Genomic DNA, 71,140 nt, shown 5'->3' on the forward strand with positions numbered 1-71,140 from the left:
CTATCCTTCAGGATCCCCTAGAACCTATTGTCACACATAAGGGAGAGCAACAACAGCCTCATATAGAACCAACGTCATCTAACGAGGCCCCTGGAAGGTCTCAAAGAGTCAGAAGATCACCATTCCTGGTGACTACGAAGTTTATGAATGTGAGAAATTTCAAATAGAGGGTGATCCCACCTCATTTGAAGAAGCCATGAGAAGCGCTCACTCATCCAAGTGGCTTGAAGCCATGGAAGATAAAATAAAATCAATGAAAACCAACGGTATTTGGAACTTAGAAATAATTCCTAAAGGAGCCAAGACAGTAGGCTGTAAATAGGTCTACAAAACTAAACATGACTCCAAAGGAAATATAGAAATGTTTAAAGCATGACTTATGGTGAAAGGTTTCACGCAAAGAGAAGGTATAGATTATAATGAGACATTTTCTCCAGTCTCATGTAAGGATTCCTTTATAATCATAATGACGCTTGTAGCACATTATGATTTAGAATTACATCAGATGGATGTAAAGACGGTGTTCCTAAACGGGGCTCTAGAGGAAAATGTTTACATGGCACAACCGTAAGGTTTTGTTGTGGAAGGAAAAGAACGTATGGGATGCCGCCTAAAGAAATCCATTTACGGATTAAAATAAGCTTCAAGACAGTGGTATTTGAAGTTTGATAGTACAATAAGAAAGTTTGGGTTTCAAAAAAATATAGAGGACAATTGCGTTTATGCAAAGTTTAAGAATGGGAAATACATTTTCCTAGTCTTGTATGTGGATGACATCTTGCTCGCTAGCAGTGATGTTAATCTACTACTAGAAACAAAGAAGTTCTTGTCCTTGAAGTTTGATATGAAGAATCTCGGTGAAGCTTTATTCGTCCTAGGAATAGAGATTCACCGAGATAGAGAAAATGAGGTTTTAGGATTATCACCAAAGATATACTTAGAAAAAGTTCTAAAAAAATATAGTATGCAAAATTGTAAGTCTTCACCTGCTCCCATAGTCAAGGGCGATAGATATGGGGAATTTCAATGTCCTAGGAACCAATATGAGATCGATCAAATGAAAGCGGTTCCATATAGTTCAGCTGTCGGAAGTTTACAGTATGCTCAAGTGTGTACTCGCCCTGACTTAGCATTTGTTACCGGGTTACTTGGCAAATATCAGAGTAACTCAGGAATAGAACACTAGAGATTTAGTAAAGAAAGTTTTACGTTACCTGCAAGGTACGAAGGGTCTTATGCTAATGTACAGAAGATCTGATTTCCTACACATAGAGGGGTATACAGATTCTGATTATGCGGGAGATGATAGAAAATCCACGTCAGGATACATATTCACTCTCGCAGGAGGAGCTATATCGTGGAAAAGCTCAAAGCAAACTATCACTACATCGTCCATAATGTATGCCAAGTTTGTAGCATGTTATGAGACCACAGGGCAGGTGAATTGGCCGAAGAAATTCATGCCCGGGTTGAAAGTGGTAGACGACATACATAAACCACTCAAGTTATACTGCGATAATAATCCAGCAGTATATTATGCTCACAATAATAAGTCAAGTGGTGCTGCCAAACACATTGACATAAAAGTATTATGTTATGAAAGACAAAGTCCAAGATTATATAATTAGTCTTAAGCATATAAGAATAGAAAAGATGCTTGTGGATCCGCTTATAAAAGGCTTACCATCCAGCGTGTTCGGAGAACACTTAGCCGACATGGGTTTAAGGAAAAGCCTATGATTCCTGGACAATAAGGGCCTAGTTGAGAATCTGTTTTAAAATAGAGAGGTACATTATAGCTGTTTAATCTAATGGCAACTGACCGTGACGATGAGACACGCTCTATGCACTGATCTATGATGAAATAGGAATAGGATAAAGTAAGTAAGTTAAGTTTAAGTCATAATGTGAGATCAAGGGGGAGAATGTTAGATTGATCTCTTTCAATTGGCCCAACGGTCAATTGGGCCCTTGAATCCGCGCCCTGATCGGGACGCCCAACCGCTCCATGATTGGTGGGCCCCCGTCGCACAGCGCCATAAAAAGAAAGGTGGAGGCTGGGACACAAGGCACGAGAATCACCTGAGCCGCTAGACGCCCCACCTACAGTCCCTAAACCCTAAACCGATCTAGTGAGGGGGCGTTGCCAGCGACGAAAAGACCGCCACCGGCCACCGCCGCCTCTGCACCGCCGCCACTGCATCCGCTACTTCACCGCCGGACTTCACCGCATCACTGACAAGGACGCTATGGTAAGCTCGTCTTCTACGAAGGCGGCCGATGGTTTGCACCTCCACAACTCCTCTCCTCTCTATTACTCTATTTTTTTCATATACTAGAATGAACTATATCTTTTATCATACGTAGAAGAGGTTGTACCCGTCAGATCTATACTGATCCTACCGTTCCTATCAAGTGACAGTGCCGAACTTTGAGTTCGTTTGTACGTAAGCACTAAGCAGGGTACGGTCGTAGCAGTTTTACAGCAGCTGATGAACAGGGAATGAAGAGGCAGATTGCTATGGATATAATCGTTTCCTCCAAGGCTACAATCCCCTCCCTTCGAGGTAACTTACGAGTAGAAGTCAACTGGCTGTTGTTTTGCCAGTTTGCTCATGGAATCCTTAACGAGAACCTCCTGTTTAATTATTTAAAAACTGTTGCCCATCGTCTACCATTCAGATTTTCAGAGTTGTGTGATATTCAGATATAAGCACAAGCACAGACCTAACACTCTGCTGCCTGTAAACTCTTTCTTTGACAAATTGCTAGCATGTCTGAAAACAGTTGCTACTTTATTTCTTTTGTTATTTGTAGTGGAAAAAAATTACTTGTGTGACTTCCAGCTGCATGGTTGGCGGTCAAAATTGACAGCGGCACACGTGTTGCGGATTTGTCAGCATCTTTCGGAGCCGGAGTCTCCCAGTTATATAAAAACTACCCTTTTCCCCCCAGTCAGATGAGAGGCAGCGACGTCAATGCGCAAAGCAGATACATCCGGCTCTGAAAGAGCAATCGATTGGAGTCCGGTCGCAGCTGGCATAAGATTATATCCATGTGACTTGGTTAAGAAAAATCCTGCTCTGACGAAAGCTACTCTCTTCAGCTAATTGCCATGGCCTGTCGTCGTCGTCTGCCGTGGCTTGCCACTGCCCAGGCGGCCCAGCGGTGAGGCTAAGGCTAGGAGCAGCTTGATGAAAGCTAATCCTATTCAATATATTCGATGCCAGACGAATCACCTGTTCGTTTATGCTGAAATTTAGCATAGCTTATGTTGATGTTTATGCTGAAATGTTGTGAGAGGAAAATATTATTTCATAGCTGAAAAGTAGTTCTGAATAAGGGCATGTTTGGTTCGCCTAGTAGCTACTAAATTTAATAGCTTTTAGTTACTTTAGTAACTTTTCAACCAAACACTATGACTAAAAGTTACTAAAAGGACTTTAGTCATCTCTAGTAACTCTGAAGTTACTAAAAGTGACTAAACCGTTTAGTAGCTACTAAAGTTTAGTAGCTCGAACCAAATACCCCCTAAGTTTAGCAAACAGGGCGGATGTCAATTTGGTTTTGTGGAGGCATCATGCATCGCTGTGACTGTGACGCTATGTGCATATCCATATTTAATTTTCAAAGCCGCGTCAAACCCTACACACATGGAGACTTATGGTCAGATGGTGTGCATGTATAGCCTTGAGCCGTGCATTTGACCCAGGAGCCAGGAGTAATGCAGGCTTCCATCCAGCCTTCTTTTTCTTTCTCTCCTAAAAGGCATTCCATCAACTTTTTTATATATAATTACAGGGGTACCTCACTGAAAGAGAACTGAACAGTACTAGCTAGCTCAGTAGCTCCTACTACGAGCTAACCGTTTGAATGCAACGAACAACGGCTTACAGCTGATGATGATGATGCATCCGATGCAGTGTGCACATGCTCTTGGCATCTCATGGTCTAATCCACAGACCGCCCTTGTTGTTCGCGAAAAGTTTTCCCAAAAAATACTACAGTATTCATCGCATCGAATCTTGCGATACGTGTATGGAGCATTAAATATAGATGAAAAAACTAATTACACAGTTTGGTTGAAAATTGCGAGACGAACGTTTTGAGTCTAATTAATCTATAATTGAACACTAATTGCTAAATAAAAACAAAAGTGTTACAGTAGCCGAATTTCTTAACTTTTCGCGGACTATGTGGCTGTTGGCTAGTGGTTTATTAGCAGGTGCGTTTACACTTGTTTATCGTTCCCAACTTGCTTCCCAATGTAGGGTAGCTCTGGGTCAGTCTGGGGGCTCTAACCACCAGGTTCTCAGAAGAAAACAAAGCATGCAAAGACAATTTTTTTTCTTTTGAGGAAAAGACACACTACAAGGCTACAAGCCAATTTTTTAGCATATATATATACTCCATAATAAGACAAGAAGATCCTGCAGGTAGGTATTGGAACTTGGAAACATATATATGGTCAATAAAGGCCACAAGTTTCTTCCAAATCAGACATATATATACAGTTTTAGCTTATTCTCAGTCGATCTAATCATGCATGGCAAATGCCGCCAAGAGAATGCTTGCAAGAAACAGCATGCCGGACTGGGGCTGTAGCTATATCTTGACAGACACTTCACTCTCAACGAGAATATCTCTGCAAGTGTAATACGCATGCTGCATCATGCATGCATGTATACGCACGCTGTTTGTCAACTTGCTTGTACCAGTCCCCCAGCCAGTCCCCTAGCATGTTCACCTGTTGGTTTTAGCCAGAACTTATCAGCCAAACAACAGTGTTTTTCTCTTCCAACAAATTAACACAAACCGGACTTATGAACCCGAAAACCAACTAGCAAACAGAGAATTTTTTTTAATTTTAACCATTTTTTAATATAATTTTAAATCTAACACTGTCAGTTTTTTTTAAACTAACAATTTTGGCCGTGCCTATTGTCATGGCGCGGCCAAATGCCTGTACCGCGTCATGCATGGCGGCGCGGCAGACGCGTTACGTGGCGGCGACCATCACCGCTGACCGCTGACGTGGCAAGGCTCTACCGCGCCACCGATCTTGGCGCGGCAGAGCCCGGTATAAACGCCGCCGCTTCCTCTTGCCCGAGTAGTCGGCGTTCCGCGAGAAATAGAGCAAGGCAGTGCCGCCGCGGTCGAGGACGCCGTCCGCCCATGCCAGTTATCCCGCCCGTGCCAGTAAGCCAGCCGAGGCAGTAAGCGAGCCGCGCCTGCCAGGCCGCCGGCCGCCCGGTGCAGCCACCGCGCCTGCACGCAGGCGCGCCTCTCCCTCCGGCCAGAACCTCCGGTCACGCAGGGCGGCTGCCCGCCTAGGTGCTGCAGCGAGGTACTCCACTAATATAGTTAGCACAGTTAATAAAGTTAGTAAAATTATCAAAGTATAGCTAATATAGTTAGTAAAGTTAGTTAGTTTAGTTAGTATACGTAATATAATAAGTTAGTATAGGTAGTAAAGTAAGGTAGTTTAGTTAGTACAGTTATTTACTCTAGTTGTACATTGGATTTAGTTTAATAAGTTGTTGTAGTTAGCCTTGTATATATGTTAATATTTGATTAGTTAGTATAATTATAGTTAGAAAATGTAATAATGTTAGTATGGACATTACGTACGATGATTTCGATGACTTCATGAAGTTTCTTGAAATGCTTTTGCAGATGGATTGTTGTGTTAGAGTTTTGTTCAGAGGAAGTGTTAGGAGAGAAGATGGTATGTTTGAGGATATGAAAGAAGAATTGGAATGGTTTGATGAACCTCCTAGCTTCAACGACCTTTGTGTCTGTTTGAATATAAAGTTTAGGGGTGATTTCACACTCAAGGGGAGGTTTGATACTGGAAAGACTAGGGCACACTATGTCCTCATGCCCTTGCGCGACCCTGCTCACTAGTCCTGCTACACAAGGGTTCTCCAAGGTTCCAATGTGTCCATGGCTGAGGTGGTGGTGGAGAATGGGTACAGGATGCATGGTGTGCAGGACGACCCGTCCATTGATGGTTTTGGAGATAATGAACAAGAATTAGGTGTCGAAGGGGAAGCAAGTCAAGATAACATGGATTTGAATGGTCAGTTGATGTAGGAGCAGTTTCATTCAACTGCAGTAGGCTATATAAGCAATGACTTCGATGTGAATGAGTTCGAACAGGAAGAGGAGGAGCAGGAGGAGGAGGACATGATCGGTGATGTAGTTAGCAGTGATTCAGACGATTCTGATGATGACCAAGGAGGTACAGATGCTGTGGCAACACCGGCTGATGCCATGCCAGTACCGGTTCATACTATGCCATTACCAGTACGAACCGAGGTTTTACATGGTGTCCATGTTCAGGGTAGACTAGTCACAGATTTGGCTGCAGATGATAACCCCTATGATTCATGGGCCAGAATTAGCGAAGCGCAACAGTATGTTCCACCACCACCTTACATAGCGACTGAGCTTGAGCAACTAAGGTCCAAGAACATATCTTTCAGGGGCATTTCGAACTATAGGGATGTCAGCATGACGGATATGACAGTTTGTGATACCGGTCTCCAGCTGTATAGGAATTCATTGTATAACCATGAGAAAGAACCCCTTAGGAAGGGGATGATATTCAACACAATGTCAGAGATAAAACTCTTCCTTCAGGACTATGCTGTGTACCACCATAGACCGTACACCATAACTCATTCGGACTAGGAGTTGAGGTACCACTTAATATGCAAAAATGGTTGTCTGTGGAGGTTAAATGCACGAAGGAGACAGAGTGATGGCAAGTGGAGGATAACTAAAGTTGTTGAACCCCACACTTGCCTAGACAATAGGGGGAAGGAAAATCATCAGCAGCTTACTGCACGTTACCTTACCCATCGTATATTGGGCCTCGTTGATGACAATAACGACATCTCGGTGTCTTCTTTACAACAGTCCATATCTGGATTCATTAGGTACGATGTGTCATACAGAAAGGCTTGGCGTGCTAAGCAAATCGCTCTCGCAATTCGATGGGGTACTTGGGAGGAAGCATACAACAGGGTGCCCCGCATCTTATGTGCAATGTATTATTACAACCCTGGCTTGAAATAGTTTGTGGACACCGGAGGGATGTTTTTTCGGGACCCATTGAGGCATGTCCTCTATCGTGTGTTCTGGTCGTTCGCGCAAACAGAACATGCATTCCAGTTTTGTCGGCCAGTCGTACTTGTTGATGGCACTTTCCTGACAGGAAAGTACAGGGGCACCTTGATGATGGCTGCTGCTGTTGATCCTGAGGACCAGATAGTACCTATGGCTTTTGCTTTGGTAGAGGGAGAGAACAATGAATCGTGGTCTTGGTTCATGCGACTACTACGTGTCCAAGTGCTTGGCCCAACTCGCACTATATATTTGATCTCCGACCATCACGCAGGGCTTCTTAATGTTGCAGGTGAGCAAATAGATGGGTTCCCACCTCTAGTACATAGATGGTGCATGAGACACTTTGCCGCAAATTTCTAGCGACGTCAGCGGAAGAAGGAGGTATGTGACAAAGTAAAGGCTCTATGTTGTGTACGTATAGAGCACGAGTTCAAGGAGACAAAGAGAGAAGTAGACAAGATGGTAAATGCAGCGGGAAAGGTCTGGTTAGAGGCGCAGATGGAACAGAAGGCTCAGTGGGCGTTAGCATATGACGAGGGGGGTTTCAGGTATGGCATCATGACTACTAACTCCTCGGAGTCCTTCAACCGTGTATTCAGCGAAGTTTGATTGTTGCCTGTGTCTGGAATTGTTGAGTTCTCCTTTCATAAGTGCAATGAATATTTTGTGAAGAGGTGGGAACTTGCACAGAGGAATATAGCTGAGCAGGGGTGTTTTGGAAAGGCCAGAGCTGAACATTTGAAGGAGGCCAAGGAATTGGCCAAGCAGCACACCGCCGAGCCGTATGGACCCCGCCGCCATATCTTTAGTGTATGGGGCAAGGGTGGCACAAGCTTGGGTGGCTAACGTTATGGTTGATGAAACTACCGAGTTGATCTTGAGAAGGTAGAGTGCAGTTGCAACGTCCCTCAGATCATGCATGCCCCTTGCTCTCATATGATCACGGCCTGCAGGGTTCGCGGGTACAACTATAAGGATCTACCATATATGTCAACCTTGTATCTCCGTTCGAACACCGTTAGTATTTGGGAGATGAGCTTCGAGCCATACCTAGACCCAACACAGTGGCCACCTTATAATGGTAATGACTACGTGCCGTATCCGGATCTAATGAAGGTAGGGAAGGGTAGAAGGAAGAAGAAGCGACTGAAGGAGGACATGGACGCTATGAGAGGGTACGGCGAAGACATGTACGGCAGGGGAGACTTCAACGAGACCCGTGGCAGGAATCTTTGCTCTGTTTGCAAGCAATCTGGCCACAAGGCTAGCTGGCATAGAAGACAACAGGTGATTTTATATTGTGTTCGTATTACATAACGTGACAGTAGTTCAAATTATGCTATGGTACATAATGTTTATCTGAAAAATATTAATTTGAATACTCTAACCCTTTGTTTATCATTTTGTAACAGGATGGCCCCTCCCACGCCGCACCAGTTGTACCCCCTTTTTGATGTGGAGTACGATGACCCCCTTCTACTGGACAAGGAGGTTTCCAAGAGGCGTTCAAGGGATCCTTACATTCGTGGGACTTAGTTCATTACGTCGAACTTATGTCGAACGAATATTATCATTGAAAACTTGTACTCATAAACAAATGAAAATATTATGTGCCAACTTGTCGTCCATTTATTAGCTTAATATTCGTTTTGTACAGCACTTGTAGTTTAGCACAACACCGACAACAACTAAATTGTTGCTGGCTGGCCATTGGCTGACCGCCTCACTGACGCGCCATGTGCGATGGCGCGTCAGTGACTGACGCGCCATGTACTATGGCGTGGCACAGACCGCCGTGGCCTATGGCGTGGTAGAACCATCCTATGTGGCAACTGAACCCGGGCTACGGCGCGGCAAATGATTATGTTCGTTTTATAAATTTTGAATGCATGATACAAACAGTTGTGATCACTTAAGATCGATCACTTAAGATACAATCAAAAACTTTCAGTCAGAAACATATTGAGTCAGCAACTCATCGTCCAAGTACCAATCCTCAACCACAACCCTGTTGTTGTGGCTAGGGTCACCTGCATTGCGCTGATCTGCCTTTCACCGTAGTAAGCGGCATCCGCTTCATCTGCGGCCTCTGCGGCCTGAGTGAAGAACACGTCGTCATCCTCCTCCGCCTGCAAGCCCACCTCTGCTAGAGCGATGAGCTCGCTCAGTCTAGAAGTGTCATCCTCAGCCTCCTCCGCCGGCAAGCCTGCCTCTGCTAGAGCGATGAGCTCGCTCAGTCTGGCAGTGTCGTCCTCAGCCTCCTCCGCCGGCAAGCCCATCTCTGCTAGAGCGATGAGCTCGCTCAGTCTTGCAGTGTCGTCCTCCTCCTCATCCCCCTCATCAGACACCACAATCGGTGATTCAACGGTGCGACCAGCTTGCTTTCTGTGCTCATCTAGCTTCTTTTGTTTTGCTTTTGGAGGTTCTTCGGGCCATTTATTCTTAGGACCATACAACCACTCCTTAAAATGACACTTCGCCATTGAATACACCTAAATAACATGCCATTAGTACATGACACATATACCTCAACTTTTGAACAAATACACTTTGCACTTACTTCGTGCTTATTTGGACACACAAACTCCAACGTATTGTCAGGGTTTATCACGGCTCGGTCTCCGCAATGGCACAGAGGAGGTTCCTCGAGTCGTCTAACTGCGGCTAAGTGCTTCTCCTTAGCCATCATTGGAGGGGGGTTAGGGGGAGGTGGAACCCATCGCTCGAAGTGCTCTCGTGGATGTCGCCCTCTCCACCAATCGTCGAAAAGGAGGTACCTAGGGGTCAAACTTGTCTGCATCGTCGATCCACTGAAAGAAAAAACACCTCTCATGATCCTACACAACAAAAATTCAACAAAATATTAGTCCTAGTAATACAAATGAAAAGAAAAATATACGGCAATAATTACTTACATTAAAACGACTGCACGTGTAGAAGCAACGAGCCGCTGTGTCCGGATGTCTCGATTGAAACACGTCGGTCGGACGACCACAGTCACAATTAGGGACAGGGGGTTCAGGAGGGACTGGGGCATCTTTGCTAGAATCGTCGGGGTACATTTCTCTAGGACGACCCCGTTTTCGCCATAACTGCTCCCGAAACATGTCTTCCATCTAATAAAACGGTTCAAATTAAACATCAATCAAAACAACGCAAATTAATAAAAAATGTAATCATTTGCAATGGAACTAAAATATTATAAACAACAATTATAGCAACAAAAAATACATGGCAAACATACTTCTAACTAAATAATTAATCTTAACATTGACAAACTCAAACTTATATCTTCACCATAGTTCTCAAACAAAATTTTTCTCCTAACCTTAACTCCATTCATAATATCATATCCATTATTCAAACGAAAATAAAATATGTATCAGAACCTTAAACGAGAACGAGGAGGGATGGAGGCGGCAGGAGGGGGAGGCGCGCCTGCGTGCGGGCGCGGTGGCGGCGTCCTCGGCCGCGGGCAGGCGCGGGCGAAGGCAGGCGCGGCGGCACTGCCTTGCTCTGTTTCTCGCGGAACGCCGACTGCTCGGGCAAGAGGCAGTGACAGCGTTTATATCGGGCTCTGTCGCGCCATGGATCAGGGCGCGGCACTGCCGCGCCAAGATCGGTGGCGCGGCAGAGCCTTGCCACGTCAACGGTCAGCGGTGATGGTCGCCGCCACGTAAGACCTTTGCCGCGCCGCCATACATGGCGCGGCACAGGTATTTGGCCGCGCCATGACAATAGGCGCGGCCAAAAGTGTTAGTTTAAAAAAAACTGACAGTGTTAGATTTAAAATTATATTAAAAAAAGGGTTAAAATTAAAAAAAATCCAAACAGGCCGGTCGTATACATATAGCTAGCATCGGCGATTGATGACGTATTTGTTCAATGATGATGCGACCACGTATCGTAGGTGCTGTTGTACATATAGTACAGAGATCCATTATGATTCTCTGTCATGTGATACGTTCTGTGATGCCTAATGCTCTGTGCTAGACGCTTGGTTTGCTAGGCCTGGGTAGCTTAGTCGTATGGACAGTGGTCTCGTTCGGTTTACCAGAAGCCCAGCTCATTCGGTTTTTTTTTTCAGATGGAATAATATTTTTCTCTCATAACAATTCAATTAAAATAGTATTTTTTAGTCAGTTTCAGTCAAGTTTCAACCAGCCGAACGGGCCAATATCTTTTTCTTCTGCAAGTCTTTGTTTCTTTTCTTTCAGATTAAACTCTTGAAACGATGTATTTCCGTTATGTCTTTAATGAAAAAATAGAGAATCTCCTCCGGTTCAAAAAAAAAAAGTGATATGCACACTACATACCTACTGTATGTATGTTATTTCGTCTGTACGTGCGTGCCGGTGTGACTCATCATCCCTTTTTTTTTTGTCTCTGCTGTCTTAATCATTTTTTCTCTGCGTCGTTAGCGATGTAATTGTAGTAGTATGAGTATGGGCCTCTTTGGTTCTTAAGTCTTTGGACTAAAGATTAGTCCTTGGGACAAAGGTGCTAAAGTTTAGACCGAGAGGACTGTTTGGATCTGGTGCTAAAAGGTGAGTAAAATGCGAAAGAAAGAAGAGAGAGAAAGAGAGTAAAAATAATTTTAGGTCCTTGTAGCCCACATTACAGGGCTAATGGACTAATAGAGGCTAAAAATAGTCCTTTCTATTTGGTTCCCCAAAGGTAAAAAATAGGCTAAAGTGAAAACCCTGGAAACAAACAGGCTATGAAAATGATGGTATTGATAGGATTTATGGGATCATCTAGGCGTAGATCAATGATAAGACTTGACTTAGTCAAGATATAGAACTTGATGATGATGTACCTCATCTCGAGTCTCCAGTCGTGGCCATGGCGTCGGCGATGAAGTAGTAGCAGAGCGGGCCCGGTGTGGTGACGGCGGTGGCGAAGGCGATGGCGCTTTCCGTCGCTTACAACGAGCCCTTCTAGATCGGACTAGGGCTAAGATGTCGGTGGAAACTGGCGGCCGCGGTGAACCCGTACCTTATGCCCCAACCCCACCTTCCTCTTTATAGCGCTGCGCGACGGGGGCCCATTAGCCAGGAGAACGGCTGGGCACCCTCGATCAGGGCGCGGATCAAGAGCCCAATTTGGCGTTGGGCCAACTGGTGGACATCAATCTAACATTCTCCCCCTTGATCTCATCTTATAACTTAAACTTAACTTACTTTATCTTTTTCCTATTCCATCGTAGATCAATGCATAGAGCGTGCCTCATCGTCACGGTCAGTTGCCATTAGATTAAACAGCTACAATACACCTCTCTATTTTGAAACAGATTCTTAACTAGGCCCTTAGTATCTAGAAATCATAGGATTTCCCATAAACCCATGCCGACTGTGTGTTCTCTGAACGCACTGGGTGGTTAGCCTTTGGTAAGCGGATTCGCGAGTACTTGCTTGGTACTTATATGCTCAATGCTTTCAAAATGATTTTGGATTTTCTCCTTTACAACATATAACTTAATGTCAATGTGTTTGGCAGCACACTTGACCTATTGTCTTAGGAGTTAACTACTTTAAATAGTTATTGCTGTTGACTAGCATTGTTAAATCCGGGTACATATTCCTTTAACCACTTTTGTCTATTCCTGAGGCCTCATGATAAGCTATACTATGGTATACATCATTGATGACACCACAACTGTTTTATTGGAGCTTTTCCACAATAATACTCCAACTGCGAGTGTTAGCAACTACTGTTGATTTCACTACACATCTCATCAAAACTTAACATTTGTACCCACAACTATTTGAGAGTACTTATTCTTTCTTACTCAGCATGAGGCCTATGATACTTTGCAAAAATTACAAGACATTCTTAACTCTATTCCAGTGATCTATATCTGGACTGGACTTCTGCCAAAATATTTCGGATACGTAAGCTATGTTAAGGTAAGTTCTTACTTGTACATTCATTAAGCTTCCAACAGCTGAAGCATATGGAACCATATTCATTTGATCGATCTCATATCGGTTCCTGGAACACTGAAAGTTCACAAATCTATTACCCTTGACTACAGGAGCATGCGTAGGTTTACTCGCATGCATACTTTATTTCTTTAGAATCTTTTCTAAGTATGCCTTTACGATAGTCCTAATACCCTATTTTCTTCTATCTTGGTGAATTTTAATTCCTAGAACCAATAAGGCCTCACCAAGATCATTCACATTGAAATTTGAGGACAAATACTTCTTCTTCTCCAATGGCAGATTAACATTACTACTAGTGAGTAGGATGTCATCTATACACAGGATGTGGAAAAAGAATTTTCCATTCTTGAACTTCGCATAAACGCTATTGTCCTTCTTATTTTCTTTAAATCCAAACTTTCTTATCGTTTCATCAACTTCAAATACTACTGTCTTGTGACTTGTTTTAACCCATAAATGGATTTCTACAGGCGGCATCCCATACGTTCTTTTTCTTCCACGACAAAATCTTTGGGTTGTGCAATGTAAACGTTTTCATACAAATCCCCATTGAGGAATGGCGTATGTACATCCATCTGATGTAACTCTAAATCGTAATGTGCCAATAACACCATTTTGATTCTAAAGAATCCTTGCATGAGACTAGAGAGAAAACTCTCATCGTAATCTATTCATCCTATTTACGTAAAACCTTTTGCTACAAGTCATGCTTTATATCTTTCTACATTCCCTTTGGAGTCACATTTTGTCTTATAGACCCATTTACAGCCTACTGTTTTGTCTCTATTAGGAATTTCTTCTAAGTCCCAAACAACGTTGGTATTCATCGAATTCATTTTAACTTCCATAGCTTCTTACCATTTAGACGAGTAAACGCTTCTCATGGCTTTTTCAAATGAGCTGGGATCACCCTCCATTTGAACTTCTTCACTAACATAGACTTCATAGTCATCAGAAAAAATTGGTTTACTAATTCTTTAAGACCTTGTGGGACCTCAGCTACTAGCACTTTCATATGGGGCTGTTGTTGCTCTTCATTGCCAAGAGGCAATTGATTCTACCGGCTCCTGTATTACAAGATCCTTGTTTGCATTAGTCATCTTCTTCAAAGAGCCAACAACAGGTGTTGTATAAGTTATACAACATCAACAGGTATTGAGAAATTCATTGTTTTTGAATCACTGAAGTGGGCACGCAGTCCCGCTTCTCTTTAAGTCATAGATCTCTACATATCATGCTCTCCCAGATCATCCCATCTTCTAAAAAAGATAGTGTACCTTCAAATTTATTGTTTAGGTTTAATCTGTTAAAACCTCATATGGCGCTTTAAGCACTGTCTTTATATCTTTGAGGATGACTACGCTATCTTCCTATCGGAACTTTAAAAGTCTAGGAATTTAGCTATTTCTCTGATTAGGGGTATCGTTATTATGACCATTGTACTCCTCCGACGGTCACATTCATCTTAATTAATTTTTAACTCACTCTTAATGAATAGTATCTTTCTTAATTGATCTTCATCTCACTCTTAATGAAGAGTATCTTTCTTAATTGATCTTACTATTCCCCCCTCAAAATATGGTATAAACTTTACTACCATAATTTCAAGAACTGTTCAGGAAAACTGTGACCGAGGAGACACTTATTACTTACTTCATTCACATGATTACGTCATGCAAACAAAGTTATTTCTTGATCCGTATAGGAGTACACTTTCTTCATTCCACTTCAAGAACTCATCGAGGTCTTTTATTAACTATACTTTTGCAAGTCACGCTTACATCTTTTTCTTGTCTGATTAGTATTGACCATGACGGTGCATTTCTATTATGCCATGGTCAATACTAGGATAGCATAAGAGCTACACAAACTTCTCTCGCTATGCGGGATACAAAAACATATGAGTCATCACAAAACTTCTCCCACCATACAGGATGAACTAGCATAAGTACTATGCTAAACTTCTCCCCATGCGGGATAAATCTATATACAAACATGCATGCTTAATCCAACGTTGGTCAAATTAGACATCCATGTTACTTATTGCAACTCTTAACATAAAACATTCACTTATACTTTATTTTCTAATTAAATCTTCCCGTTGGTTCCAATTTAATCATAAAATTAGTAAACTAACAAAAAATAGTCCTGATCTGGCTTGACTCAAGCCTTTTTCTTTCACATAGCCCAGCATTGCAGCCTGTTGGCATGCAACCAAGTTATTTTGTCGGTTAAAAATAAAACATATGAGATGCTTCTGCATCAATTCTACATCACTGTTGGACAGAAAATAGAATTAATGCATAAAACTCATAAATTAACTTGGAAGACATATAACTACTCTTCAAAATTAAATTCTTTCGTTGGTTCGAATTTAATTGGAAGATAATCAACTTCATTGCAGCGACACTTGATAATAAAATACATTCTATTAGTTCAGGAGCAACTCCGCCTATGGTGGGGCGCCTTTAGTGTCTCTGGTAAAGGAGGAGAGTTGTGTTAGGCGTGGTGAGCCAATGTAAAAACTTAGCCACTTTAATAGAGATGAAACCCAAGAGAATCCTGTTGGGGCATAACCCTCTTAGCGACGTGCCATGTCGGAACCCGGGTATGGTGTTAAATGAGCAACGGCCAGGTTGTCACCCCCGTGACGCGCCATTGCATCCGTAGTGGCGCGCCACATCGGCGCCCGGGTGTGGTGCAAAATGAGCAAGGGTCTTCACATCTACCTCGGCAGGTGCAAAGCGTAAGAAAGCTAGTCTAGCCAACTAGGATCCATTTAGGTAGCTAGAATGTAGGGTCCCTTATAGGTAAGTTAAGAGAGTTTGTGGACACAGCTGTTAGAAGGCGTGTAAATATCTTATGCGTCCAAGAGACTAAATAGAAGGGGCAGAAGGCGAAGGAGGTGGACAATACCAGCTTCAAGCTCTGGTACACAGGGACAACTTCAAATAAAATGGAGTAGGAGTTTTGATTGATAAGAGCCTCAAGGATGGTGTGGTGGAGGTGAGAAGGCAAGGGGATAGGATCATCTTAGTTAAACTTGTCATTAGTGATATGGTCTTAAATGTAATTAGTGCGTATGCCCCCAAGTAGGCCATGATGAGAGTGCTAAGTGGCTTTTCTGGGAAGACTTAGATCGCTTGTGTCGGTGTTTTGGACCGGGGGTCCTCAACCAACTAGTAAATTTGTATTACGTGTTCCCGATCCCGGATGGTGATGCAAAGAGACACAAGGCTTATACTGGTTCAGGCAATCGGTGCCCTACATCCAGTCTGAGAGATCGATCTTGTATTCCTTGCACCGAAGTGCTTGTAGTAGGGGGTTACAAGCTAGGTGAGAGAGGGAGCTGGTCCCAGGTCTCGGCGTGGAGTGATGCGGGCTGCTTGAGACGTTGCTCTCAGGCGGCCCGGGAGTATGCGTGTTACAGGGTGTTGTTTTTGTGGATGCGTATGTCCTCTCTAGAAATGGCCCAAGTCCTTTCCTTTTATAGTTGAAGGGAGGACAAGGGTGGTATGTGTGCTAACTATACGGCATCGTGCGAGCGGAGGCGGCGTGTCTGAGCCCTGTAGCCTGTTCCTGTGGTGGCGTGGTCGTCGGAGTGGTCTGTCCTTGAAGCGCTGGGGCGATGTGCTGGTCACATCCGATCCTGTGCATCATGGGAGCTCCAGGGCTGCCTCGAAGCGACCGCGGCGGTCAGCGTGCGGGTCGCTATGGGTTGACTGCGCGCGAGGCCAAGGCTCGGTTGGCGCTGAGGCCGAACCATGGTGGGGGTCTCGGCAGATGTGAATCTCGAGATAGCCGAGGCCCCGACGTAGAGTGCCGAGGCTCGGAGGGAGCGGTTGATCTGGTATGTTGGTTCGGAGATGATGATGACCCGGGCCAGACTTCCCATGCCACGTTGTCTTCGGGGCGGGGATTGCGGGGCATAGTGTAGTGTAGGCGCTGATCGTGGGTACAGCGCTAGAACACAGTGGCCGGTAATCCCCGCCGCGCCCTGTCTTAGCCGGTATGGCGTTGATGCGACTTTTCGTCCCGTCGGCTACTCCGTGGTGTCGAGCCGTCGTTCGGCTGAGATTGTGGGAGTGGTTGATGTATTAATAGGACGTGACATGCTATCGGGAAGACCGGTCGAGGCGGGAGCGACGGGTTATTGATGAGCCAGCCTCGAGTGACACAGAGAATAGCTGTCTCATTCGAGGTCGTACGCACGGGGCCTCGGGCGAGATGGAGATTGGGCTCCTTGCCGAGGCCTCCTGCGAGGGGCCTCGCGCGAGGCGGAGATTTCATCAGGGCGTCGAGACCTCCCGTGCGAGGCCTAAGGCGAGGCGGAGAGCCGGTGGGCTCGGACGGGGCCAGTGATGAACCCATGGCTTACCTTCTAGCTTCGTTGTTGATGGGATTTAAGTGACTTTTTTTTGGTGTACGCTCGGGATACCCCATTTTATGGTACCCGATAGTAGCCCCCGAGCCTTAGGGGGAGTGCGTGCTGCTGCTGCTGCTGTGGGCGGCCGCCACACCCGGCGGGTGTAGCCCCCGAGCCTTTTGCAGAGGCCTGACCATGTCGAGCCCCCACACGGTGAACGGCCATGTAATGGGGATGGTTTGGAGGGCCAGGGCCAGGAGGTGCGTCTACCGAGCATAGTACTGGCATCCTTCGTAGGAGCGTACAAGCTTGGTGGCGACGGCAACCGCCGTCGGCCAGTAGAACCCTTGGCGGAAGGCGTTTCCGACGAGCGTCCGAGGCGCCGCATGGTGCCCACAGGCCCCTGCGTGCAAGTCCCAAAGCAGGGCTCGGCTTGCCTCGGCGGTGATGCATCATTGGAGGACACTAGAGAAACTTCGCCTGTACAATTCGCCATGGTAGAGGACATAAGTCTTGGCTCGCCGCGCAAGCTGTCGGGCTTCGGTCCTGTCACTAGGAAGCTCTCCCCGAGCAAGCCAATCGAGGAACGGGGTTCGCCAATACACGTCCTGGTCGGTCTGGGGAGGCTCGGTGTTGACTTCCATGACCTCGGGCTTGTTCGAGAGAGTCTCAGCAGCAGAGGAGGCGTCGAGCCCTGTGGTGGTTTCGGCCGGTGGGCCCTCTTCCGCTGCCGAGGCGTAGTCGATGGAAGGCTTGAGGAGGTCCCTGGCAAAGATGTTCGGGGGGACCGGAGCCCATGCCGAGGCCATCTTTGCCAGTTTGTCCGTGGCCTCGTTGTATTTCCACGTGATATGGTTGAGCTCGAGACCGTCGAACTTGTCTTCTAGGTGGCGTACCAGCTTGCAGTACGCCTCCATTTTGGGGTCGAGGCAGTTTGACTCCTTCATGACTTGATCGACGATGAGCTGCGAGCCGCCTCGGATGTCAAGATGCCATACTCCAAGTTCGATGGCGATCAGCAGGCCGTTGACGAGGGCCTCATATTCAGCTGCGTTGTTGGAGGCGGCAAAATGGAGCCGAACCATGTAGCGCATGTGTACTCCAAGGGGCGAGATGAAGAGCAGACCCACGCCTACCCCGGTCTTTGTCAGAGACCTATCGAAGTACATGGTCCAGCATTCTGTCTGGACTTGAGCAGGTGGTAATTGGGTGTCGGTCCACTCGGCCACAAAATCGGCCAAGACCTGAGACTTTATTGCTTTCCAAGGCGCAAAGGTCAGGGCTTCCCCCATGAGTTCGACGGCCCACTTGGCTATCCTACCCGAAGCCTCCCAATTATGGATTATCTCTCCCAAGGGGAAAGATGACACCACGGTTACTGGGTGAGACTCAAAGTAGTGATGTAGCTTGCGTCGAGCCAAGACTACAGCGTAGATCAACTTCTGGATGTGGGGGTATCGTGTTTTGGTCTCAGAGAGTACTTCGCTGATGAAGTAGACAGGTCGTTGGATGGGTAGAGCATGCCCCTCTTCCTGCCTCTCTACTACTACAGCAGCGCTGGCCACTTGGGTCGTTGCGGCGACATAGAGTAAGAGGGCCTTGTCTCTGGCCGGTGGTACCAGGACAGGAGGATTGGTGAGCAGTGCTTTGAGTTTGGCGAGGGCTTCTTCGGCCTTGGGGGTCCAGGAAAAGCGTTCAGATTTTCTCAAGAGGCGGTACAGAGGCAAGCCTTTTTCACCGAGGCGCGAGATGAAGCGGCTCAGGGCCGCAAGACATCCCATGACCCTCTGCACTCCCTTGAGGTCTCTGATTGGTCCCATGCTGGTTACGGCTAAGACCTTCTCTGGGTTGGCTTCGATGCCGCGTTCTGAGACTATGAATCCCAAGAGCATGCCTCGGGGGACCCCGAACACACACTTCTCGGGATTGAGCTTGATGCCCTTCTCTCTAAGGCATTTGAAGGCTATCTTCGAGTCGTCGACGAGATCCTCGGCCTTTCTGGTCTTGACCACGATGTCGTCCACATAGGCCTCAACGGTTCCCCCAATGTGGTCACCAAAGACCCGGGTCATGCACCGCTGGTACATGGCTCCTGCGTTTCTGAGGCCGAAAGGCATAGTCACGTAGCAGTACATGCCGAATGGGGTGATGAACGAAGTCACAAGCTGGTCAGACTCTTTCATCTTGATTTGATGGTAACCAAAATACGCATCAAGGAAAGACAGGGTCTCGCACCCCGTAGTGGAGTCAACGATCTGATCGATTCGAGGTAATAGGAAGGGGACTTTTGGATAGGCTTTATTCAAACCGGTGTAGTCTACACACATCCTCCATTTCCCATTTTTCTTCTTAACTAACACGGGGTTAGCCAACCACTCTGGGTGGGACACTTCCTTGATGAACCTGGCTGCCAAGAGTTTCTGCACCTCCTCGCCGATGACCCTACACCTTTCCTCATCGAATCGGTGTAGGCGTTGCTTCACCAGTCTAGAGCCAGCCCGGATGTCCAAGGCGTGCTCGGCGACCTCCCTCGATATGCCCAGCATGTCCGAGGGACTCCATGCGAACATATCGGCATTCGCACGGAGGAAGTCGATGAGCATGGCCTCCTATTTGATGTCGAGGGTGGCGCTGATCCTCAGCGCCCGGTCGTCGGGGCAGGTGGGTCGACTGGGACGAGCTTGATGGCCACCGTGGGCTCGAACGCCCCTGCTCGACACTTGGAGTCAGGCGCCTTGCCACCGAGTTGGTCGAGGTTGGCGATGAGGGTCTCGGCCTCCACGAGAGCCTCGGCGTACTCGATGCACTCGACGTCGCAGTCATATGCATGTTCGTACGTGGACTCAATTGTGTTGACAACGTTGGGACCCGACATCTTGAGCTTGAGGTAGGTATAGTTGGGGACTGCCATGAACTTAGCGTAGCATGGCCACCCCAGGATGGCGTGGTAGGTTCCCCTGAACTCGACCACCTCGAAGGTAAGGACCTCCTTGCGGTAGTTGGAGGGGGTGCCGAAGCAAACGGGAAGGTCGATGCGCCCGAGGGGTCACGTGCGTTTCCCTGGCATGATGCCGTGGAAAGGTGTGGCGTCGCCTCGAAGCCTCGACCGGTCGATCTCCAAGAGTTCTAGGGTGCTGGCGTAGAGGATGTTGAGGCCGTTGCCTCCGTCCATCAACACCTTAGTGAGCCAGGTGTTGCCCACGATCGGGTGGACTACGAGCGGGTACTGCCCGGGATTCAGGACATGGTTGGGGTGGTCATCTCGATCAAAGGTGATCACCTCCTGAGACTAGTCGAGGTACCAGGGAGTGACCACCTTGACCGAGAAGACCTCTCAGCGTTCCCTCTTCCGCTGCCGTGCCGTAAGGCACGCCGAGGGTCCGCCAAAGATCATGAAGGCGTTGTGCACCTCGGGGAACCCGTCGTCCTTGTCATCGTCCCGGTCGCCGGCACCTTTCTGCTTGGCGTCGTCGTCAGGGAGTCCAAGCCTGGCGTAGTAACGCCGCAGCATGGAGCAATCCTCAAGGGTGTGCTTTACCAGGCCCTGGTGGTAAGGGTAGGGTTTCTTAAGCATGTCGTCGAAGGGCCTGGGGCCCCTGGGACCTCGGGGATTCTTGCGTTCTGCGACCACGACCAGATCGGCCTCGAGGATGGCCTGCTTCCCCTGGCGACCCTTTTTCTTTCTTTTGGGGAGGTGGGGAACTGAGGCCTCGGGGGCCTCATCCCTCCGCTTCCCCTTGGCGTCGTTCTCGGGGAAGATGGCCCCTACAGCCTCTTCGCCCGAGGCGAAGTTGGTGGCGATGTCGAGGAGCACGGCAGCCGAGCGTGGCATGTTCCAGCCTAACTCTCGGACCAAGTCTCGGCAGGTGGTGCCAGAGAGGAAAGCCTGGACGATCTCTGAGTCGCCGACGCTGGGCAACTCGGTGCACTATTTAGAGAAGCGCCAGATGAAGTCTCGGAGAGACTCGTCCGGTTTCTGGCGACAGCTCTTAAGGTCCTAGGAGTTTCCAGGGCACACGTATGTGCCCTGGAAGTTCTCGACGAAGACCCTAACCAAGTCGCGCCAGTCGTGGATCTATGAGGGAGGGAGGTGTTCGAGCCAGGCTCACACGGAGTCCGATAAGAGCAAGGGGAGGTTGCGGATGATGAGCAGGTCATCGTCTGCGCCGCCTAGCTAACAAGCCAGGCGGTAATCGGCAAGCCAGAGCTCGGGGTTAGTCTTGCCGCAATACTTTGTGAGGTTGGCTGGCTGGCGAAACCGGGCTAGAAACTGAGCATTACGGATGGCTCTGCTGAAGACCCGAGGGCCAGGTGGTTCAGGAGAAGGACTGCGGTCTTCCTCACTGTCATAACGGCCACCCCGATGCGGATGGTAGCCTCGGGCGGGCCCCTCACTGTCGTGGCATCATTGGCGGCCGACCACCTCTTGGTCGCCGTGCGCCTCGCGTCGGTCGTCGAGGCAGTCGTGGGCCGAGGGGACCCTGTTGATTGTCAGCGCCTGAGCGGGCTCGGGATGAACCGAGGCCTCCCTATCCTGCCGATGTGGTGCTGAGGGGAGGTCCAAGACGGCTCCACGCCGCCGGGAGGCGGAACTCTCGGCCTACTGCACCACGGTGGTCTCGAGGAGATCCCAGAGCTCACCGCGAACCCATCGCCCTTCCGTGGTAGAGGGCTTGGGCATCGCGCACACTAGCATCATCGCAGCCACGACATTCTGGCTAGCGCGATTGAAGATTGGGGGACGATCGTCCCCTTCGTCGTTGTTGATGCGGTGGTGTACGTCGTGAGCTCGTCGCCGGGCTCTTCCACCATCACCACGGCCCTGCTGCTCCTGCTTGAGAGTGTTTTAGAGCTGTTGCAGAAGGAGTCGATCTTGCTCGACCTTGGCTTGAAGCTCTCGGAGCTGCTCTAGGTCCGGGCATCGGATTTGTCCGAGGGCAAGGTTCTCGCTCCTTGCTGCCGGTGGGATAATGCGCGAGGGCATGGCATCACCCATTCCCTGATGAAGCGGAGTACGGTTGCCTGCCCCCTCGTCCTCATCGCCCATGCTTGGCATCCCGAGTCCAACATGGAAGCACTCATGAGCGGGATCATAAGTACCCTCGTCGTCAGAGTCATAGTAGCCAAAGCAATAGTCACTCGTGGCCAAGAAGCGGCGCATGGTTTCACAGTTGTGGAGGTCGGAGAAATCCGCTCTGGCCCATGCCTCGTCCTCCTCCGAGGAGTCAGCGTGGGTGTGAGTCGATGCGGTAGTGTCGAAGTCAAGAGCAAAGCGTTGGTGGTGACCTGAGGGCTCCGTGTGAATGGAAGCTTAGGCATAAGCGTAGGAGGCGGTGGCATTTCTCAACCTGAAGGGGTACGGAGATAGTGCTGTCGCCGGATTCCGCTTTGCCGGAACCGACGCCTCAGGGGGTGGCGGAGCAGAGCTCGATGACGGGGTGCTGCCGCATGCCACCGGCGTCTCTCCCTTGTCTAGGCTCAGGCCAGACAGGTCCCCAACTAGGGGCCCTATGCCAACAGCTGGGCACAGGATACCGGTGGAGCGCGGCGTGTCGTCCTGGGTTTGTGCGGTGTCGGCATGGCCCCACTCGCGTCGCGCCTAGCGGGTGCGACGAGAGCGGCCACCCGGGCGCCACTTCCGCCTGGGCTGCGGGTGCGTGACGTCATCGGCGGCAGGCAGGGCTCAGGGTGTAAGGAGTACCATGTCGTACTCGTGCCCTAGAGACATGAACTCTAGGCTCCCAAACCAGACCACCGTGCCGAGACGGAGTGGTCGTACGGGGTCTGCCATCTAGAACTTGTTGGGATGACGAAGCTGACACGCAGAGTCCCCTACCTGGCACGCCAACTGTTGGTGTTTCGGACCGGGGGTCCTCAACCAACTAGTAAATTTGTACTACGTGTTCCCGATCCTGGATGGTGATGCAAAGAGACACAAGGCTTATACTGGTTTAGGCAATCGATGCCCTACATCCAGTCTGAGAGATCGATCTTGTATTCCTTGCACCGAAGTGCTTGTAGTAGGGGGTTACAAGCTAGGTGAGAGAGGGAGCTGGTCCCAGGTCTCGGCGTGGAGTGATGCGGGCTGCTTGAGACGTTGCTCTCAGGCGGCCCAAGAGTATGCGTGTTACAGGGTGTTGTTTTTGTGGATGCGTATGTCCTCTCTAGAAATGGCCCAAGTCCTTTCATTTTATAGTTGAAGGGAGGACAAGGGTGGTACGTGTGCTAACTATACGGCGTCGTGCGAGCGGAGGCGGCGTGTCTGAGCCCTGTAGCCTATTCCTATGGCGGCGTGGTCGTCGGAGTGGTCTATCCTTGAAGTGCTGGGGCGACGTGCTGGTCACATCCGATCCTGTGCATCATGGGAGCTCCAGGGCTGCCTCAAAGCGGGCATGGCGGTCAGCGTGCGGGTCGCTGTGGGTTGACTGCGCGCGAGGCCGAGGGTCGGTTGGCGCTGAGGCCGAACCATGGTGGGGGTCTCGGCAGATGTGAATCTCGAGATAGCCAAGGCCCCAACGTAGAGTGCTGAGGCTCGAAGGGAGCAGTCGATCTGGTACGTTGGTTCGGAGACGATGATGACCCGGGCCAGACTTCCCATGCTGCGTTGTCTTCGGGGCGGGGATTACGGGGCACAGTGTAGTGCAGGCGCTGATCATGGGTACAGCGCCAGAACACAGTGGCCGGTAATCCTCGCCGTGCCCTGTCTTAGCCGGTATGGCGTTGATGCGACTTTTCGTCCCGTCGGCCACTCCGTGGTGTCGAGCCGTCGTCCGGCTAAGATTGCAGGAGTGGTTGACGCATTAATAGGGACGTGACATGCTGTCGGGAAGACTGGTCGAGGCAGGAGCGACGGGTTATTGACGAGCCAGCCTCGAGCGACACGGAGAATAGCTGTCTCATTCGAGGCCGTACGCACGGGGCCTCGGGCGAGACGGAGATTGGGCTCCTTGCCGAGGCCTCCCACGAGGGGCCTCGCGCGAGGCGGAGATTTTGTCAGGGCGTCGAGACCTCCCGTGCGAGGCCTAAGGTGAGGCGAAGAGCCGGTGGGTTTGGACGGGGCCGGTGATGAACCCATGGCTTACCTTCTGGCTTCATTGTTGATGGGATTTAAGTGACTTTTTTTTGTGTACGCTCGGGGTACCCTGTTTTATGGTACCCGACAGCTTGGTTAGAGCCGTCCCTAGTAGCGAGAAGCTCTTTATAGGAGGTGATCTTAATGGCCATGTAGGTAAATTAAGTGTAGGATTCGAGGTGGTTCATGGGGGTTTCATATATGGTAGTAGGAACCAGGAGGGAGAGGAAGTCTTAGACTTCGCCATAGATTTTGATCTGATGATAGCTAACACTTTCTTCCGTAAGAGACATTCCCATTTAGTGACCTTTAGTAGCAACCAATACTCTAGTCAAATTAACTTTGTCCTTACAAGAAGGAGGATAAACGAACATGCGTGGACTGTAAGGTGATACCTGGAGAATGTGTGGTCGCTCAACACAAGTTGGTGGTGGCTGACTTCCGCTTTCTGGTGCAAGCTTGTGGGAACAAACAAGTTAGGGTTGCTAGAATGAAGTGGTGGAAATTAGAAGGGGAGGCATCAAAGGTCTTTATGGAAAATGTCATTTAAGAGGGCCCTTGGAATGATGAAGGCGATGCAAATAGCATGTGGGAGAAGATGACAACATGCGTTCAGAAGGTTGCTTCAAAGGTGCTTGGAGTGACCAAAGGGAGCAGATGCGACTCGAAAGACACTTGGTGGTGGAATGAAGATGTGCAAAAGGCTATTAAGGAAAATGAGTGCTATAAGCGCTTGTAGCATGACAAGTGTGCGAACAACGTAGAGAAGTAGAAGGTGGCAAAGAAGACTACAAAATGAGAGGTGAGTGAGACAAAGGGGTGGGCCTATGAGGACCTTTACCGATGTTTGAGTATGAAGGAAGGAGAGAAAGACATTTATAGGATGGCTAGGGCTCGTGATAGGAAGTCAAGGGACTTCAACCAAGTCAAGTGCATAAAGGATGAGAGGGAGTAGCTCTTGGTGAAGGAGGATGAGATCAGACATAGATGGCAAGAGTATTTTGATAAATTGTTCCATGGTGAGAACGAGAACACCACTGTTTAGCTGGACGACTTGTTTGATGACACTAAGATGCGCTTTATGCGGAGGATTCAAGAATCAGAGGTCAAAGAAGCCTTTAAAAGTATGAAAGGGGGCAAAGGATGGGCCCGAATGTATCCTAATCAAGGTGTGGTGATATCTTGGGGATATAGCTATAGTATGGCTAACCAAGATATTCAACAATATCTTTTGATCGAACAAGATGCCTGAGGAGTGGAGAAGAAGCATATTGGTACCAATCTACAAGACACACGGGAGATATCCAAATTTGTACTAATTATCAGGGAATTAAGTTGATGAGACACATTATGAAGTTATGGGAGAGAGTCATCGAGCAGCGCCTGCGAGGAATGACGCAGATATCAACAAACCAATTTGGTTTCATGCTCGGAAGGTCAACCACAGAAGCAATCCTCTTAATAAGACTGGTTATGGAGCGGTTTAAAGAGTAGAAGAAGGACCTCCACTTGGTTTTTATTGACTTGGAGAATGCTTATGACAAGATACCAAGAAATATTATCTGGTGGTCTTTGGACAAACATAAAGTCCCATCAAAGTACGTGATCCTCATCAAGGACATGTACAACAATGTTGTGACTAGTGTTCGAACAAACGATGGTAACACAGATTACTTCCCAATTAAAATTGGACTTCATCAAGGGTCAGCCTTAAGCCCATATCTCTTTGTCTTGGTAAAGGATGAGGTTACAAGGAAAATACAAGGGGATATCCCTTGGTGTATGTTGTTCGATGATGATGTAGTGTTAGTGGACGAAAGCCAGGCGGGAGTAAATAGGAAACTAGAGTTATAGTGGTAGACCCTTGAGTCTAAAGGATTTAGATTGAGCAGAACTAAAATCGAATGCATGAGATGTGACTTTGATAGAGTTGTACAGAAGGAGGGAGATGTGAGTTTAGAAGGTCAAGTAGTGCCTAAGAGGGATACCTTTCGGTATCTGGGATCGATGCTATAGAGGGATGGAGATATTGATGCAGATATTAGCCATAGAATCAAAGCAGGGTGGATCAAGTGGCAATAAGCTTCTGGCATTCTCTATGACAAGAGGGTACCACAAAAGCTAAAAGACAAGTTCTATAGAACGACAATTAGACCGGCTATGTTGTATGGAGCAGAATATTGGCCTACAAAGATTCAACTTGTTCAACAACTGAGTGTTGTAGAAATGCATATGTTGCGATGGATTTGCGGTCACACAAGAATGGACCGAGTTCGGAACGATGATATACGTGATCGCCTATAGGTAGCACCAATTGAAGAAAAGCTTGTCCAACATCAGTTGAGGTAGTTTGGTCATATCCAAAGAAGACCTCCAGAGGCACCAGTGTATTGTGGAGTCCTAAGCCAAGCTAATAATATAAGGAGAGATAGAGGAAGACCGAAATTGACATGGTAGGAGCAATAAAAAGAGATTGAAAGCTTGGGATACACCTAGAGATCTATGTTTGAATAGGAGTGCTTGGAAAGCAGCTATTGAAGTGCCTGAACCATGACTTGAGGCTCTTGGAGGGTTTCAACTCTAGCTTACCATAACTTGCTTGTGACTAAAAGGCTATGTTATTTTTATTGTTGTATTAGTTCAGGAGCATTTCTTGGTCTTTATCTACCCTCTGAAAAATTAACCACGTTGGTGTAAAATTTATCAAAGATTTAAACCTCAAACTTAAACTCATTATAATATTGTCATCATCAACGTTGGTTCAGCAAATTATGATTATGTTTATCCTCTAATTTAAATTGGAGGAGTAGTCAACTACTCTTCAAATTAAATTCTCCCGTTGGTTCGAATTTAATTAGAAGATAATAAACATTAAACTTTGCAGTGGAAACATGCAAAAATTCTTTATCAACTTTTCAGAAGTATCTCATTATACTCATCTACTCTCTGAACAATTTATCCTGTTGGTTCAAAAGTGAATAGAGATGAAAAACTAATCAAAATTCGCTTCTAAAAATAAATAAATAAATTTATAACCTTTACTGTGCATTCGGAAGGGCGGGCCTGGTGCAAGCGGTAGAGTCTTACCGCCTGTGACCGGAAGGTCCCGGGTTCGAGTCGCGGTCTCCTCGCATTGCACAGGCGAGGGTAAGGCTTGCCACTGACACCCTTTCCCAGACCCCGCACAGAGCGGGAGCTCTCTGCACTGGGTACGCCCCCTTTACTGTGCATTCGGCCCGACCCATCACGCTCTCGCGCGCGGGCCATAATGCAGCGGCAGTGCGCGGCCCATCAGCGCTTGTGCTCGCGGCCCAGCGGCCTGCTTCGCGAGCGTGCGCCCGCTCCCCCGCGCCCAGGCTGCAACCTGGGCCTAGGCCGGGAATCCGCTGCCCCGCCTGGGCTGAAAGCCGACCCGATCAACGTCGGTCGTCGATCGTGATCCAACGGCCAGGCGGTGATCTCGACAGAACAAAATCCCCTGGTGGCGGCCGCTCCGTTGAACCCTAGTTCATTCGTTCTCCCTCCCTCTCCTCTCCTCTTCGCCGCAGAGGCCATAGCGGCGGCGGCCACGGTGGCCGTCGGCACTAATGAGGGAAAGAAATCCGCTGGAGCAGATCCGGCTATCCACCCTCTACCTCTTTCTTTCTCTTCGCCGCCCACTGCAGCCGCTCGCACCTGGGAAACTCGCAACGGCGACGACGCCGTGGTACCACTCGCCGGCGCACGCGTGCGGCCAGAGCCGCGCGCGGCGCCGTCGAGCGGCTCCCCTGTGGTGCCCTATGGTCCGAGGTGGAAAAAGCGCATGCGGCAAGACCACACTTCCCCTTCCTGCACGACGTCCAGACGACGGCCGGCGGTGGCGACGGCTGGCAGATGACGGCGCCGCTGTGAGGCCTCTAGCTAGTGCGCGCGCTCCCCCGAGGGTGGGCGCACCGCCATCGAGCGGTCGCATGGCGGTGCCCTGAGCTTCGGCCCGTGCGTCGTCTTGGCACGACTTCCCACGCGGCGCCATCAGGCGGTCGGCGGTGGCGGGACTTCTTCCCGCACGACGACGGTACCATCGGCGGTGAGGAAAACCCAGGTAGGTCCCTCCCCTCACTGACATTTCTTCTAGGGTTAGGGTTTCGATCCGATTGGGAAAATGAATCCCCTCCTTCTACTTTCTGTTCACTTTTCTACCCTGATCTAGATCTATACACTAGAAAACCTGGCTCTAGTACCATTGATAGGATTTATGGGATCATCTAGGCGTAGATCAATGAGTAAGATTTAACTTAGATATAGAACATAATGATGATGTACCTTATCTCGAGTCTCCAGTCGCGGCCATGGTGCCGGCGACGAAGTAGCAGCAGAGCGGGCCCTGTCTGGTGACGGCGGCGGCGAAGGCGATGGCGCTTCTCGTCGCTTATAGCGCGCCCTTCTAGATCGAACTAGGGCTAGGATGTTGGTGGGAACTGGTGTCCGCGGTGAACCTCGTACCTTATGCCCCGGTCCCACCTTCCTCTTTATAGCGATGCGCGACGGGAGCCCATTAACCAGAAAAATAGTTGGGCGCCCTCGATCAAACCGCGAATCAGGACCCAATTAACCGGCTATATGACCCAGGCCGCTTTGAATCTGTCGACTGTCGAGTCGTTGAGCGGCAAATGGTCGCACTGGGAAGATAATGCACCTAGTAGCATTTAAGTGCTGCATTTTTCAGCTGAAAAGTGGCACTCGTTGTTGCCTGCAGGACGTGGTGCCACCGGACACCGGTGATTCCTGCAGAACTTGACCATCTCTTATTATTAGAACAGAGACCTGTCGCATTCCAGTGAATTTTTTATATAATTTTGTATACATACCTATAGAGATCTTTTTTCCCCTTGCGTCGATCGAGTAAGAAAACAGATGAACCAACACAGATCGTGTGTGTGTGTGTGTGTACGGTGTACCTCCATGGTCTAGCTCTCGCGGTAGCTCCAAAAAGTTTGTGTTTGACAGGAAGGTGCATGACATGGGTGCAGAGCGAGCTCACCGATGACGGGCTGTGTGCTGAGTACTTGACATTTGTGTCCGACAGCCAAGCCATGCATGATGCATGGCACTCTCCGCGTGGACCACTTCTAAAACCGAATATTGTTATCCACGGTACTACGTATTTGCTATGCATCCAAAGTGGTATGGTAAAAGCAAAAGCTGAGAGCGGCACTGTGGAGAAGTCGTCCCTGCCCACGCGTGCCTGGCTCCCTGCACCGCACTGCACACCAACGTTAAGCAAAAGCAGGGCTTTGGGCATGGGGCAGGCAGCGCACTCGTGAGCGTTGAGCGCCGAGCGCCGAGCGCGAGCGCGAGCGCGTGCAGGTGGCAGCGGACAAGCAACCCCCAGACATGTCCGCCTGCCGTTGCATGCACGTACATGGCTGTATCTGGCACTCTGGCAGGGTGCGCCGTCGCCGTCCGCTGCCACGCACGGCAAGGGAACACCAGCTGGGACCGAGCGAGACCTTGTGTCGGTGACAAGCTAGCACACCATGACACGCGCGGTCAGGCAGGCCAACGCATCTCTCTCTTGTGCGCTCTCTCTCTCTCTCTCCTCTCTCTCTCTCTCTCTCTCTCTCTCTCTCTCTGTGTGTGTGTAAGCCCCAGATTAAAATTTAGAAAGGAAATAGTAGCGGGCCGAAAGGAAACCAGTACTATGTGGAATGAATGCATTGACACCACGGGCCACGGCCTGCATAGACTGTTGGCATCGGCGGACCACCCATCAGCTTGTGGAGGAGAGATCGAGTTGGGCTACAGGAATCCTTCCTCCGTTTCCTTGTGCGGACGGCCCAAGCCTGACAGCAGAAACGTCCTCGGCTCGTTGGGGAGCAGGAAGCAAATGCTCCGTAGCCTCTTTTTCGCTCTCGCTCTCCCTTGTCTCCCTCCCATCGTGTGCGCGGCACTCCGTGCCAAATGCCAAGCCGTTGCTCGGATGCCTTGCCTGGGCAGCAGTCATAGCGCTATGATGTGTCGTGCCATCCTACCTAGGCCATGTTTAGTTCATCCGTTTTCCAGAATTTAACACTATGCAAAAAGAAGATTCCCCATCACATCAAATTTACGGTACATGCATGGAGTACTAAATGTTGACGAAATCAAAAACTAATTACACAGTTTGGTTGTACTTTGCGAGACGAACGTTTTGAGTCTAATTAGTCAACGATGGGACAATTATTACCAAATAAAAACAAAACGCTACGGTGTTCAACAGTGTAGCTACAGTACCCCCGGAATCCGGCGGCGCCGAATCCGGGGCCGAACTAAACACGGCCCTATTATTCGCTCCTTTTCCATGACCCCGGCGGCGGCCGCCTTTAACTGTACACGTGCGGCGTTTCGTTGCGTCCATATCACGGCGACAGCAGTGCGTGCACCATCATCTGCTGGCTCACGACACTCCTAGTCCGGCAGCACATGATGATCGGTCCCGTATTCATTGCGTTTGCTTATACAGAGTAGGTGTGGCCTTTTAATTTGCGATTCGATTAAACGACGATGATGCTGGTCCATTAGAGGACCAATAACTTTTAAGGAGTTGCCATCTAGCTGGGTCCATCAACTTCGACCAAACAAACATTGTTGTCCTAATTTCTATAGTGTATTCATAGAAATGCAATGCATGCAAGCTCCCTTTTGCTCAGTGCGTGGTCTCTCATCGATGAAGCAGCGACGACCTTTCGCTCAGCAAGCAAGTGGCAACACATCCAATAAGCACCGTACCGAACGAATCTCTGCGTTTCCAGCCGGGGCATATATTACGTACTAAACTCCGATCCGCGCATACAGCGTTTTGACCTCTGCGACGCCGCCGACGGCCGGCCGGCGGTGCACGCACGCACGCAGGCGAACTAAAGCAGCTCCACATGCATATCGCTCTCTGCAGGTTTGTGCATGCCGACGTGGGAAAGATCGCGGATCCCGTACGACGTTTTGACCTCTGCGACGCCACGGCCGGCCCCGGGCACGCGGCGGCGCACGCAGCGCAGACAAAAGGGTGTTTGTTTCTTTGGTCGCTCCTAAAATTTATGTCACATTAAATGTTTAGATGCTAATAAGGAGCATTAAATATAGATTAATTACAAAACCAATTATATAAAGGGAGGCTAATTTGCGAGACAATTTTTTAAGCCTAATTAACATGTCATTAGCACATGTTTACTGTAGCACCATGTTGTCAAATTATGGACTAATTAGACTTAAAAGATCCGTCTCATAAATTAGTCACAAGTTGTGTAATTAGTTTTATAATTAGTCTATATTTAATACTTCATGCATATGTCCAAACATTCAATGTTATAGGAATTTTAGGAGGCACTGCAGAACCAAACATGCCTAAAGCAGCTCCACGTATCAAATATCATATCGATCTCCGGTTGTGCGCGCCGACGCGGGCAAGATGTCGTCGATCAATATTATCGCACACGACCATGCATGTGCCTTGTCGTCCTGGTATCGGACTCGATCATGCATATATATACATGATATATGGACATGCATGCAGAAGACATTTCATGGAAACATCGTCGCCACTTGATGCCAGTGGTGTTGTACTGGTTCCCAGCAACGAGATCAGGGACGACTGTTAGCTGGTCACTTGCCCTGCGGCTAGCTAGCTTTTGCATGCTGCTTCGTCGCCCGGCACTCAACCGTCAACTTGCAAATATTTCATGGCGACTACTACTGGCTTGACTTCTTTTCGGCCTGAGCAAGTCAATAATACAACCAAGTATTTAGCTATTAGTTAAGTTATAAAATCTAAGCTATATATTCGCAGTCTCTTATTTATCTACAAGAAACTTTTTATTGTTACTTTTACTCATATTTTACCTTCTGTTTCCCAATCCTCCTCACATTCACTTATGTCTAGGCCCAGAGAATTGTATAGGCTCCCGTGTCCAGCTTGTTGCTTGCATGAGAGCTAAACTCCTCTCTCTTATCTTCTCCACATCAGCATTTGTTTGGCTGAAAGGACGCCTCCGGTGGGTGTCCAAATAGCTAGCTGACGTCAGACGTGGAGGAGAGAGAGCATCAGAATTGTATAGGCTCCCGTGTCCAGCTTGTTGCTTGCATGAGAGCTAAACTCCTCTCTCCTCTCTTCCCCACGTCAGCATTTGTTTGGCTGAAAGGACGCCTTCGGTGGGTCTCCAAATAGGTAGCTGACGTCAGATGCGGAGGAGAGAGAGCATGTAAAACTAACACGCTAGCAACGGATAAATCAATTAGCTCGCATGCTGTACAAGGAATTAACAGGGTCTGACCTACTTGTCCCCCACATTCTTTTATGAAACATGTGCATCCTAAGGGCACCCGTCAAACTAAGAGTCATATACTACCTCTAAGTCAATATCTCCAATAGTATTAGCTTTCAGCAATGGCATATAGTATGATTAGGTCCACATGACATTCACGTATTTTTGAAATATGTGTATGAGCCTAGTTCTTAACCAAGAGCTAGTTTTTCTCTATCTTCTATTAAAATATAAAAAAAATGCTTAGAGCCAGCTTACGAGAGTCACCCATTGCCGTGCTAGGCTTTTTTTTATTTTTTTTAATCTTCTCTCCCTCCACGGGAAACTATTATTGTACTTGCACTTAGGCGGAAGACAGTAGTCACGTAGCTAGCTACTGGCAGGTTATACATATTCATGCGGTCGAGCACCATATAGACACTGTCCACTGACACCATTGTTTAATTTTAATCTGAAAACACACAGTTAAGCCAGCATGCCACTATATTCGCCAATGCATGCCACTACCTTGGTGTCGTCGTATCGACCCATCTTTCGGTGGTCAAATTACTATGTTTAGTAGTACTACGAGGTATATACTCTCCTCTCGCTCGCTCGCTTCCATTGCGCGTGCGTCACGATGTGATACGTACTCCAATTACAGCACAGTACTCGTATATATCTTACTACTGTTCGCAGAGGAAAGAAGGTCAAGATGTAGCACGTAGCAGGGCACTGGCCGTGCCCACGTGTTGCGCCGGCGGTGCTTGCAAATGGCGCGCGCGCGGCACCAATGGCGTCACGGACGACCGGCGCCGCGAGTGGTGGATTCACACACTGGACCTAATCCAAAAGGCATCGTACTCGTACCCACGTGTTGCTAGAGTAGCTGTCGTCGTACGCGCGCACGTACGCGGTACGCCGTAGCCCCTGCTTTTGCTGGCTTTCAAATGCACCGGGCAAAGTCGCCGACCCAATGCTGCAGCCTTGTCGAGCAACAAGCTTTAGTGTGCACCACCCTATTCTATAAAACCCATGCATCACCAGCTCTGCTATATCATCGATCTCGGCTAGCTAGCTAAGCTAGGCGCACGTACACTGCTTGCTTTAGTTTTGCTGAGGTCTGTCGTCTTTGGCGGCCGGACACTGAATTATAGGAGCAGCAGGCGGCAGTCGCTAAGGTCCGGCGCTCGAGACGATCCAATTCCAATCCAATAATGGCGGCGCACTCGATGATGACGACAACCGCTCGCCTCGCGACGCTGGCCGTCGCCTTGGTCCTGCCGTGGCTGGAGGCCGCCGCGGGGGCGCCGTGGTTCTGGCCCCCGATCAGCGGCGACGACCCGTACTGTCTCACATGGCGCGTGATGGTGGAGGCGAACAACGCCAAGGGGTGGCGCACGGTGCCGGCGCAGTGCGTGGGCTACGTCCGCGGGTACATGGCCTGGGGCCAGTACTACCGGGACGTGGGCGCCGTCGCGGAGGAGGCGGCCGCCTACGCCGCCCAGGTCGCGCCGCCCGCCGGTGGCGACGACGGCCGCGACGCCTGGGTGCTCGACGTCGACGACACCTGCCTGTCCAACCAGCCCTACTACCAAGTGAAGCAGTTCGGGTACGTACGATCGATCGAGGACGTGCACTGCATGCATCGATCTATGAAATTAAAGCAAGAGCAAGCAAGCTAGTTGTCGTCGTGCTGAGTGCTGACGGAGCTAGCTTATAATACAGTATATGTATATATATACGCATGCATGCAGGGCGTATGATCCGGTGGCTTTCAGGGCGTGGGCGAGCAGGGCGATCTGCCCGGGGATACCTGCGATGCAATGGCTGTTCCAGACGCTGAGAAGCCGAGGGTTCAGGGTGTTCCTGGTGACTGGGAGGGACGAAGAGACCCTGGGCTCCTGCACCGCCGCCAATCTCGCCGCCGCCGGCTTCTCGGGGTACGACCGTCTCATCATGAGGTACGCACGCTACTGTCTCTCGTCTCTCGTCTCTTCAATTCTTCATCGTTTGCAGAGGCGCGGCGTACCGTGGGCATTGGCGACGCAATTACACATAGCTGGGCCGGCCCAACACACCTATATATACATACATAGGGCCTAGTAACTTGACCGTTTTTGCAGAGGCGCTTTGTACCGTGGGCAGAGCTCGGTGGCGTTCAAGTCGGCGGTGCGGAGGCAGCTGGTGGAGGAGCAGGGGTACCGGATCCGCGGCAACGTGGGCGACCAGTGGAGCGACCTGCAGGGCGACTGCGCAGGGGACCGCGTCTTCAAGATGCCCAACCCCATGTACTTCGTCCCATGATCTTCCATGTCATGCATATCACCACCCGGTGCCGTGCGTGCCCCCGCCTGCGCCATGTACTCTACTGTACTTACTACTTAGTAGGAGGGACTATGTCACATAGAGTGTTCGGATACTAATAAAAAAATAAATTATAGAACCCGTTAGTAATCCATGGGACGAATTTATTAAGCCTAATTAATCCGTCATTAGCATATGTTTACTGTAGCACCACGTTGTCAAATCATGGACTACTTAGGCTTAAAAAATTCGTCTCGCAAAACAGTCCCAATCTGTGCATTTAGTTTCGTAAATAATCTATATTTAATACATCCGATGAACAGCGACTAAAAAAAATGTGCTTCGCAAAAAGAAAAATGCGAGGGACGTGTGTTCCTTTTGTGTGTGTGTGGCCGAGGAGTACGTACTGTAGGGTTCCGGTAGGACGATAACTTTGTCGGGTAGCGAGCTGGGAACGAGACATGCTTACGTGCACGTAACTATCCGTCACATGCTACTTACAGGGGAATATGTGGTGGTGACTGGTGAGCGCGACGTCCGTTCCGGGTGCCGGGGCTCAAGCCAATTTTTCATTCCAGTTCCAGCCTCGCTCCGTCGCTCGGTGCTCCCGCAGTTCCGCTGCCCAATCCTTGGTTTCCTTCTCTCTCGCCCACAGGCCACAGCGCCCCACTCGTGCGCGCACATATATCCATCGATCGGTGTCTGTCAAGTGCCGCTGCCAACCCAACACCGCCCCAGCGCGCACGCATACATATATACCCGAGCGAGATGGAGATGGAGATGGAGGCGGCGGCGGCGGCCCTGTGCTGCGCGCTGGCGCTCTACTTGTACCACGCGCTGTGGGTGGCGCCCGAGAGGGTGCGCGCCGCGCTGCGGGCGCAGGGCGTCGCGGGGCCGCGCCCCTCCTTCCCCTACGGCAACCTCGCCGACATGAGGCGGGCCATGACGACGGCGGCGGCGGCGGCGGCTCAGAGCGGCGGCGTCGTGCACGACTACCGCCAGGCGCTGTTCCCGCACTACGAGAGGTGGAGGGAGGAGTACGGTACGTTACGATCGCAGGCGCATGCATAACGCTCGCTCGCTCGTGATCCGTGCATATGTGTTGGTTGTTATTATCCCTCTAGGCGGTTAATGCTCGCGATCGAGCGGTTACTTTCAACTCACCACGGTTCGGTGCAAATTACTACTCGATCGATCCCTTCCATTCATGCAAATTATCATAGGTCATGAACTTTCCCCAACTTCAACAAAAAAAATATTTGGATAAAACTTTCATAGCACATGAACGACGAAACTATGCTGGTGCTGCAAATTTTGTTCGATATCGGACTTTGGGCAAAGCTAAAGTCCAGTTTGGTACAACTTCACATGGCTCGGCCCTAGCTTTGGCTCCGGTTCTTCTATGCTGCACTATAGCAAAGATGTTTTTCTTTCTCCTCCGCTTCGTGTGAAGCCACTGTTTTTGATTCACCAGCTATGGCTCCTCCACGCACTGTGGCGAGCCAAAGCCATATCAAACGGGCCTAATCAGTCAAGGAGCACTTTAGGATGGAGCTAGAGCCTAGAGAAGTAGCAAGCGTAAACTTTTAATGATTTGTTTACAAATTGCGATCAATTGTCTTAAAGTAGATTTGTTTTAATGATTTGTTTACAAGAGGATTTTGAGTGTGGAGGCAACAAAGTAATAACTAGGATGGTGCCATTATCGATCCAAATAAACTACTCTTTTCGTTCTAATTAAAACAATTGCACGTCTTGCTTTCAGATGTCAAAAATCTTTTTAAGTTTAACCAAATATATATAATAATATAGTAATATTTTATGTTGTTTGATAAGTACTATTAGGCCCTTTTTGGATCTATAGTCTAAAGTTTATCCACTAAACTCTAGACCACTCTAGCTTTTCAAGCTCCAAACAGGAGATCTAAAGTTTAGATCATCTCACAAAATTTTAGACAACAAAGGTGGTCTAAAGTTTTAGTTCTCAACTAAACTTTAGAACTGAGAATCCAAACAGACCCTTAGATTAATATTGGAATATATTTTATAATAAACATACCAGGAGATGCAAAATATTGACAATGATCTGTATACATCCAGTTAAAAGTTTTGACTCATCAAAACAGGAATGTATAGCAACCTGATCTGCAGTAGCAGCATGAATGAAGAAACAATAATTGAACAGTGCGCGGTGCGAACTATTCTGTGGCTATACCATCTAGAGATAGATAGGTATATGCTTCAAGCGAAATGACAATCTGGTCCAAAACAAGTGACAACAATAATTGAGCTGCTAGCATGCGCTTTCCCCTAAAACAAAATCTTCAAATGCTAATGCGCGAACAATATCGCCAGGCCGATCAGTTAATAAACTAGTTTATTTCGTGCATATGTGTCCCTTTTATCTCTTTGACCAGACCGGAGTAGTGTCATATACTCAAGGTGAGCTTTTTTTTCTTCTGAAAACCATTGAATGGTGCCTACAAAAAGAGAGAGAAATATATATATATTTTTAAAAAAGACAGTAAGGAAACAGTTGAATGGTAGCCAACGCTTGGCTTTCTTTTCAATCAGAATCCCATCTTTTTGGCCGTCTCTTTTTGAGCGAGACAAATGCAAATAAAATGATTCCACAGTGCGCGCAATGTTATGGAGCAAATGATATGATAATGTGTTGGTAGCTAGCTGTTCTGTCTGTTCATTCCCTCCGTGACCGGACAGAAGCACACAGGACAGGACACAACCCACAGATTTGCCGGATAAATAGAACTCACACTACTGGAAACCGGCACTTTACCGAGTGGCTGCGGCACTCGGCAAAGCCCGAAATACACTCGACAAAGGCTTTGCCGAGTGCCGCACTCGGCAAAGGGTCCGATAAAATACACTCGGCAAAGTGCCGGTTTCCGGTAGTGTCAGTTTATCTTTATCACCAAGCGAGTGGGGCACTTTTGAGGATTCCATTGAAATGATTATTATTAGTCAATGCCTGTCATCTGATAGATAGAGATCATCATCGAGCATTGACGATGGTCCCGTTTGGATCAGCTAAACCCTTTTACAAACTCCAATCGCTAGTGAGAATCAGCTAATAGATTTTCATAAACCGGGTGGTCGAATAGTTCAAAATAGACTGTAAGTTGGATTGTTTGGATCAGGTAGTGCTTTTTTTAAGCAATCTAGCAACTTATTTCAGTTGATGCAACCAGGGCTTCAGACTCCCTGAAAGTTGAAACTACGTTGTCCAAATGGACCTACCCGGCCGCCAAATTATAAATGGTTCTAACTCCGTTCTAAATGAATTTTCTTCTAATTTTGACCAGATTTATATAGACAAAAAGTTGAAACTGAGAGGGTGCCCTCACAACTTGGCCCGGTGTTCCATGGCTGACGGTCTGCCCAATGTTTAGCTGACAGTGTTTCTGCCAGGACCCGAAGACTGACTGCAGGTTGGCCGGCCAGCAGCTCGGTGGGTTGCATCTTGCATGCACTGGAGTAGCCGTCATGGTCATGGCGGTTGGCGTGCTTGCCTCTGCGTGAACCTGAATCTTCCCGGAGCGGTTCACCTGAGATGGTACAGAGATTTGATCTGATCCATCCGGCGATCCGATCAGCCCTTCCGACGCCCACCACAAGCGACAAGGTGCTGCCTTTCCTCGGCGCCACTGGCTCTGGATGGTCCTCCTCCTCCTCCGTCCTCGTCGTCGACGACTCGACGTCTCGCGCCGGCCCAGCCGCGCAAAGTGAGTCCTTGCTGCGCCTTTGGACTGATCTGATGTCCTCTCCTCTACTTTGTCGCACTGCCAAAAAGCAGCACGTACTCCTACTTGCCGATTCCCGCACGCATCACGCGTCCATGCCTCATGCCTGAGTGGAGTACTGGAGTGGAGAGTATCGTTTGGCCGGCCCGGCCGGCTCAGCTGTCAGCTCAGCTCTGCCTTTTTCGGTGTTCAGTCTGCCACGAAACCAAATTCCGGCCATGTCTGCCTGTCAACTGTCACATCAAGCACCATCGACCTATCCATGATCATGTATCGTCTTGTGTTTCCAAGCATGCATTAGCAACCCATTAATAAGTGAGGCTATCTCCAACAACAACACCCAAAATACAAGACTTATTCATCCTCTAGGTAGCGTTATAGGCAAATGGTTCAATACGTATTCGACATCTTCTCCAACAACAGGACCCAAAAGAGAATCATTTCTGCAAATGGATTTTCAGGAGTGATGATGCCTATATTTGAGTTGTGCCTCTCAGACAATCCAAAATAGATTTTTTATAAAGATACTCTGTTGGAGGCTGATTTTATATCACTTACTATTCATTTTGGGTTTAGATTCCATATGGGGTGCTTGTTAGGGACGGTCTGAAATGATGGTGATTGCATGCTAATAACGCCTCAAGCTACGCGCTTGATCGTGTGCGTGCAGGCCCGATCTTCACCTACTCGATCGGCAGCATGGTGTTCCTGCACGCCAGCCGGGCGGACGTGGTCCGGGACCTCGGCCTCTGCGTGTCGTCGCTGGACCTCGGCAAGAGCTCCTACATGAAGGTCACGCACCGGCCGCTCTTCGGCGACGGCATCCTCAAGTCCAGCGGCGAGGCCTGGGCGCACCAGCGGAGGCTCATCGCGCCCGAGTTCTTCCCGGACAAGGTCAAGGGCATGGTGGACCTCATGGTCGGCTCGGCCACGGCGTTGGTGGCGGCGTGGGAGGACAGGATTAGCATGATCGGCGGCCGCGGCGGTGGCGCGGAGCTGGAGCTCAAGATCGACGACGACATCAGGGCCTACTCCGCCGACGTCATCTCCAGGACATGCTTCGGCAGCAGCTACGTCAAGGGCAAGAGGATCTTCGCGGTGATCAGGGATCTGCAGAAGGCGGTGTCCAAGCCCAACCTGCTGGCCGAGATGACCGGCCTCAGCTTCCTCCCAACGAGGACCAACAGGGAGGCGTGGAGGCTCAACAGGGTCGTAAGGGACCTGGTGCTGGACGTCGTCAGGGAGAGCGGGGACGACGACAGGAACCTGCTGAACGCGATGCTCCGCAGCGCCGCGGCGTCCGGCGGCGGCGACCGCGTGGCCGCGGCTGCGGTGGAGGAATTCGTCGTGGACAACTGCAAGAACATCTACTTCGCCGGGTACGAGACGACGGCGGTGACCGCTGCCTGGTGCATGATGCTCCTGGCGCTGCACCCGGAGTGGCAGGACCTGGTGCGCGACGAGGCGCGGCAGGCGTGCGCCGGCGCCGCGCCGGACTTCGCGTCCCTGCACAAGATGAAGCAGGTCAATTCATACGACGTACTATATATACGCCAGCACTCACTCACAGTAGCATGCACGCACGCACGACTCACAGTACCCTAGCACGCAGCTGCGACCTGCTCTCGATCTCAATCTCATCACCTGACGACCGTACGGGCGGATCGTGCTATTGCTGTTGCAGCTGACGATGGTGATCCAGGAGACGCTGCGGCTGTACCCTGCCGGCGCGGTGGTGTCGAGGCAGACGCTCCGCGACGTCACCCTCGGCGGCGTGCGCGTGCCGGCGGGCGTCAACATCTATGTTCCCGTCTCGACGGTGCATCTGGACCAGGAGCTGTGGGGCGCCGACGCGGGGGAGTTCGACCCGGGCCGGTTCGCGGACGACGCGCGGGCGCACCACCAGCGGCAGCCGCACGCGTACCTCCCCTTCGGCGCCGGCGCGCGCACCTGCCTCGGCCAGGCCTTCGCCATGGCCGAGCTCAAAGTCCTGCTGGCGCTCGTGCTGTCCAGGTTCCAGCTCACCCTGTCGCCGGCTTACGTGCACTCGCCGGCGCTCAGGCTCATCGTGGAGCCCGAGCATGGCGTGCGGCTCGTGCTCAAGAACGTGGAGCCCAGTTGCTAGCTGGCTGGGCCTCATGCCGCTGGTCGTTCTGTGGGTGCTGGTCGTTCGTTTCTTCCACGCTGGGCCTCCCCACTGAAACGAAAATTTCGGCCCAATAGTCAATAATCTACTGGGTTACGCGCCGGTCACGGCGATTGCATTGTACAGATTGGACAGGAGGATAACTTATTAGCCCGGCTTATCATCCATGGTACAGTGTTTTTCTCTCATAACAAAATAGTCGGCTTATCAGCCGCATAAACCATCAACCGAACAGCCTCTAGATGTATGGGGATATTCAGGCGGTGTCGCATTCTGTCATTCGGATTGTGTTTTAAAATACACTCAGCGTGGCGCACGCATGCAAGCCCTTGCTGCAGTTTGCAATTTGCAAGCATCAGCTAAGTAAGGCACTTCCATGATACTTAGCATACTAGCATAGCATATTATGGCTTCTCTGGATCAGCACTTTCTTCTGTCTGCTTAAAGTACCTGTAATCAGGGATGATAAGAATAAATGTTGCAGCTGAGAGCCAAGTTTAGGTGAAGACCGTGTGGTCATAATGGCATGATCTGGACTCTGGATAGCATACAGTACAAAAACAACGTTCCTAATTCATGGGGAAATGATAGCGACTTCTGAGCTAGACAACCAAGGCCAGAAGGGTTTTCCTATTCGTTTCTGATAAATGACTCTGCAAATCCTGTTTGCAGTATCGGTGAAACATGAAACTTCAGTAAACGTTCAGATCCTCGATCCTCCACGGGCTTCCTGACGAGCCAGTGTTGCAAAAGCTTTTTGGAACATTTGATTGAACAAGGAAACACGCTAATAAGCTTCTGCCCAAACTGATCAGACTTCCACGGTTCCACCACAGACTTCTTCCATTTCAGGACACAGCTTTCTTACATTATTCAGAGTCGGAACTGGGACAACTCGGATTTTCCAAAGACCCAAGATTCGTCGCCAGTCTATATCCAAGCAACGCATAAAGTTGGCGTCAAAGACTGTATATGTATGCTTCCACAGATCCAGTCCTTGAAATTCTGAAGAAAAATGCTTTGCTGATCCCAACCTGCCGATACCTGACTACCTGACATAGTAGCTACATGAACTCCATGCTGAAGGTTGTCAGTTATGGCCATGTCGTCGCCTAATCACGTTGGGTACGAATAGAGTCTACTATGGCGATAGATGCCCCCATTCATCTCAAAGCACTTTCAGAGCTGAAAAAGGTTCACCAGTTTGTTGCTTAAAGATGGGAGCTTGGAGAGGCCAAACTGAACAAATACTGGACGACCTTCAGGAAAAGGTAAACTAACAATTACAAACTCGATCAGGTTTCCTGGTGTTCGGCAGAGATTCGTTAAGAAAAACAACAATTTTTGCGTGGACAGAAGTTAGAAAGAAACTCATAATTGAGAGACATCGATCTCAGCGCGTAGTTGTCGTGATCGTTGATCAGTAGTCTGAGACGATCGATTGGATAGCGACTGAAATATGTCCACACTGATGAGTATGAGATTGCCCAAACTGAGCGTTTCACGTGAAAATCTGGCAATTCGCTGTATCAATCATGCCTGATGTGCTACCAGAGCTAAACGAAACAAGAAGCCTGCGCCGGTTCTAGATTCTGGACAACGACGGCACTATGGCGAGAGAAAAAAAAGTTTTGGTCTCTCCATGGAAGTGAGAGATATCCTTAGGGTGCAGTAGTACATCCAACGATGTCCAAACTCCAAACCCATTCATCACTGAACAAGTGGAAATGAGAAGATATGACAATCTTTTTCGTGACCAGTGCGTTTTTAAAATGAACGATGATTGATGAATGATCTTTTATCCGATGAAAAACTTGTGAATGCCCTTTTTTTAAAAAAAGAAACTTGTGAATGCCCTTTAAAAAAAAACTTGTGAATGCCGGATTATCCAACATGTTCATTTTTTTAAAATTTTGGTTGGTCTAGTATGTTTATTTTCAACAAACCATCACTTTGCGTTTTGGGTGTAAATTTTGACCTTTGACTTTTGATTTTGATGATATAAAAAGATCGTGAAGATCTCTACATGACTATATACATATATCCATCCCATTTTATGACATTAAAATTCACGGGGAAATTCCAATTCGTCATTACTCTTTGTTCTGAATTCGGTGACTTCACTCCTCGTTTCTAACCTTGCACATTCTTAGCAAACATCACCTTGGTGGTTTTGGTGATGAGCATTTCAGCATTTACCATACACTAACCAACTGAACTAAGAAGATATAAAGATGAAAGCATCTTGGACTAAATTTAGCTATCCAAGTTGATACACATGTCCCATTTGAAATCATTTTCATAGTATAAAATGCCAACCAGTTGCCGGAGAGCTTATAAAGAAAGGAGACCATAACCATACTGAAAAATGACCGGACGGACGACCTCAAGAAAAGGGCGTCAGTCAACAATTATGAACTCTACCCAGTTGCCCGATGGCCGGTAAAGATTCGTTTAAGAAGAAAGAACATATTTGCTTTTGCACGCGATTCAGACACATCCCGCATCCCAGCGCGTAGCTGTCGTGGTCACCACCAGTCTTACAAAGACGAGGACAGAGATATATGGAGTTATGGACACACGTTTTCCGGAGCGTCCTCGCATGTGGCCGCCCTGTGCTCTAGCTTCTTAGTAATTCACTCGCTTCCTCAGCAGCCCAAGCACGGGCGGAAATGCGACGAAATTGCCTTCCATATGTTGCTGGACCATCGGCCATCGTATCGGCGGCAGCACATCACGTGAAAAAAACTGTCGATCCATCTGCTGTAGTAGTACCAATTACGTACGCCTGTGTGGCCAGCTGCCTGATTCCGGAACAAGAAGTATTCGCAGCGATGGCAGTCAGCGTGGGCGTGGCCATGGATTGGAAAGACGCTTTGATCTGGTCTCTCGGCGAGACAAAGATGCCTCCTCACCTAACCCCGGCGAGCTTGTGGTAGATGCTTGCTGGACCGGGCCTAGCTGCGACGAAACGCAGTACAAACAAGCTGAACAGTGCTTCGATTTGATTCGCGCGTTCGTCTGCATGCAATAATGCATCATGCATGGAAGTTTTAACGGTACTATATGTTTGGTTTGGTAGGCGATCAATTTCCCGGCAGGGTAGAGAGGGACGACGAAGCACACGGGCAATTCGGTCCGCGTCCCCGGGACGCGCTCCTCCCTCCCCTGGTCCCTGCTATAAACAGCCAGCGCTGTCCTCGCGCTGCTCCCGAAATAAAAGAAGCGATTTTGACACCACACAAATTAAAGGAGAGAAGGCAACGCAGGGCAGCCACCAGCCAGAGCGCGGCTCCGCTGAAGCACAAGCTTGAAGGATGGACACGAACCAGGGCGTGGTGGCGGTGGTGAAGCCGGCGCTGGCGAAGGGGACGCCGTCGGCGTCGTTCCGGCTCCGCAACGGGAGCCTGAACGCGGTGCGTCTCCGCCGCGTGTTCGACCTGTTCGACCGCAACGGGGACGGCGAGATCACGGTGGACGAGCTGGCGCAGGCGCTGGACGCGCTGGGCCTGGACGCCGACCGCGCCGGCCTGGCCGACACCGTGGGCGCCTACGTGCCCGACGGCGCCGCGGGCCTCCACTTCGAGGACTTCGACAAGCTCCACCGCGCGCTCGGGGACGCTTTCTTTGGCGCTCTCGCGGACCAGCAGGACGACGCCGCCGGCGCCGGTGCGGACGGCGGCAAGGGCGGCGAGGAGGACGAGCAGGAGATGCGGGAGGCGTTCAAGGTCTTCGACGTCGACGGCGACGGCTTCATCTCCGCCGCCGAGCTGCAGGAGGTGCTCAAGAAGCTGGGACTCCCCGAGGCCAGCAGCATGGCCAACGTCCGGGAGATGATCTGCAACGTCGACCGCGACAGCGACGGCCGCGTCGACTTCGGCGAGTTCAAGTGCATGATGCAGGGGATCACCGTCTGGGGCGCCTGAGCATCCATCTAAGTGTGTCAAGGCAGGGCAAATTAACCCAAGCTCCTGAAAACGGATCGGACATGGTGAAGATCGAGATGGCAATATGGGTAGTAGGTTAATTTCCTAATTAATTGTTCTTCCAGACTCCGTGTTTCGCCGAGACAGTGCTGCGACCGCGACCTTATTCTTGTCTTAGTAGTTGGCCTCATCCTTGTCTTGTGGCCTTGATGCGTCTCTAATTGTCTAGTTGTTGTGCGTGCTGGTGTTTTAATCTTGTTGTCCTTCACTGGTCTAGTGGCGGTGAGAATGCCCTCTCCTGTGTTTCTGACTGTCACATAACCATGGCATGGCATGGCATTGCTGAAAATTAGGCCTTTGCCAGTGGATGAAAATGTACTTATCAAACGCGGTTATTCTGATTAGTGTCTTGGGTTGATACTCGTGTCAGTTATTCCGCGATGTGATTGGGCTAAATGCCTAATCAGCTCCCGAGGTTCATGCATGCTCTGTTTTTTAATTAGTGTATGTAATAGGTTCATGCCCGGGACAGCTAAACTTTTATACTAAAAACACACGGATCACGTAATAAGATAACAATACTATAAAATTAAATATCAACGTTAAAGTGATATTTAATCCAAAAAGCAAAGTTCGTGAAATTAACATAATTACAGAGAGCGTAGTGTCACAGGCTCACAAACTCTACTGTGTAAACATTTCCATATTGCGGGCTAAGATAATATTTTATATCGACGGGAAGAAATCTCCGATATCCATTTCTTTCGTGCACCAATAAATACACGAATAAGTTCCGTCGCATCTCCATACCATCCTGTACACACGTTCGAGTATATATATAAATATTAGTGCATGTCACATGGGTAATACTATGTGTCTTGAAAAACCACTCACAAAACCTTAAAACAAAGTATGTTATACTCACCATATAAATATGTATGGCTTTAGATCTATTCCACGTAGACATATACTGTAGAATAAGGTATCAACTTAAGTGTCTGTGGCAAGATTCACCATCAGTAATATATAGAAATAGTTAAATTATATGTATTATTATTGCAAGCGACGGTGATTCTATGTTAGTTACTCATCTATGTCATCTGCAATGGTTTTTTTCACGGATGAATTTTCATTTGAACATATCCTCATTCCATCCAGAAATATGTATGTACTGCATTAAAAAACAGTAAAATCATAAATTCAATGATAGAACCACGTGAAACTTAGTGTATAAATAAAAATAGACATTTGAGCGATCAGAAAACAAAAAGAGATGGTGATCACCGTTTTTACGTCTAACCATATTAGCAAATATCCCTTAGTTTGTCTAATTTAAATATCCACGTACAACAACAGGCAAACTGACTAAAGCAACCGGATGAAAATTTGAGCCACTAATTTGTCACCTCTAAGTTCTGACCAACCAACACATCCTGCATTATTGTCACAGTTTAAAGGAAGTTGACACAAATATAGAATAGTGGCACCCTTAAATTCCCAAAACAAAGAAAAGGTACAGGCATTACCCTTCATTAGAGGGGAGTGATACGATACCCTAATCAATGAGACCTACTAACTCAACAGATGACCTGACGTATTTTCATGTACTAATCCAGAGCAATATACATAAGCTCAGCATTATCCGTTGTGACACCAGCTAAACCCAGCGTTTTTGCTGTTTCCTCCATCCGTCTAAGCAGCAGCTCAGTGTTGAACATCCCACCATGCTCAAAACAGTTGTTAATGTGATCCTCACCTGCAACAATTGGTGGAGGTGGAAATTTCCTTGCACCACCCACACTTAATGAACAAAATGGAATTCCTAGTGGAGCTCGTACAGGAATTCTCAATATTTCTGCAGACCTCTCTAAAGTGCTGCTTATACTTCTTTTCTGCAAAAGCATATTATTTCGTGGCAACTATTCCATCATCATAAGAGCCTAAATAAAAATATTACAGTGGTTAGTCAATAACTTAGCATATAATACTAAAATACTGTATAAAACAAAGTACACTAAAAAATACAAATAAAAAGAAGTATAAAAAAAGATGAGGAAGTTGTCCCAGAGGGACACAATTTCTTACATGGTAGCAAAAATCATGATAAAAAATAAATTGATGAAGGACTAAGGAAAGAAGCCAATTTAAGGATGAACTGAGACATTTTCGTGGTCCACGCCTTGTCCAAGAACCTGCCAAAGTTTTATTTTTTTTAATTTGGTCAGGTGTCTGAGTAGTGAGTACTGAATGCAGATGGTGCACGAGCTATATGTTGACCTGAATTTGTGGGCGTGGCAAAAGTCGCTATCCATGATCGCCCCACCTCGGCTGCAGTGTGGGCAAGATTGGAGGAGCCGAGAGGGCAGATTTGTTTCATCTTGCTTTGTAGTCTGGGCGGGATGAAAACGGATCGGATATGGACGGATATCACCGATATTACATTTGTTTTCATATTTCTGTCCGGATTCGGATTCGAATACGGATAGTGTCAACTGTGTCGGATAGGATACGATTGGATATCGACATCATAAATATGCGATTTGAGTATTCGGATACGGATACGGTATCGGATGTTGGATATCCGGACTCGGATACGGACAGATATCAACCCCTCTAAACGGATTCGGCTTCGAATACGGTCGGAAAATATCCGTACCGTTTTCATCCCCTACTGGCAACCCTGCTACTGCCAACAGCAGCAAAGCCAGCAAGGATGCAATGAAACCTAACTTTCATTAGTCTAGTAGCTTAGAACCTAACTAAATTCAAATTCACCTTTTACACACATTCAATTAGCATACTGCACTATAATCATGACGATGAACAAGTAAGGACCTTAACAAAACAGTATTGGTTAGAATGAAACCAGCTCACTGCATCTACAAACCAAATTTTCAGAGGCTTATACAGACCTTAGCTTGTTCTAGTGATTCATGTCCTTCCATTGCTTCCGGCATTGATGTATGGCTTCCTCTATGCTGGACTTTCGGTTCTCTCTATTGTTCTAGAGCTCAGATACCACGTAGCTGTCGCTAGCATTGTACTCATTGATCTCAAGCATTAGTCATGGCCTTGTACACCTCGCCTCGCCAAGTTGTTCCTTTAAGCCCACCAGCTTCTCATCCTTGTCATCGATGATTAGCTGAAACACAACACATCAGATTCAGGTTAGTGTTGCCAATTTGCCATGCTGGAGTGCCTGAGTGATTAACACACTTGATTTGATCAAGTCTAACCTGTTATAATAAATAGTATACTGCCCGTGCTAACGGGAGACAATACATACAATTGATTTGGTGATAAAAGCTAAAAAGAGAAATTTACGCTTCCATTAATAAAGTGTTCAAATGGCAAAATACAAGTGGAAACAAGTTTTGTATTGATATCAGAAAAATGCAATTTGCAAAAGATGTCAGATTATTCATTAATTAGCAGCTTGTACTCTCTATAGTCTGTACATACTTTAAAATTTATATTGATTGATGCAAAATAAAAAAAATGGATTAGTGATACTGATGCACATGCAAGATGTTTTGAGATTTATGTACAATGATTTCATTTTCTAAAATAATGGATCACTGAGAAACATTAGCTGTGTCACAAATAGCCAGCACATCACAATATAAGAAAAGCAGAGATAGATAGGAATAAGTAGGAAACAACATCAGGGCATGAACAATTCTGGTGTTGAGATCCCCTCCAGTGCAGACTTGGATTTCAGAAACATGACCACATGAATGTCATTGCTCTTTCAAATACTCTGCCTCCACACGCAACCTGCAGCACAGTTTTAGCTTCACATCAAATACCTCCGCTCAGTCTGAGGGCCTGTTTAGATGCCGAAATTTTTGGCAAAATGACACTGTATCAGTTTCGTTGTTATTTGGCAATTAGTGTCCAATCATAGTCTAATTAGGCTTAAAAGATTCGTCTCGTGGATTTCGTCTAAACTGTGTAATTAGTTTTATTTTTTATTTATATTTAATACTTCATATATGCGTCCAAAGATTCGATGTGACGGGAAATCTTGAAAAATTTGGCATTTTGAGAGGAACTAAACTGGACCTGATGTGGAACAGCTTTGCAAGATGTAATTTTTCCCCTCACCTGGATCGTCTCTGACGAGTGTGACAGCATCCCTATGCATAGTCCCACCTGATTTAGGCAACATGGTTCAAAATTGCAGTAAACACGTCCTTGTTCACCACTTTGATCCTGTCAATGCACCAATGGCACCTCAGTCATATACATTTATCTCTATTCTTGTCATGTGTCTAAAGAATCATATACAAATCATAGCATTAGTCCAACCGCTAATTCATTTTTATAGTTGGTTCTGTAGTTCAGGAAAACAAAACTTGTATGTAAAATTATGTTCTGCCAAAGAATAGAAGCCATATTAATGATCATATATGTGAATTTGAAACCATGAATCACCTTTGGAATCACAATAATGATATGTTGATGTTGTAGCTCCTTACAGTCGGTGTCCAATTCGAACAATCAGCAGCACGCCAGAGCGATGCACTTTGCTTGGCATAAAGGCAGAGTGTCTATTAAGTGGCATATGGTTACTGATAGACTTTCACAAACAGATCGGTAATTACTTACCTGAGTGCCTGTGCCTTAACTTGCTGTTACCAGCGCCGCAGGCTCCATACAGTTATTTGAACAATCTACAATTCATCAAATAACTTATCATCATCCAAACCCAGTAAATAAACATAGGTACCAGTATACCAAAAAAGGAGGCGAGGGAACTGAGCTTCTAGGCTAGGAGGTAGGACCTAATTTTTTACTATTTAACTCTTTTTTGAATAAAATTATATTTGGCCTCCTGAGAGACTTAAACTCATCTTTAGACCTTGGTCGGCGCCATGAGTCCTGGCACCGAAGTAACACGTCCTGGCGCCACAGATCTTGGCGCCGAGGTACCTGACCGTGCACAGAAGAAAATCCTACGTGGACAGTATCTCGGCGCCATGTACCACAGATCCTGACGCCGACCTCAGCACCACGAACTCTGGCACCGAGCATGAACGTCTACGGCGCAGAGGCTGCGTGCCAGGCAGTGCCCAGCCCTGCTCCTCTGTGCCTTTGTCTCGAGAATCGCGGGAGAGAGAGAGATAAGAAAGAGGACATAGAAGAAGCAGGCACCGCCGTTCCATCTACGAGTGGACTGCCATGCCCATACCACCTACTCCTGCTCCACACCCAGAAAAAAGCCACGGGTTCCGCCTAGCTGGTGTTGCTGCGCCCAGTCCGCAGCCCCTGACACGACGCGCGGGTGGTCGTCTGTCCCTGTGATAGGAGCCACAGTACTTGGAGCAGTAGTGGTCCAGGGCAGTGCCGCTGATACGAGCCGCTAATAGGAGGCAGGCACAGCAGTGTACTATGCCACTAGCAGCTGCTGCTGCCGTGTCCATCTTTTCTGCGAAAAGGGACACAGATGGGAAGGGCGGAAATGAGCAGAGAGCCAAAAGGCCTAGCTGCTAACCGGTGCCAGTCATCTTGAATAGCCTTCACAGTGGGCATGGCAGTCCACAGTCCACACCCATAGGCCACAGTGGGCAGGTAACATGCCGGGCCCTTTTGCCGCCTCGAGTGTCGCACCCGCGCTGTTTCAGAGGATGGAGAGGTGGTGGACGTCAAACCTATGCTGCGTGGTTCCGGCTCACTGGTGTTGCTGTGCCCAGTCCTCCGACTGATTTGCTTTAATTATCTAAGTAATCAACATATCAACCTTGGTGCTTTTCAGTCTGTGGTCTTTCGTTAGCTTATACTAGTACATATACAGTGCCCTTGTACTAGCGCATTAGTATTCACATGCTGTGGTCTTTCATTAGTTAGATTTTTCATATTGGTTTTGTCAGGCTCAACTTTAGGAAAACGTGCAACACTTTCTGAATATGGTCCTCTTTCTGTTCTGATCGGTTTGTGCTTCTCTGTTGATTGAAAACAACTGAACAATTTCAGTATTTATTGCCATCAACTGCAACTGATCCATTGGTTTTTGTGTCCCTTTTGCATGTATGCTCCTCTTTCTGATGATAAAACTGCCTTTTTCATTTCTTGGAACTCATCATCACCACAATTTTTTAATTGTTGAAAACAGTTCCCGAGCGCCTGGCACTGCCTCGGACCACTACTGCTCCAAGTACTATGGCTCCTATCACAGGGACAGACGACCACCCGCGCGTCGTGTCAGGGGCTGCGGACTGGGCGCAGCAACACCTGCTAGACGGAAACCATGGCTTTTTTCTGGGCGTGGAGTGTAACACCTCGGGTGTTTAAAATACTAAAACTGTCATATCATCATATGCATTGCAAAGCATTTGGCATTTGGTGAAAACTTTGAGATGCATACACTAAAACAAGTTTATATTCATGTGGTATGTGTTGAATTGTATTGTTTGACTTAAATTGAAAGTTTGTTTGGATTTTTGAATTTTTCGAGAAAACCCCTGATTTTCAGCATTTAAATCCTACCCTGAAAATCCATTTCAAAATCTAAGCATATTTTGGGGTTGATCCCAAAAGCAAAAGTGTAGAGCTTGGCAAGTTAAGCAAAGTTTATTTTTGGAGTTTTTCAAGTTGTTTAGAAAAATTTTGAGTAATTCAAAAAGGCGTAATTCGTTGAAATATCCCCTATTTGAATTTAAAAGATCATTTCAAAATCTAGACCGAATTAGAAGATGGTTATAAAAGCAAAGTTGTAGAACTTTTGATTTTGAACAACTTTTGTTTTTGGAGATTTTTGAGTTGTTATGAAAATTTGAGAGTAATTGTGAATTTTGGCGAATGGCAATTCTGTAATTTGGATGAACAGTGTCCACCGCCGAAGCTACATGGCCGGCGATCTTCGGTTTGCTTCCAGGCGCGGTCGTGGCCGTCTTTGGCGTCGCGCTGGCGCGGTGAAGGCCACAGCGCAGCTTCCTTGAGCTTCTGAGCCGTGTTATTTGAACCGAGGCGCCGTCGTCGTCGTTCTTTCCTCTCCTCTGTTTTCTCCAGTCCGCCACCGCTCATTCTCCGTCGAGCCCTCGTCGTCGAACCAGCGCCCACGCCATCGCAGCAAAGTGTGTCCCAGCTCCGCTAGTTCCTTGCGCACCCAGCCAGCTAGCTCTAGTCGCTTGATTTCGCCGTGAACTCACCGTTCATCGTTTTCTTCCTCGCGGCCGGCAGCACCACCGTGGTGTGCGCGTCGCCGTGGCCAGCACGTTACGGTGAGCCTCTGCTATTTCTGACTCTTGCTTCAGCTTCGTCCTCGATGCCGTGGTGCTTTGTGCCCGGTTGATTGACCATTTTCTCCACCGCAGTCGTCGGAGCATCGTCGTCGTCGGAAATTTGCTCCGCCGTGACCGCTGTGACCGTCGAACCGTGTCTCCGTTGCTTCTCAGGCTCGGCCAGCGACTCCAGTGTGTTCGGGGTGAGCTTCCTGGTTCTACCCAAGTTGTTTGTTTCATCGTTACCGAGCTCCTATCGCCGGCGTAGTGCAGCCGCGCTGCCGTGTCCGCCATGGCCGTCGTCATGCTCATGCGCTGTTGTAATTGGTCCCGATTGTGCCACCAATCGACGCGTAGAGGTGTAGGGGTCATTTCAGTACCTTGGTCGTCGCCGTTGAGCTCGCCGTCGGCGAGTTTTCGCCGGTCAGCGCGCGTGTCGCCGTGGTCCAAGCGCGAGGTTAGGAAGATGACATGTGGGACCCGGTTGTCAGTGACTCAGCGTTCTAAGTGGATTTTCTATTTTTCAGAATTAAATGAATAGTGCTATAATTTGTTATTTTTGTGTAGAATTATTTAGAGCTCCAAAAATTATGAAAATTTTTGTGTGAATTCTCTATGATGTATATTATATGACAAAAATTTGAAATATTGATTTCCAGTATTTTTGGGGTATGATAAAAATTGCTCAATTAATTAATAAATGACTTTCCATGATTTTTCTAGGCTTATTTACTTGTCCAAAAATTATGAAATTTGTTTTGCCACTTAGTTATCATGTAATGAACATTTACTAAAATTTTGAGCTCAATTAGAATAAGTTGATTTATTTCATAATTTTGAATTAAATAATTAATTCATAAAAGCAAATAGTAACCTTTAATGATTTAGGTTTTGTTTGAAATTTTGGATTGAGTGATGACCTTGGGTCATTAGTTGATAATGATCCTTGGCAGTTGATGTATGTGTTACGAAAAGATTTAGTTTGTTTGACTTGCAACTGTACCGCGAAGGAAAGTTGTATTCAAATTCTTAATTTTTGTATCCATCATCGAGCATCATATTTCGTATTCCGCATCATGTTAAACATGGCATTGTTATTACGTGTAGTGAACGAAGGTGAACACGTGGTAGTTAATCAAGTTGTTGAGGAGGTTAATCCGTCTGTTGAGGTCGGATCGAATACTTGTGAAACGTACGCAGGAGCCGGACTTTTCCGTCAACGAAGGCAAGCCCCGGATGCATACAACCCTACCTTGTGTTTTACAAATTAATTTCGCTTTTGCTTTCGTTACTGCATTAAGTGATTAGGAGTTAAGTAAGAGCCTAATTGGTGCATTACCATCCCTTGTTATTCCATATTTACCATATTACCAGTTTTTAAACTCGTATATGCCTAGTTTTGCTTAGCTATGCGTAGAACGATGAAAGTCGGGTGATTACCTGCCACCTGCAAGTTTTAAATGGAACATTGGTTAATTATGTTAGCATGTGATATGGGAATGTGGAGTAATAAATCTAGACCAGGGCGGACTCGGGGTGTGTGAGCCACAAGACATGGAGGTCTTGTGAGCGGGTTCTTTCCGCCTGTGTCGATTAAGGCACGTCCGTTGTTGAATTGCATGAGGTGAGAATTTGTAGTACTAACCACATACTCTGGTAAGCCTTAACTTGGTAATTCTATTACGAGAATGGCTACTCGCGCACTGGGAGTGGAGAGATGGCGGGAATAGCGTGTACCCTCGTGGCTGGAATGTGGCCGGATTTGAGGTGTGCTGTATTCTCGGGTGGCGCGGACCCGTTCTTGCTTTTAGAGGATCCGAGGGTAGGTTGATATATGTAGGTCGGGGACCTGCATATGTCGTGTGGTCTGGAATCCCCAACTGGGTTTAATCGGTTCGAATCGTCGTTGCTCCTCGGTTATGGAGACTCAACTCACTGTTCATCATCGTAGAATTAATAACTAGAACTTGAGAATGGTTGATGAAGGTGTTGGATATGAAGTTTCATGATCTCATTACGGATCATGTCATCTTTGTATATGATTTTATGAAGTTTAAATTGTTGAAATAAAGAACTTTGTTGAAAGAGCTTTTACGCAAAATAACTTTGATTATTGCTAAAACCATACCTTGAATCCCTGAGCCTGCATTCCTGAGTTCTATCAATTTTTATTTCGGTTAAGTCTTGTTGAGTACTTTTGTACTCAGGGTTCGTTGACCCTTGTTGCAGGTGAGCCTCATGAGCAGATCTGTTTTGGATCGTGCTGCATGACTATCGTTCGTTCTGACGATGAGAAGTAAATGTGTGATCCTTGGGCAGGATGTTTATTTTGTGTGATATGTCTATATTAATTATGCCACTCCACTACTACTATGGTTTGTAATAACTATCAAACTTAGTTTGTAAGGTTTGAAACTACTATTTTGTAAATTATGTTATTGTAAGACTTCCGCTTGTTTTTACTCTGGTTTTGATATTTGAATAAATGTTGTAATACTGCAATGACTCTGTAACGTGATCCTGCTCGGAAATCGTGGATGATTCGGGGTTCCCCGGGGACACCCGACAGTCTTCTTAAGTTACTAGGAACATATGCATAGTCGTCAGAGGTCGTTGGACAGTGACAGGTGCATGTGGGTCCTATAATTTAGGAGGTTCTGCCACAGAATGGTATCAAGCGCCATCGTTACAAGGTTTTTGTTGTATTGTTTTACAAAAACTTCAAAAGGATTTGGATGACTAAATTTAACTTGATAATTTGGTCCAAATTGCTTCTGACTTATCTTATTTCTTTCTCACCATTCCTTATTTGATTAAAAGGGTCTTGTGTGGTGGAGTAGTAATCTTACTATGCCCTATATAAAAATAAATGTTGTTTATGTGCATTATAAACTTTGATGTTTTTGTTCGTAAGAACGATTCATGCATCATTATTAATTCACTCGTTACTTCCTTCACCTATTAGTCTGGAGTTGAGTAGTGAGACTGGTTTGAGTAATGTAATCCATCATAGCTGCTCTTTAGACTTTGATCAAATGGTCTTACTTGGATTAAATTGGTTTCCTACAGTATGGCTCGTGCCAAGATGACGCCCCGTAAGTCCACTGGACCCAAAGGAGTTCCTCGTCACCAACTTGCCCCTAGAAATGATGGTGCTAGCAGTAGCAGTTCTAGGCCTGATCCCCAAGCAGAGATACAGAGGATTTCTGCAGAATTAGCACAAGCTACTAGAGATAGGGCTTTGGATGCTATACAGTTAGGAGAATTACAGGATCAATTGAGGCGTCTCACCACCGCACATAGGAACTGCGAAAGCATGCTAGTTCGTACGGTGGAGGGACGAAATGAGGCTTGGCATAGGGAAGATGTAGCTAGAGCTAGAACTCATGAGCTAGAATTCTATGTAGAAGATTTAGAAGAACATAATACCTATCTACATGAGGAAGTTCATAGGCTTAGCAATCTACTAAACCCGAATCATGAGCCTCAAGCTGATGCCATGGACCCAGGTGTCATCCTTGCTGATGAAAGTGAATCAGAAGAGGAAGAAGAAGAAGATCCTGAAGAATTAGTAATGATAGATGAAAGTGATGATGAAGGCGGTAACAATTCCGGAATGGATACCGAGCCTGAAGTTTGAAGTAATCACGGAAAGGAGTAGAGTTGTGTAATAGAAGATCTAGTTAAGCTAGTAGTCTTGTTTAGATGTGTTCTTGTGTTTAAATAAGTGGCATCGATGTAATGCGGGTAGTAAGCTCTTTGATCTTTGAATAAAGACTTGTGAATAAAGTTTGGTTTGTTATGAACAGATGCGTCGTACGCGGGGATCGCATATTCCTGGTACTTCACAAGATGATGATGATATCCCCAACCCACCACCGATGCCGACCAATCTGGCTGATGCTATCGCTGCATTAGTCAATGTGACTGTGGAAAATTCTCGTTTGCTTCATGAGATGGCTCAAAGTAATCAGAATCAGATGCATGGAAACCGTGGCCGCAATCATAACAGGCATGAGGCTACCTATGTGGATTTCACGGATACAAAACCCCCGGTGTTCACCAAGGCAGATGAACCACTGGAGGCTGATGACTGGCTTAGGACCATGGAGCAGAAATTTGATCTTATTCACTGCACAGAGTTTCAGAAACCGGTGTTTGCTGCCCAGCAACTTAGAGGTGCAGCTGGTGCTTGGTATGCAAATCTGATGGCCATGCAGCCCGCAGGCATTCCGTTAACTTGGATAGAATTTCGCACTGCTTTCAGAGCCCATTATATCCCAGAAGGAGTGATGGCTATGAAGCTGGATGAATTCCTTGCTTTGAAGCAAGGAGATCAAACCGTAATGCAGTATGTGGGAAGATTTAATCATCTGTCGCAGTATGCATCTGAACATGTCAATACGGATGCCAAGAAAAAGAAATGGTTCATGAGAGGTCTGAATACCAAACTGTAGACAATGATGATAGCCTGTACCAATATCACTTATCATGAGGCAGTAAATATTGCAATTGCTTCAGAGGCAAAGTATCGGCAGCATAAGGAGCTCAAGAAGAAAAAGAATGTGCCGTCTGGACCTTTTGGTGGAAACCAAAAGAGGCAGAGAGTGATTTATCATCCAGTAAACCATTATCGTCCTCCTTATCGTCCGCCACAGTTCCAAGCCGGGCAACAGTCAAATGTCCGTCCTGCTATAACCTATCCGAACTCACAGTCAACCAATGCTTCTGGTGGCAATGCTCCAACATCCCAGGGTCACAACTATCCGTGTTACAATTGTGGAAGGACTGGTCATTTCTCCAGGGAATGTCCATATCCTAGGCAGGCTAATCAAAATTATCAGAAGGCCCCTGCCAATCAACAACAGGGTCAAGCACCAAACAAGAACCACAATCAGATTGCTCAGAAGGGCAAAGATGAGAGGAAGACAGGAAGGGTTTTCTATATTCAAGCCGGGGAAATTCCTGAAGGGGAGCCAGTGATGATGGGTATGTTTCCTGTCGCCAATCACCCTGCAGTTATACTTTTTGATTCTGGCGCATCGCATTCATTCATCAATAGAACATTTGTTATGAAGTATGAAATTTCAATTGGGGCAACAAAGGAAAGTTTCTTTATACAGTCGCCCGGGGGACGTCTGTGTACTAAGGAAATGGTATACCAGGTACCCGTAAACCTGGGTGGGCATATTTTTCCCACTACCATGATTATCCTTAAGGATCAGGATATAGATGTAATTTTGGGAATGAATTGGATGTATCAGCATAAGGCTGTTATAGATGCTTTGAATAGGACCTTAAGAGTGAGTTTGCCTGATAGTAATTCTCAACTTCTCATCCAACTTCCAACCCTAAGAAGATCAGTGAGCAAGATTTGTGCAACTGCTGTCAAAGAGATTAGAGATATTTCGGTAGTGTGTGAATTTCCGGATGTGTTTCCTGAAGATTTACCCGGTCTACCACCCGATAGGGATGTACAGTTCAATATAGAGTTACAACCTGGAACAGCTCCGATTTCTCGGAGAGCTTATAGGATGCCACCTAAGGAATTGGCCGAGTTGAAGACTCAGTTACAAGAATTGATTGAGAAAGGGTTTATCCAACCTAGTTCTTCACCTTGGGGATGTCCGGCAATTTTTGTGAAAAAGAAAGATGAGACCCTGAGGTTATGTGTTGACTATCGTCCGTTGAATGAAGTGACCATCAAAATAAGTATCCATTACCTCGGATAGATTTGCTTTTTGATCAGTTGGCCGGAGCCAAAGTTTTCTCCAAGATAGATTTGAGATCAGGGTATCACCAAATTAAGATAAAGCCTGAAGATATTCCCAAAACGGCATTTACCACAAGATATGGGTTATATGAATACTTAGTAATGTCTTTTGGTTTGACAAATGCTCCCGCTCATTTCATGTATCTGATGAACTCAGTATTCATGCCTGAGCTAGACAAGTTTGTAGTGGTATTTATAGATGATATACTAGTATATTCCAAGAATAAGACAGAACATGCAGAACACCTCAGAATTGTTCTGACTCGTTTGAGAGAACATCAACTATATGCCAAGTTCAGCAAGTGTGATTTTTGGCTTAAGGAAGTGCAATTTCTTGGACATGTCTTATCAGCCGAAGGAGTTGCAGTTGATCCTAGCAAAGTGAAGGACGTGCTTGATTGGAAACCGCCAACCACAGTTCATCAAGTTCGGAGTTTTCTTGGATTGGCGGGGTATTACCGTCGGTTTATTCCAGAATTCTCTAAAGTATCAAAACCTATCACTGAATTGTTGAAGAACCAAGTCAAGTTTGTCTGGTCATCAGATTGTGAAGAGGCTTTCCAGACTTTGAAAAGGCTGTTGACTACTGCACCAGTGTTAGCCCAACCTGACATCGAGAAGCCATTTGATGTTTATTGTGATGCTTTAGGTATTGGTATTGGATGTGTGTTGATGCAAGAAGGCCGAGTCATTGCCTATGCGTCCAGGCAACTTAAGCAACATGAAGAACACTATCCTACTCATGATTTGGAGTTAGCAGCTGTGGTTCATGCTCTAAAGATTTGGCGACATTACCTGCTTGGTAATATGTGCCATATTATACACCGATCATAAAAGCTTAAAGTATATCTTCACTCAGTCAGAAGTTAAACATGCGACAAAGAAGATGGTTAGAACTGATTAAGGATTATGATTTGGAAGTACATTATCATCCGGGTAAAGCAAATGTGGTTGCAGATGCCCTTAGTCGCAAAAGTTATTGCAATTGTCTGACAGTGAGAACAATGGGTTTGAATTTATGCCAAGAAATGGAGAAGTTGAATGTAGAAGTAATTCAACAAGGAAGTTTGACCAACATAATTGTTGAAGTTACTATTCGAGATCAAGTTATTGCTGCTCAAAAGGAAAACAAGGGTATATCTCATATCAAGGAAAGAGTCAGGGATGGAAAAGCAGAATGTTTTAGTATAGATGATGAAGATGTGTTATGGTTCAAGGATCGCCTGGTAGGTACCAAAAGTTCCTGAGTTGCGGCAGTCAATTCTAGATGAGGCACATGCTACTAGGTTATCTATCCATCCGGGAAGCAACAAGATGTACCATGATTTGAAGCAAAGATTCTGGTGGACTAAAATGAAAATAGAGATTGCTAGATATATAGCGAAGTGTGATACCTGTCAAAAGGTGAAAGCTATACATTTGAGGTCTGCTGGTGAATTACAACCATTACCTATTCCATCTTGGAAGTGGGAGGACATCAGTATGGATTTTATTGTTGGTCTACCCAAGACATCAAAGGGATTTGACTCAGTATGGGTTATTATAGATCGACTCACTAAGTCAGCACATTTTCTTCCAGTCAAGACCATATATCCTACGATCCAATATGCTAAGATGTATTTGGCAAGAATCATGAGTCTCCATGGAGTACCCAAGACTATAGTGTCAGATAGGGGTACACAATTTGTCTCTAGCTTTTGGAAACACTTACATGCTTCGTTAGGTACCAAACTTCTGTATAGTACAGCTTATCATCCGCAGACGGATGGGCAGACTGAAAGAGTCAATCAAGTACTTGAAGACATGTTAAGATGTTGTGTCCTTAACTATTCTAATAAGTGGGATGATTGCTTACCTTTGGCTGAGTTCTCATACAACAATAGTTATCAAGAAAGCATTAGAATGGCTCCATTTGAAGCACTCTATGGTCGTAGATGCAGAACATCATTGAGTTGGTCTGAGCCAGGAGAGAGAAGATTCTTTGGAGTTGACCTTGTGAAAGAAACAGAAGACAAGGTTAGGCAAATACAGAATAATCTGAAGATAGCTCAGTCCCGCCAAAAGAGTTATGCGGATAGACGACGGAGACCATTGGTATTCAACAAAGGAGATTTTGTATATCTGAAAGTATCACCAATGAAGGGAGTTAACCGTTTTGGTGTTAAAGGAAAGTTGGCACCCCGATACATTGGACCATATCAAATTTTGGAGAGATATGGAAAAGTGGCATATCGCTTGAAATTACCTGAACATCTCACAGCTGTGCATAATGTGTTCCATGTTTCTCAATTAAAGAAGTGTCTCCGAGTGCCTGAACAGAATGTTGAAGTTGAAGGAGTGGAACTAGAACCAGATTTAACTTACTCTGAATATCCTATCCGAGTGTTAGATCAGAAAGATCGTGTTACTCGAAGACGGACAATCAAGTTCTATAAAATACAATGGAATCAACATTCAGAAGAGGAAGCTACATGGGAATCAGAAGATTACTTATTAGAAAAGTTTCCAGAGTTTCTAGCGTCAATATAGAATAGAATAATGATAGTTGAGCTCGGTTACTACAAATTGCATTTTGTAAAAGAACCTCAGCTGTTTTATGGACATATTTGGTATGTGTTCTCACGACACATTTCCTTTTCCATTACTTACTCTATGGCTTTGAATCTCGGGGCGAGATTTCTTTTAGGGGGAAGGATTGTAACACCTCGGGTGTTTAAAATACTAAAACTGTCATATCATCATATGCATTGCAAAGCATTTGGCATTTGGTGAAAACTTTGAGATGCATACACTAAAACAAGTTTATATTCATGTGGTATGTGTTGAATTGTATTGTTTGACTTAAATTGAAAGTTTGTTTGGATTTTTGAATTTTTCGAGAAAACCCTGATTTTCAGCATTTAAATCCTACCCTGAAAATCCATTTCAAAATCTAAGCATATTTTGGGGTTGATCCCAAAAGCAAAAGTGTAGAGCTTGGCAAGTTAAGCAAAGTTTATTTTTGGAGTTTTTCAAGTTGTTTAGAAAAATTTTGAGTAATTCAAAAAGGCGTAATTCGTTGAATATCCCCTATTTGAATTTAAAAGATCATTTCAAAATCTAGACCGAATTAGAAGATGGTTATAAAAGCAAAGTTGTAGAACTTTTGATTTTGAACAACTTTTGTTTTTGGAGATTTTTGAGTTGTTATAAAAATTTGAGAGTAAATTGTGAATTTTGGCGAATGGCAATTCTGTAATTTGGATGAACAGTGTCCACCGCCGAAGCTACATGGCCGGCGATCTTCGGTTTGCTTCCAGGCGCGGTCGTGGCCGTCTTTGGCGTCGCGCTGGCGCGGTGAAGGCCACAGCGCAGCTTCCTTGAGCTTCTGAGCCGTGTTATTTGAACCGAGGCGCCGTCGTCGTCGTTCTTTCCTCTCCTCTGTTTTCTCCCGCCGCCACCGTCATTCTCCGTCGAGCCCTCGTCGTCGAACCAGCGCCCACGCCATCGCAGCAAAGTGTGTCCCAGCTCCGCTAGTTCCTTGCGCACCCAGCCAGCTAGCTCTAGTCGCTTGATTTCGCCGTGAACTCACCGTTCATCGTTTTCTTCCTCGCGGCCGGCAGCACCACCGTGGTGTGCGCGTCGCCGTGGCCAGCACATTACGGTGAGCCTCTGCTATTTCTGACTCTTGCTTCAGCTTCGTCTCGATGCCGTGGTGCTTTGTGCCCGGTTGATTGACCATTTTCTCCACCGCAGTCGTCGGAGCATCGTCGTCGTCGGAATTTGCTCCGCCGTGACCGCTGTGACCGTCGAACCGTGTCTCCGTTGCTTCTCAGGCTCGGCCAGCGACTCCAGTGTGTTCGGGGTGAGCTTCTGGTTCTACCCAAGTTGTTTGTTTCATCGTTACCGAGCTCCTATCGCCGGCGTAGTGCAGCCGCGCTGCCGTGTCCGCCATGGCCGTCGTCATGCTCATGCGCTGTTGTAATTGGTCCCGATTGTGCCACCAATCGACGCATAGAGGTGTAGGGGTCATTTCAGTACCTTGGTCGTCGCCGTTGAGCTCGCCGTCGGCGAGTTTTCGCCGGTCAGCGCGCGTGTCGCCGTGGTCCAAGCGCGAGGTTGGAGATGACATGTGGGACCCGGTTGTCAGTGACTCAGCGTTCTAAGTGGATTTTCTATTTTTCAGAATTAAATGAATAGTGCTATAATTTGTTATTTTTGTGTAGAATTATTTAGAGCTCCAAAAATTATGAAAATTTTTGTGTGAATTCTCTATGATGTATATTATATGACAAAAATTTGAAATATTGATTTCCAGTATTTTTGGGGTATGATAAAAATTGCTCAATTAATTAATAAATGACTTTCCATGATTTTTCTAGGCTTATTTACTTGTCCAAAAATTATGAAAATTGTTTTGCCACTTAGTTATCATGTAATGAACATTTACTAAAATTTTGAGCTCAATTAGAATAAATTGATTTATTTCATAATTTTGAATTAAATAATTAATTCATAAAAGCAAATAGTAACCTTTAATGATTTAGGTTTTGTTTGAAATTTTGGATTGAGTGATGACCTTGGGTCATTAGTTGATAATGATCCTTGGCAGTTGATGTATGTGTTACGAAAAAGATTTAGTTTGTTTGACTTGCAACTGTACCGCGAAGGAAAGTTGTATTCAAAGTCTTAATTTTTGTATCCATCATCGAGCATCATATTTCGTATTCCGCATCATGTTAAACATGGCATTGTTATTACGTGTAGTGAACGAAGGTGAACACGTGGTAGTTAATCAAGTTGTTGAGGAGGTTAATCCGTCTGTTGAGGTCGGATCGAATACTTGTGAAACGACGCAGGAGCCGGACTTTTCCGTCAACGAAGGCAAGCCCCGGATGCATACAACCCTACCTTGTGTTTTACAAATTAATTTTGCTTTTGCTTTTCGTTACTGCATTAAGTGATTAGGAGTTAAGTAAGAGCCTAATTGGTGCATTACCATCCTTGTTATTCCATATTTACCATATTACCAGTTTTTAAACTCGTATATGCCTAGTTTTGCTTAGCTATGCGTAGAACGATGAAAGTCGGGTGATTACCTGCCACCTGCAAGTTTTAAATGGAACATTGGTTAATTATGTTAGCATGTGATATGGGAATGTGGAGTAATAAATCTAGACCAGGCGGACTCGGGGTGTGTGAGCCACAAGACATGGAGGTCTTGTGAGCGGGTTCTTTCCGCCTGTGTCGATTAAGGCACGTCCGTTGTTGAATTGCATGAGGTGAGAATTTGTAGTACTAACCACATACTCTGGTAAGCCTTAACTTGGTAATTCTATTACGAGAATGGCTACTCGCGCACTGGGAGTGGAGAGATGGCGGGAATAGCGTGTACCCTCGTGGCTGGAATGTGGCCGGATTTGAGGTGTGCTGTATTCTCGGGTGGCGCGGACCCGTTCTTGCTTTAGAGGATCCGAGGGTAGGTTGATATATGTGAGTCGGGGACCTGCATATGTCGTGTGGTCTGGAATCCCCAGCTGGGTTTAATCGGTTCGAATCGTCGTTGCTCCTCGGTTATGGAGACTCAACTCACTGTTCATCATCGTAGAATTAATAACTAGAACTTGAGAATGGTTGATGAAGGTGTTGGATATGAAGTTTCATGATCTCATTACGGATCATGTCATCTTTGTATATGATTTTATGAAGTTTAAATTGTTGAAATAAAGAACTTTGTTGAAAGAGCTTTTACGCAAAATAACTTTAATTATTGCTAAAACCATACCTTGAATCCCTGAGCCTGCATTCCTGAGTTCTATCAATTTTTATTTCGGTTAAGTCTTGTTGAGTACTTTTGTACTCAGGGTTCGTTGACCCTTGTTGCAGGTGAGCCTCATGAGCAGATCTGTTTTGGATCGTGCTGCATGACTATCGTTCGTTCTGACGATGAGAAGTAAATGTGTGATCCTTGGGCAGGATGTTTATTTTGTGTGATATGTCTATATTAATTATGCCACTCCACTACTACTATGGTTTGTAATAACTATCAAACTTAGTTTGTAAGGTTTGAAACTACTGTTTTGTAAATTATGTTATTGTAAGACTTCCGCTGTTTTTACTCTGGTTTTGATATTTGAATAAATGTTGTAATACTGCAATGACTCTGTAACGTGATCCTGCTCGGAAATCGTGGATGATTCGGGGTTCCCCGGGGACACCCGACAGTCTTCTTAAGTTACTAGGAACATATGCATAGTCGTCAGAGGTCGTTGGACAGTGACAGGTGCATGTGGGTCCTATAATTTAGGAGGTTCTGCCACATGGAGCAGGAGTAGGTATGGCCATGGCAGTCCACAGTCCTCACCCACATACCACAGTTCACACGCCTAGCAGTACACGCTGCAGCCGTAGCACCGGTGGATGGAACGGCGGTGCCTACCTCTTCTGTGTCCTCTTCCTTGTCTCTCTCTTCTGCGATTCTCGAGACAAAGCCCTAGAGGGGCAGCGCAGGGCACTGCCTGGCACGTAGCCTCTGCGCCACAGACGTCCATGCTCGCCGCCAGAGTTCGCAGCGTCGAGGTCGATGCCATAGATCTTAGCGTCGAGGTCAGCGCCACGTGGTACCGGTCACGTAGGATTTTCTTCTGTGCACGGTTAGGTACCTCGGCGCCAAGACGTGTTACCTCGGCGCCAGGACTCATGACGCCGACCTCTAGGGTCCAAAGATGAGTTTAAGTCTCTCAGGAAACCAAATGTAAATTTTATTCAAAAAAAGGGTTAAATAGTAAAAAATTAGGGAGGTAGGAGGTCACCAAGTCCGAGTGGCCGATGAGGTTGTTCAACACAGTCGACTTCAAATGTATACCGTAACAGCTATAAGTCTTGTCCTTATCTAACTAGGATACTTATCTAGAGTAGTTGGTGGCTGTGTCAGCCCTTATCTTGCTTTAGCATCTATTTTAGCATATCTAGAATATGTCGTAGCTTTCTTAAGTTGTAAGCAAGTTACCCTATATATATTCCCAACCTGCCATAGTTATGGTAAGGCTAATGAAACTAAAATTCTAGCTCCAAACCTATGATTTCGTTCTAACAAATGGTATCTAGAGCCTAAGTTCATCTGGGTTCTAATCTTATTGAATAGAGCTCATTGCTAATTAGATTTAAACAAGAATACATATCATGAACGAGTTCATCATCATTCATTGTAAAGAAATCATAATTTTGTTTAGCTACATAATATTTTTGCTCACGAATATTAGATGTGCCGTCATGGAGCTCTTAAAATTTTAAACAAATTTCATGTGCCGTATTTAAAGTGAACACTTGGTTAAACACATCCATGCTAAAAGATTCAAACAAGCAATTTTTAGCTTTAGCATTGAAATGCATTTCTTTTTCTTTACTCTTTGTGGGTTTATTGTGATTCTTAATGGGTTTCATCCCGTCTCGAGTGACTCTCTAAACACCTAAATCTACTGGCTCAAGGTGACAAGCCATTCTAGCTTTATAATAGAGGAAGTTAGTGCCGTCAAAGTGCGGAGGCCTAGAGGTATCCATCCTAACTGCTCTAAATAGCGTTGGCTCAACAGCGGTTAAGCCAAAGATCCAAATTGAGCCAATCTGCTCCGATACCACTTGTAGTGGACCGTGACATCTAAGAGTGTGGGGTGAATTAGGTAACTTAAAATTCAACTTCTAAACCATTACCTCTTTTACTTCAATTAGCAAAATCTATGCAAAAGATAAACTATCTAAATGTGCAACTATAGTTTTGCTAGTGTGTTGCTATCTCTATCGCAAAAAGAAGTAATACAAACAATGTAAATACGGAAGCTAAAGAGTAAGGTAGAGATATGCAAACTCCCGTCGATGACTCTGGTATTTTTACCGAGGTATCAAGAAGCGCACAAGCTTCCCCCTAGTCCTCGTTGGAGCCCCTCGCAAGGAATTCCTCGCAAGGGCCAAGCTCCCAGTCGGGTAACTCCGTGGATAGTCCCGGGCCTTTCCCATGCGCAAGTGGACCTCTGGTATGCCTTCCGGCAAGCCTCTTCCGGACCGCTCCCCGCCGTCTTCACTATCAAGCTTTCGGCCAAACTGTCGCTGGCCTTGTTTCCTTCGGTACACGGTGGCGGCCACACCATAAACGCGGTTGGTGTGATCTCGCAAGACTACAAGCCCCTCCGATGTACAACAATGGTGCGCGCAAGCACCGAGTGGTAAGAGGTATGCAATCCTCACTAAACACTAGGCCTAAACCTAGATCAAGCGCATAAGCGGTGGTCTAATCAACCTAAGCACTTCGCAAAGCACATACGCTAATCACCTAATGAATCACTAAAGACTATGCAAGTGGAGATCACTAAAATGGTGTATCAACACCCTAGATATGTTTCCTTAGCTCCACATGCATCATTTGGCCAGTTGGGGTGTATTTATAAGCCCCACTGAGAAAGTAGCCGTTGAGGACGAAATCCCGCTTTTCTGCTACTGACCGGACGCTGATCACGTCCTAACCGGACGTGTCCGGTCGTCCCGGCCGTTAGAGCCGCGATCAACTGATCAGACGCTGCCAGCGTCCGGTCACATGCCACCGGACGCGTCCGATCATAATTTCGCCGCTCTAGAACCTCTCTGTATTCGATCGGACGCTGCAGTCCTACGTCCGATCGATTTACCGCCAGCGTCCGGTCAGTACTGAATGTATTGTCGGTGATGATGAACAGTACCATTGGTGTGTCCGGTCACTTTACTGTTTAGCGTTCGGTCGCTGCTGCTGACGCCTGTTGTTGTCGAGCCTCTTGATCGGAGCATTCGATCGCTATCCGCCAGCGTCCGGTCACCTCTGTGAGCTCGTTTCTTCGCGATCTTGCGTTCGGCTAGGTTCCAATCTTCGCACTTAGACTTTGCTTGATATCTTGAGTCTTCTCTTGTGCTTCTAAGGTCTTGCTTATGGTGTTGATCATCGGATCATCACGTCGTCTTCGTCCAAGTCACGTCTTGCACTCTATTGAACTATAAAATAATCACTTACAAAATTCATTAGTCTAATTTGGTTATGTTGGTCATCAAACACCAAAATCCAAAGTAAATGGGCCTAGGGTCCATTTTCCTTACAACCTCCCCCTTTTTGGTGATTGATGACAACACGACCAAAGCAAGCAAATAGTAATAATTTAGAATTTAAAAATTATCTACTTGCTAGGATGCAATGCAAAGGGCAAGGTTATGTGATGCTAAAAGATACTACTTGTAAGACTAAAAGATACCACTTGAAAAACTTATCTTGCCCTTGCAAATGTTCCCATGTGGTATTATGGATTTAAGCCTTGCTTTTGGTCCTACAAATTCTTCCCATTACATAGACTAATCCATAATCCACTATTCTCCCTATCTCGGATTATTACCACTTGTAAATTATTATGATCAGGCTTTTGGTCCTCCAAATTAATGCTTGCTTTTGGTCCTCTAAATTCTCCCCCTTTGGAATCAAACACCGAAAAGGAAAACATTAATAGCACAAGGTAGGGTCAAACTTTGTGATCCTTTGTATGTGGAGTGGAATATGTCATAAAATTTGATTCACATATTACATAGACTAAGCTCCCCCTAAATATATGCATACAGATGATGCAGGATGTAGTTTATGCATATTTGGCAAATTAATGCGCAAAGGAGTTTAATCTATATAATGCATAGAGAAAGCATATAAATACCAAAGTGAAATCAACATGATAATATCGGTTTAGAAATACCACATATGGAAACCAATTTGATTTCTACCACTTGCAATAGGTGATGGATATTTGAAGTATGATGCTTAACTCCGGGGACTCTATTTTCCTTGCAATGAGACTACTACACAAATGATAAGCTTGAAAAAGTGTTAGTCTCAAAGCATCCAACTTATAGAGTAACCTCCCCCTAAATTTATGCATACAAATATGGAATACTTATAGGAGACATGCACATTGATTTTAGAATAAAAAATACCACTTGAAAGATGATATCACATGAATGTGAGAACCATTTTTGAAGGTGATATTCGGGAGAAATTATCTACAATTTGGACTTTGGCACATATTAGATGAACAATTGTAAAACAAGCTATGTACTGTGCTCCTAAACAATTTAAACCATGTAGGTTTGCTCCAAGAGTTAAAAGTGAAACCGAGCAAGCCTACCATATGATATACCTAGTGTATGCATGACAAAAGATTAAACATGCAAATACAAACCTAGGCATGAAAAATAACTAGATGCTTAAAGATACCATTTGTAGGAAATTTAAATCTAGTTACCTAACATGGAAATGGGAATTTGGGTCCATAGTATTCACTAACCCACTTGGCAATGACTTTGTTCATAATGATGCACCCCATAAAATACACCCATACTTTGCCAAGTCTCCAAATTCCCCGAAGTCCATTGGACTTCTCACTTTCTTTTCGGGATCCAAACCTTCTTGGTGCTCTTCATATTGGAAATGATTTCTTTTGGGACCCAAAAACGTTTGATCCCATTGTTGGCTTGCTTGTTCACATTTGTGGCCACCACCTTATCATTTTTCTTCTTCTTCAAGAGATAAGGTGTGGAGGCCTTCTTGTTCACCTTATTGGTGTAGGTGTTGAAGAGCTTGCTTGTTTGTCTTTTCTCTTTCTTCTTTGCTCCTCCCCTATTCTCTACCTTGCACTCACAGGACTTGTGGCATTCCTTGTGGCACACATAGCAAACCACGGTTTGCCCTTCATCAAGCTTCTTCACTCTCTTAACGGTGTTATCTTGATGAAGTTAGGCTTGCTTCGTCTTGCCTTTCACCTAAGTTAAGTCCTTGGTGAGGCGAGCCACTTCTTGCTTGAGTTGCTTATTCTCCTTTGCAACCTCTTTTGTGCATGTATCTACAATAACTTTCTCAACACAAACTTGGTTGCACAAGGGTGAGTCTAAACATAAATCATTACAAGAAGTAGTAGCATCCTTTTTAGACATATTAAATATAGAACTTTTCTTTTTAGATGCCTTGGTTGTGGTTGTACCAACGACTTTAAGATTAACAACTTTATTTGTTAGCTCATCACAATGCTTGCACCTGGTTTCTATTTTAGCAAGCAAACTTTTATAAGCATCTTGTGAGCTAGCTAACTTTGCTTTTTAATTTTTCATTTTTCTTTACAAGTTGCTCATCATTGATTGTGCATGCATTTGTTGTTGCACTAGCCTCAAGTTGCTCAATTTTAGTAGATAGTTCAATATTGAGATTAGCAACTGTCTCATATTGTTCAAGCAAAGTTTTATATGCTTCTTGTGAACTATCTAGCTTTTCTTTTAATTTTTCGAGCTTCTTTTGTTGACTAGTGCAAACTTTAGCATAATTAAGATTTTATTACACGATTTCATCATAAAGAAGGCATTTCATCATCACTATCACTCTCACTAGAGGATGAGCTTTCGTTACCTCGTGCCATAAGACACACACACGAGAAGATCTTGATGATGAGTGCTTGTGCCCTCGACTCTTGTGATGATCTTCTTCTTCACTTGAAGAATCATCCCATGACCTTATTGATGTGAGGGCTTAGTTCTTGCATGCCTTTTTCTTTGTCTCAGGTGTGGGCTTGTTTGGACAAACTTCCACAAAGTGACTCCTCTCACCACATCCAAAGTATCCTCTCTTTCTTTACTCATTTCTTTGACTGGTAAAAATGAGATCTTGAATTTGGATGGGCACACCCTTAATATTGAGCCTTTGGATTATCTTCTTCATCTTGTTGATAAGTTTGATTGATTCTTTATCAAGGTCGGAGGTGGAGGAGGAAGATTGATCATCATCACTTGAATCTTCATCATCATCATCATCATAATCCTCATCTTCACTTGAGGAGTTTGAGCTTGAGCTTGTCTCAATTTGCTTGCCCTTCATCTTCTTTTTCTCACTACATGTGAGAGCTTTGCCTTTGCTTGATGAAGAGGCTTCTTCTTGACCCATCTTACGTGACATTTCAAATGCCACTATCTTGCCAATGACTATGGCCGGGGTCATGGTGCTCAAGTCCTCCATGTTCTGAAGGATGGTGATGATGTTTGCATATTTCTTTTGTGGTAGCACGGAGATGGTCTTCCTCATGACGTCTACATCATCTAGCTTTGTTAATCTTATTGAATGGAGCTCATTGATAATTAGATTTAAACAAGAATACATATCACGAACGAGCTCATCATCATTCATTATAAAGGAATCATAATTTTGTTTATCTAGATAATGTTTTTGCTCATGAAAATTAGATGTGCCGTCATAGAGCTCTTGGAGTTTTAACCAAATTTCATGTGATGTATTTAAAGTAAAAACTTGGTTAAACACATCCATGCTAAAAGATTCAAACAAACAATTTTTAGCTTTAGCATTAAAATGCATTTCTTTTTCTTCACTCTTTGTGGGTTTATCGGGATTCTTAATGGGTTTCATTCCATCCCGAATGACTATCCAAACACCCAAATCTACCGTCTCAAGGTGACAAGCCATTCTAGCTTTATAATAGGGGAAGTTAGTGCAGTCAAAGTGCGAAGGCCTAGAGGTATCCATCCCAACCACTCTAAATAGCGTTGACTCAACGGCGGTTAAGCCAAATATCCAAATTGAGCCAACCTGCGTCGATACCACTTGTAGTGGACCGTGACGCCTAAGAGAGGGGGTGAATTAGGCAACTTAAAATTCAACTTCTAAACTATGGCCTCTTTTACTTCCCTTAGCAAAACCTATGCAAAAATGATAAACTATCTAAATGTGCAACTATAATTTTGCTAGTGTGTTGCTATTTCAACCGTAAGAAGGAGTAATACAAACAATATAAATACGGAAACTAAAGAGTAAAGTAGAGATATGCAAACTCCCATCGATGACTCCGGTATTTTTACCGAGGTATCGAGAAGCGCACAAGCTTCCCTTAGTCCTTGTTGGAGCCCCTCGTAAGAAATCCCTTGTAAGAGCTAAGCTCCCGGTCGGATAACTCCGTGGATAGCCCCGTGCCTTCCCCACATGTAAGTGGGTCTCCAGTGTGCCTTTCGGCATGCCTCTCCTGGACCACTCTCCGCCATCTTCACTATCAAGCTTCCGGCCGAACCACCGCAGGCCTTGTTCCCTTCGGTACACGGTGGCGGCCACACCACAAACGCGGTTGATATGATCTCTCAAGACTACAAGCCCCTCTAATGTACAACAATGGTGCGTGCAAGCACCGAGTGGTAAGAGGTAT

General features: G+C 46.5%; 4 protein-coding genes and 1 long non-coding RNA gene across 9 annotated transcripts; 4 read left to right on the forward strand and 1 right to left on the reverse strand.

Moving 5' to 3' along the window:
* Positions 1–17,900: 17,900 nt before the first annotated feature.
* On the reverse strand, positions 17,901–18,533 carry LOC136544689 (uncharacterized). The gene has a single exon (XM_066536760.1). It carries the CDS (start codon positions 18,531–18,533, stop codon positions 17,901–17,903), a length of 633 nt encoding a protein of 210 aa, XP_066392857.1.
* A 15,315-nt stretch (positions 18,534–33,848) lies between these two features.
* On the forward strand, positions 33,849–35,175 carry LOC136547495 (acid phosphatase 1-like). 2 transcript variants are annotated; one of them, XM_066539431.1, is made up of 3 exons: positions 33,849–34,387; positions 34,533–34,739; positions 34,902–35,175. In XM_066539431.1, the coding sequence occupies exons 1-3, from the start codon at positions 33,993–33,995 to the stop codon at positions 35,080–35,082; spliced, it is 783 nt and encodes a 260-aa protein (XP_066395528.1). In that variant the 5' UTR covers positions 33,849–33,992; the 3' UTR covers positions 35,083–35,175. The 2 variants fall into 2 exon arrangements, with proteins under 2 accessions (XP_066395528.1, XP_066395529.1); XM_066539432.1 differs by having other exon boundaries at positions 34,557–34,739.
* Positions 35,176–35,657: 482 nt separating this feature from the next.
* On the forward strand, positions 35,658–41,268 carry LOC136542804 (cytochrome P450 714B1-like). 4 transcript variants are annotated; one of them, XM_066535410.1, is made up of 4 exons: positions 35,983–36,124; positions 38,512–38,825; positions 39,514–40,367; positions 40,528–41,268. In XM_066535410.1, exons 2-4 carry the CDS (start codon positions 38,654–38,656, stop codon positions 40,966–40,968), a joined length of 1,467 nt encoding a protein of 488 aa, XP_066391507.1. In that variant the 5' UTR covers positions 35,983–36,124; positions 38,512–38,653; the 3' UTR covers positions 40,969–41,268. The 4 variants fall into 4 exon arrangements, with proteins under 4 accessions (XP_066391505.1, XP_066391507.1, XP_066391506.1 ...); XM_066535408.1 differs by lacking the exon at positions 38,512–38,825 and having other exon boundaries at positions 35,658–36,124; XM_066535409.1 differs by lacking the exon at positions 35,983–36,124 and having other exon boundaries at positions 37,988–38,825.
* A 2,916-nt stretch (positions 41,269–44,184) lies between these two features.
* Positions 44,185–45,207, forward strand: LOC136547496 (probable calcium-binding protein CML32). The gene has a single exon (XM_066539433.1). The coding sequence runs from the start codon at positions 44,307–44,309 to the stop codon at positions 44,913–44,915; it is 609 nt and encodes a 202-aa protein (XP_066395530.1). The 5' UTR covers positions 44,185–44,306; the 3' UTR covers positions 44,916–45,207.
* A 16,982-nt stretch (positions 45,208–62,189) lies between these two features.
* On the forward strand, positions 62,190–63,998 carry LOC136547497 (uncharacterized). The gene is made up of 2 exons (XR_010781579.1): positions 62,190–62,774; positions 63,777–63,998. It is a non-coding gene; the product is annotated as an uncharacterized lncRNA (long non-coding RNA).
* Positions 63,999–71,140: the final 7,142 nt, after the last annotated feature.

This window comes from Miscanthus floridulus, chromosome 3, assembly GCF_019320115.1.
Source record: "Miscanthus floridulus cultivar M001 chromosome 3, ASM1932011v1, whole genome shotgun sequence".
NCBI lineage: Eukaryota > Viridiplantae > Streptophyta > Magnoliopsida > Poales > Poaceae > Miscanthus > Miscanthus floridulus.

Coding starts and splice junctions, on each gene's coding strand:
- LOC136544689 (XM_066536760.1), bottom strand. CDS start 18,533: ATGGTTCGGCTCCATTTTGCCGCCTCCAACAACGCAGCTGAATATGAG.
- LOC136547495 (XM_066539431.1), top strand. CDS start 33,993: ATGGCGGCGCACTCGATGATGACGACAACCGCTCGCCTCGCGACGCTG. Junction 34,388..34,532: donor TACCAAGTGAAGCAGTTCGG/GTACGTACGATC, acceptor GCATGCATGCAG/GGCGTATGATCCGGTGGCTT. Junction 34,740..34,901: donor TACGACCGTCTCATCATGAG/GTACGCACGCTA, acceptor CCGTTTTTGCAG/AGGCGCTTTGTACCGTGGGC.
- LOC136542804 (XM_066535408.1), top strand. CDS start 35,851: ATGGAGATGGAGATGGAGGCGGCGGCGGCGGCCCTGTGCTGCGCGCTG. Junction 36,125..39,513: donor GAGGTGGAGGGAGGAGTACG/GTACGTTACGAT, acceptor GTGTGCGTGCAG/GCCCGATCTTCACCTACTCG. Junction 40,368..40,527: donor CCCTGCACAAGATGAAGCAG/GTCAATTCATAC, acceptor TTGCTGTTGCAG/CTGACGATGGTGATCCAGGA.
- LOC136547496 (XM_066539433.1), top strand. CDS start 44,307: ATGGACACGAACCAGGGCGTGGTGGCGGTGGTGAAGCCGGCGCTGGCG.